Source organism: Periplaneta americana, chromosome 3 (genome assembly GCF_040183065.1).
Source record: "Periplaneta americana isolate PAMFEO1 chromosome 3, P.americana_PAMFEO1_priV1, whole genome shotgun sequence".
NCBI classification, from domain to species: domain Eukaryota; kingdom Metazoa; phylum Arthropoda; class Insecta; order Blattodea; family Blattidae; genus Periplaneta; species Periplaneta americana.
Genome location: NC_091119.1, coordinates 70585836 through 70657924, shown reverse-complemented (window position 1 = coordinate 70657924; position 72089 = coordinate 70585836). Strand labels below are relative to the sequence as shown.

At 34.4% G+C, this 72089-nt stretch overlaps 1 protein-coding gene across 3 annotated transcripts; it reads left to right on the top strand.

Moving 5' to 3' along the window:
- Positions 1 to 19612: 19612 nt before the first annotated feature.
- LOC138696157 (pseudouridine-5'-phosphatase-like) lies at positions 19613 to 70914 on the top strand. 3 transcript variants are annotated; one of them, XM_069820730.1, is made up of 4 exons: positions 19613 to 19899; positions 39849 to 40067; positions 57894 to 58126; positions 68914 to 70914. In XM_069820730.1, the coding sequence occupies exons 1-4, from the start codon at positions 19842 to 19844 to the stop codon at positions 69112 to 69114; spliced, it is 711 nt and encodes a 236-aa protein (XP_069676831.1). In that variant the 5' UTR covers positions 19613 to 19841; the 3' UTR covers positions 69115 to 70914. The 3 variants fall into 3 exon arrangements, with proteins under 3 accessions (XP_069676831.1, XP_069676830.1, XP_069676832.1); XM_069820729.1 differs by lacking the exon at positions 39849 to 40067 and adding an exon at positions 40120 to 40338 and having other exon boundaries at positions 19623 to 19899; XM_069820731.1 differs by lacking the exon at positions 19613 to 19899 and adding an exon at positions 33068 to 33317.
- Positions 70915 to 72089: the final 1175 nt, after the last annotated feature.

Sequence of the window (72089 nt, the reverse complement as noted above, 5' to 3'; positions counted from 1 at the left end):
AGTTTGGAAGTAAATTCCGAAAAGACAAAGTATATGATTATGTCTCGTGACAAGAATCCTGTACCAAATGGAAATATAAAAATTAGAAACTTATCGTTTGAAGAGGTGGAAAAATTCAAATATCTTGGAGCAACAGTAACAAATATAAATGACACGCAGAATAAATGAAGGATTCAGAGTCATAGTGGGCCAAGCGTCATTCATTAAAAACGGAGAAAGCAAGGATTGAAGTTAAGTGAATACCATAGTTTAATGAAGATTGACATATCATTTAGCTTTAATATGCATACTTTATATTACTTGCTTTATGTTTCATTGAATTATGGTAATCACATAATTTTAACTCTTGTTTTTTCCGTTTTTAATATATGGCGCTTGGCCCATTATGGTTCTGAACCCTTCAAATATACGAAATGCGTGTTATTATTAGGTTGAGAAGCTTTCGTCATGCAGTCTGCTCTCAAAAGAACTGTAAGTTAGAATTTATAAAAACAGTTATATTACCGGTTGCTCTGTATGGTTGTGAAACTTGGACTCTCACTTTGAGAGAGGAACAGAGATTGAGGGTGCTTGAGAATAAGGTGCTTAGGGATAAAGTTACAGAAGAATGGATACAGTTACACAACACAGAACTGCACGCACTGTATTCTTCACCTGACATAATTAGGGACATTAAATCCAAACGTTTGAAATGGGCAGGGCAAGTAGCACGTATGGAAAAATCCAGAAATGCATATAGAGTGTTAATGAGGAGGCTGGAGGGAAAAAGACCTTTGGGGAAGCCAGACGTAGATGGGAGGATAATATTAAAATTGATTTGAGGGAGGTGGGATAAGATTGCAGAGTCTGGATTAATCTTGATCAGGATAGGGACCGATGGCGGGCTTATGTGAGGGCGGCAATGAATCTCTGGGTTCCTTAAATGCCATAAGAAAGTAAGTAATAATGCTTTATTTATTCTGGCAGAGTTAAGGCAGTGAGGCCTTCTCTTCCACTCAACCAGAGGATAAAAAGGAAATACATGATGAAATACATTAGAGTAAACAGAAATCTGAAGAAAGATGCAATGAATCAAGAAATAAAACATTGAAATTCAATCGAAGCAAGAACCAAAAGAAAAAGCGCGGATTTTAAATCGCTTATTCAATAGCACTGTACCAACTACATATGATTGTATCTAACCCGATAGAACGCAAAACAGTATTTCGGCTTGATTAATCCCGAGAATTGCTACGAGATTACTTGATATTAGTCTTATAGTTGAGAAAACTTGGGGGAAAAAATTCAAGTAGATTTTCCGTTCATGTTCGAGCGTTGTCTCAGAACACGATTTACACTACCACTAGAGCATGCTAGTGGTTCCAGAAAATCACAAAATTGTTGTAAAGCTTGTAACAGACTGTTATCGCCTAATACATATCAATACGTAGGCCTATATAAAATGATGTGGCTTGTAAAGATCGACCAAAGCGAAGTTTATACTTCAATTTGACTTTTAATGGGCTCCTAGCGCCTGTGAGATTACGGAGTCCTCAACTTCCTATAGATTTACAAAGAATGCGCATATTTAGTGAGTAGAGTCTCAAACTTGGTGGGTAGGCCTATGCTAACACCACGTTCCTCACATTTTCGAGTGGACATACAAACCGCGTTCGTTTTTGTTGGTCGCTTACAAGGTTGGAACGAAGTGCTGTCAAATTCCCGTTTTTTTTTTTGTAGTCGCAACTTTTTTTTTTCTTTTCGTGGACTAACACGTACCAACTCTAAAAATTTGGAGTAAAGGAATTCCCAAACCTCTGAACTGAACGAAACTTTCCGCATTTTCAGTACACGCCACCGCTTTTTATCCTTATGCTTGCTTACAGTTATGCTACACTACCTAAACACTCGTGTATCTGCGCTCATTGCTAAATGATAAGCACATTCATCTTTTGAGCTATGACACACTTCGATAACAAGCCTTTGCCAATATTCTTTCCATTAAGAAATCGCGGTGAACAAATGGGGGGGGGGGAGGACCTAGAATTGTATTTGTTGTTAAATTCGTGTATTTGGAAGTTCTGTGAGTTATATCATTATCTAAATTATAAACAGATAACGGCAGGACAAGATTAGATTCGTTCTTAAGGCGTAGGAGGGAAAACAGTAAGTAGAATCATAAAGATAGTAAGATGCAAAATTTCGGTACAGCCTTGCTGCATGGCCTTATGAAGACATTTCTAAGCCCGCCATTTTTATGTCCGTTAGTGTACAACGAATCTACAAAGCAGCTATGGAGAAATGCATTTCTCCAAGGATGAAAATCGTGTCGTGCTTTGATAGTCACAGCATTCAGTGTGATCAACATTCTGCAACTTATCGTCTTCAAGCTTTGGGAATAAATCATGCTAATTAAAGTGGTTTAGCATTATTACGTACTCACAAATGGCTTTTAGAAAACCCGGAGGTTCATTGCCGCTCTCACATAAGTCCGCCATCGGTCTCTATCCTGAGCAAGATTAATCCATACCCTATCATCATATCCCACCTCTCTCAAATTTATTTAAATACAGTATTATCCTCCCATCTACGTCTCGGTCTCCTCAAAGGTACTTCTCTCTCCGGTCTTCCAACTTCCAATTCTGTATGCATTTCTGGGTTCGCTCATACGTGCTACATGCCCTGCCCATCTTAAACCTGCATGGCTATATTACTTCCGCTCTGTTTTATGTCACTCTTCAGTGGTTTACTCACGAGTAACAAACTGATTTATAGCAAGGGACTGGTAATCGTCTATCATCAAAGCGCTCATCGTTACCTCTTCAGAAATTTAGAAACTCTAACTTCTTTCTTCTTTCTTTTTCAGTGTAGTGTACGCAGTTACAAAAAAAAACAGCAGATCTGATGATCCTTGAAGATGAGCGCTATTGTATAGTTCAGATTTCAATAAAGATATATTAAAATGCTAATATAATCATGGCATTTCATAAGCATAATTCTAGGATAAATTAAATAGTACATGAAGAAAATCCGCTCAATTGAATTTATATAGATTAAAATAACAAATTTGGCTATATATTTATACATTATTTAAACTATACAGTTTCCACCCACAAGAACAAATGCTCGTGCTTTGGACAGTTCCAGGTATATAATATAATACAAGTTAAATGATACAATTAACATTTTAAAAAGAAACTAAAAAAACACTAAATTAGTTAAAGAAGAAAAGAAAAATTTATATATGAAAACAAATTAAATAATGGACAATTTCAATTTAAATAAATATAATACATTATCAGGTCGAAATTTAAAATAGGTTTGCCGTATTAGCAAGTTCCGACGAGGTTGAGGAAGAGTTAGATGTTAATAGCGTGTGGGAAAATATCCAAGATAATATCAAAATTGCAGCTGAACAGAGCACAGGTTATTATGAAACTAAGAAAAAAGAAACCGTGGTTTGATGAAGATTGTTGCATGTTAGTAGAAAGAAGGAAACAGGCAAAATAGGAATTCTTACAGGATCCAGTTGAGGTGAATAGAGATAATTATTTCAATAAAAGACGAGAAGCAAATCGTACGCTTAGGAATAAACGGAGAGATTACTTGAAGGAAAAACTGAATGAGGTAGAAACAAATAGTAAAAATAAAAACATTAGAGATTTATATAAGGGCATAAAGGAATTCAAGAATGGATATCAGGCAAGGGTAAACGTAATCAAGGATGAGAATGGTGACTTACTTGCAGACACTCATTCAATCCTGAACAGATGCAAAAACTATCTTGGGCAACTACTAGGCCTAAATATACATAGGCGAAGTAGAAATGATCCGGACGAAATTCAAATACAAACCGAAATTCAAATACAAACTGTTGAGCCATTTATACCCGAACCCACACTTTGTGAAGTCGAAATTGCGATAGAAAATCTGAAAAAAATTGTAAGTCTCCAGGCATCAAACAAATTCCAGCAGAATTAATACAAGAGGGTGGAAGCGCATTATCTAACGAAATTTATAAGCTTGTACTTGCTATTTGGGAAAAGGAAATTGTACCAGAACAATGAAAGGAGTCCATAATCGTACCTATCTCTAAGAAGGGGGACAAGACTAACTGTAGTAACTTTCGAGTTTTGTTGACGTCGTATAAAATTTTGTCCAATATTCTTTTGAGAAGATTAACTCCATATGTAGATGAAATTATTGGGGATCATCAGTGTGGTTTTAGGCGTAATAGATCAACTATTGATCAGATATTTTGTATTCGACAGATAATGGAGAAAAAATGGGAGTATAAGGGTACAGTGCATCAGTTATTCATAGATTTCAAAAAGGCATATGACTCGGTTAAGACAGAAGTTTTATATGATATTCTTATTGAATTTGGTATTCCCAAGATACTAGGCCTAGTTCGATTAATTAAAATGTGTCTCAGTGAAACGTACAGCAGAGAGCGTATAGGTCAATTTCTGTCAGATGCGTTTCCAATTCACTGTGGGCTAAAGCAAGGAGATGCACTATCACCTTTACTTTTTAACTTTGCTCTAGAGTATGCCATTAGGAAAGTCCAGGATAACAGAGAGGGTTTGGAATTGAACGGGTTACATCAGCTGCTTGTCTATGCGGATGACGTGAATATATTAGGAGAAAATCCACAAACGATTAGGGAAAACACGGGAATTTTACTTGAAGCAAGTGAGGAGATAGGTTTGGAAGTAAATCCCGAAAAGACAAAGTATATGATTATGTCTCGCGATGAGAATATTGTACGAAATGGAAATATAAAAATTGGAAATTTATCTTTTGAAGAGGTGGAAAAATTCAAATACCTGGAAGCAACAGTAACAAATATAAATGATACTCGGGAGGAAATTAAACACAGAGTAAATATGGGAAATGCCTGTTATTATTCGGTTGAGAAGCTTTCATCATCCAGTCTTCTGTCAAAAAATTTGAAAGTTAGAATTTATAAAACAGTTATATTACCGGCTGTTCTTTATGGTTGTGAAACTTGGACTCTCACTTTGAGAGAGGAACACAGGTTAAGTGTGTTTGTGAATAAGGTGCTTAGGAAAATATTTGGGGCTAAGATGGATGAAGTTACAGGAGAATGGAGAAAGTTACATAGCACAGAACTGCATGCATTGTATTCTTCACCTGACATAATTAGGAACATTAAATCCAGACGTTTGAGATGGGCAGGACATGTAGCACGTATGGGCGAATCCAGAAATGCATATAAAGTGTTAGTTGGGAGGCCGGAGGGGAAAAAGACCTTTGGGGAGGCCGAGACGTAGATGGGAAGATAATATTAAAATGGATTTGAGGAAGGTGGGATATGATGATAGAGACTGGATTAATCTTGCTCAGGATAGGGACCAATGGCGGGCTTATGTGAGGGCGGCAATGAACCTCCGGGTTCCTTAAAAGCCAGTAAGTAAGTATAATACAGTTTTTCAAATTATCTTAGTGAAAATATTATTAAGATTACTTAATTCTGGATTGATTTTAATAAACTGATTATACAGAGTGGAAGTGAAATAACCTTGCAGATTCAAAGAGACGATTGGTTACACGTAAATGAATAGAAAATCTATATTACATTTTGTGATTAATTAGAAAATTAAGTTTGAAGTTTCAGCAGTCGGGCACCATAGTCGCTAAAACACACTACTTGTATACAGATGTAAGAGATCAACGAACTCGCCGAGTCTCCGTACGTAAGCTGCCGAGACGTTGCCACGCGTTCGCTTCGGGCAATAGTTTGAATTTAGGGGGTTTTAAAATTATATTTACACGAAAACCGTGCACGTTATTGAAATACACCAGAAGGATTTATTATTCTTTATTAGATTTCCTATTGATATGGACAAAAATCACGATCCTACTCGCAATAGTTACCGAATAAGAGACTGTTAAACATTTGGGGGGGGGGGGGACATTTTTTCTAAAAAAAAAACTAAGCACTTTCTATCAATATGATATTATAGTTTTTGTTACATACAACATGAGCTATTCGCTCTGGAAATCTTCAAGGCTATTTCACTTCCATCTTGTATAATCATTGTTCATAATATGAAGAATGAATTTGCCCCAGATTTTGTATTGTATTTTGGTTCAAGTAAAAAAGTAGCATATTTCGTCTAGTATTATAAAACGTTATAGTCCACACTTGTGGAGTAACGGTTAGCACGTCTAGCCGCGAAACCAGGTGGCCCGGGTTCGATTCCCGGTCGGGCAAGTTATCTGGTTGAGGTTTTTTCCGGGGGTTTTCCCTCAACCCAATATGAGCAAATGCTGGGTAACTTTCGGTGTTGGACTCATTTCACCGGCATTATCACCTTCATCTCATTCAGACGCTAAATAACCTAGATGTTGATAAAGCGTCGTAAAATAACCTACTAAAAAAAACGTTATAAAACACTTTTACCCTTTCCCTGAGGCTACAAATCCAAAGTTCGTCAGCTTGATTCTGGTCATATGAAGATTCGTTTGCCCTCTGTTATCTTAAACGCCACATTGACCACATGGCCAAGGGGTCCCGTTATGTGCGCAGGTCTAAGTAGATCGGAAACCTCTGATAAGACGCGGCAGGACAAGATAGTTATTGAAGGAAGAAACACAAGAGCCATGAAAGTCGAATTGTGTAGTGTTTCATTTAAACCACAGGTAATTTTGAATGTTTCTGTTGTTTTTCCATTTTAGGAAATGTAAAGCGAAAGTATTGTGACATAAAGAAATCTATTTCTAGATTTTCGCATTCTTGATGTCGGAAAACTAGTTTCGAGCATACCGTCCATCTATATAATCTATACAGTATAAAACGATTTCTCCTGAAGTCCTAAACTTTGTTAAATGATAATACAAGATACGTGAAAACATTCCGCGAAAGTTCGGAAAGATAAATCCTTGGATCACAACAGCAGTACTCAAATCTTTAAGGCACAGAAATAATATATGGTAGCCAGAAAGCTTAAACCATTCTCCAGTCTTTCGTATTTTCTGCCTTTCTCTTAGTCTCCGCATATGATCCATATATCCTCTATCATCTGATATCTTTTTCTGCCCCGAACTCTTCTCCCGTTCACCATTCCTTCCAGTGCATCCTTCAGAAAGCAGTTTCTTCTCAACCCAGCCAATTCCTTTTCCTCTTCCTGATTAAGTTTCAAGATCATTCTTTCTTCACCCACTCTTTCCAACACAGCTTCGTTTCTTATTCTGTCTGTCCATTTCACACGCTCAATCCCTCTCCATATCCACATTTCATATGCTTCTAGTCACTTCTTATAATACATAGGACAGTGACATCAAAAAAATTCTTCCTTACATTTTTATTGTAGGCTACCTTGTTTTTTGACTATAGGCCTACCATGCAGGCTTTGTTTGATAAGTTTTAGTTGCCATGGCAATATTTTACACTGCATAGGTACTATCAAGACAGCTAAAATGCAAGGAAAAAGTTTTTGATGTCACTTTATATGTATGTATGTCGTTAAATAACCAACTTAAAAAAATACATACTATACTTAAGGCGGAGGTCGTTACTTTGAACAATTCCTGTAACTTGTTTTCCAACTGACAGTGAGTAGTGAAAGAATAATTTGTTTTCCTTTTACAATGTACGTACGAAAATGAACATCACGGCTCAAGTATGTTTTTACTAGTATAGCTTCAGAATGTCGGGAGTTGACTGTACTCCACGAACACGTAGCGACGACTTTTTTGTTTATATCCTTATCCGTTGCATTACCTGTGTTCGGCGTACTATATACCCAATGTGTCTTTAACTTCAGTCTTTAGGTAGCTGGAATACGGAGCCTATTTATCAGTTAATTTGTACCGTACATAAATTGTGCATGCCAGTATTCTGTTTAATAGAAAATATCTTTCTAAGACGAGGAAGTAAGCAATATTCAGAAATTACTGTATAGAATAATAATACAGTACCGATACTCAACAGATAAAGTACTACTTACGAAGTTTCTTTTTAATTATTCTAGCTTAACCATTATAAATTACATAAAACGAATTTCATACAACTTAAACATTAAAACGGGACAAAATGCAAGAAAATAATAACTAGGGAGCGGAAGTTTAGGGAAATGCCTATTTTGTTTGAATGTACGTATTTTAAGGCTGTTAATTTATGTATACGAATCACGAAAAATCAAATGTTGTAGTGAAGTTTTATATTGCCTATATTTGCCTTTTTACAATTTGTGCCTTTTTTGTTTTTGTTTTCCCCCTTTTCTGTATAGGCATATATAGTTATCAGCACTCATTATTATTTTTTGTTTGAAACTGAAAAAAAAAAATAGTTCTTATAGTATACAAAGATTTCGAACACCCTATTGTGATGGAATTGTTAAGACCCTCTACCTAACTAGTCCCATCGTTCATACCGACCAGTCACCGGCTTGAGTTCAGATAACGGTTTACTTTATTATCTACTCTTCTCCTGCATAACATAGACGACTTATCTGCTTGAAGCACACAGTCTAGGATTATCTTTGTATTTAGAGAGAAGTTACCTGACACTCCCCTACCCCCTGAGCTTATTGTTACGAGGTGGAGGACGTGGTTGCTATGCGAATAACTTTGAACAAATAGCACTATTTGTTAAGGAATTTTCAGAGAATGATTCTCTGCCAATCATTGTGCGTTTCAAGAAAAAGGACTTAATGAAGACTTAGCATATATCGATGAGCATTTCACTTTTGTAGCAGATTGGAATCCAGCAGTCTGTCATTTTGTGAATCCATGTCCCTGTTTTTGAATGCAAAGAACAGATTATGTTTAACTCCTGGCAAGTATGCTGCTCAAATATATGAGAAACTAAAAAGTGTTATTTCAAGAAATCCTGGATATGAAACCATTAATTCTGTGCATAAAGTTGTGGGACCAGTGGTGAGCTTCCTGAGGTGTTTAATGTAGCCAGAATGCTACTGTATAAGCACATTCCAGTCACTTCAGTGCAAGTTGAGAGATCCTTTCCGGCATATAAACCGATTCTGTCCAATAGACGTCACAAGAGCGAGTGTTTTAATCTTGAGAAGTTGCTTGCTGTGTACTGTCATTCAAAGTGCACACTAAAAACATTCTGTAGGACAAATACCATTTATCTGATTTAAGTGGTCATGCAGTGTTATGTTAATTTGCTGTGTATATATAATGAACAAAAACGCGAATATTGGCATTTAATTAAAACATCGTGTAAGGAAATAGCCCAAATTAATTATTGTGTGTGGAATAAATTTTCAGTGGTTAATTTTCTCTAAATTTTTATTTTTAGTGCCTTATAGGTGCCTGGAATACGATATTTAGTGCCTTTTTAGGAGCCTAAAGTACGATTCTTTAGTGCCTTAACTTCCGATCCCTAATAATAATAATACAGAACACAAAAAAGTATGTACTCATCACATTTGCAACCATACGCCAGAGCGCTTCTAACAAAACCTAAATAGCTCTATAGGAGTCGAATACAACTGACTTGATCTCAAGTGAACTGTACAGTATATTCTTGCCGAAGGCATAATAAATAAATACTACAATACGTATTTCGGTGCTTCAGAAAAGAAAGAATTCAGATAACTCATCAATAAAATGAGATATTGAGATTAAGAAAAGAACTGCCACGGTCAGACTCGAACACACTACCTTTTGGTCTCAGGTCTGGCGTGTTATCCGTTACATCAGACAGTCATGTCGATAGTTCCATTCTAAAATAGGTACAATAATGAAAACGAATGAAGGTGAAACAAGTAGTGCAGTGGCGTGCTGTCTCATTATTTGCCGGTAATTTTACAGATTCTGTGAAGGCGCAATTTTGAAGAAGTGGGTTGATTAGTTCTTAACAGCTGTGCTTCATGTAATCCCTAATAAAGTCCGAAACCAACGCATACCATTCTACAACTCTATTTCATTATAATAATGGAATATGATTACCAAATCTAAACAACTTTAACAACTGATAACTCAGATATTTTTCGTCGGAGACCCTAGGTTCCTGATATCAAATTGCTTGTCTACAACCCCTCTATAACGAGATAAATTTCTTCGGTTGAATTCTGAAATACCCTGTATTTCATTTCTGCCGCAGTTAAGCTCTGTGTATCAGCACTACGAACTGTGCAGGCCTCACTGTCATAACATAATATAGGTCTGGCCAGTGTTTTGTGAATTCCAGTAAGCGTATGTTTATGTACCAAGGTTGATTTAAATATCCCATTAATGGTCCCCATTGCTCTGTTAAATTTAGACATTTTTTTTCATTGAGGTCCTTTCCTTCTTCCTGGTATCCAAGATAATTAAATTTTTGTACCTGCTTCAATAATTTATTATTAATGCAAATGTTGTTACGGACTGGTTCTTTTACTAAAAAGCCATTACTTTGGATTTATCAGTTGAAATTCCCAAATTTCCAGTTTGAAGGAAATTATGAACCGAACGTTGCAAATCGTACTCTGAAGTTGCTCTAAGCCAGGGCTGGGCACATACGTGATTCTGAGAAATGAGCGCTGTGTGCTTTAAAGAGCGGATATTGCGAGCGCTCTGACGTATGCATACTATACGTCATTCAGTGTCGGTGCAGTGGTGACTCTGCAGTATGATGGCGAAATTTGAAGACGGAGCTTCCGCTCATACACTAAACCGTCCCGCTATTCTCAATGCTTTTAATGTATCATGGGAGGATGAGTTCTTTTTGGTAGAGAGCAGTGGATTAGCAAAGTGTTTAATTTGTCATAAAACACTCCACTGATTAAGAAGTTCAATATCCAACGACATTATTCTTTACAACATGCTACTGAATATGACAAATATGTTTGTAATGAACGCCATAAATTAATACAACTTAAAGAAAATGTTTCTCAGGTGCATTATATTAGAGTATCTATTTGATATTTACATTGCATTATAGGTTATACATTTAGTAATATATAATTTTAAATTATACAAGTATTATGATATATCATAGTATAGTATATTACAGTTCATGATATCATATTATATATCATGAACTGTAATATACTATACTATGCTATACCATATTTGTATAACTTAAAATTGTATAGTTAAATATACTATAATAACTTATAATGCAATATAAATATCGAATAAATACTCTAATATAATGTACCTGAGAAACATTTGTATTATTTATGTTGTATTAATTTATGGTCGTATCACATCACATCATATCATATAGCATATCATATCATACATCATTTATATTATATTATATTACTTATATATTAACAGAATGACAATAATGCACTTTGTGAATCGGCTATGAGAAATAGCTACAAAATTTGCCAATAAACTGCAAAGGAATTGAAAACATTCAACGAACGTAATTTCATCACGCGATGTTTAATTATATTGGCAGATGAACTCTGTCCACAGCAAGTAGGGGAAGTGGAAGCCATACGCCTTCTCGTAGAACCGTGGTGAGAAGATTGCAGTATGTGCGTATGGGTTATGTAAATAAGCCTAATGATTTGTGTGTGTGCATAGAGCGAAGTTTATTTTATTAAATTAATAAGAGTGTTATAAATTCTGCAATATGTAATATCCTTATAAACTATTACGTACTGACAGACTGACTGACTAGAACAACCGTGCTTCTTGTTATATTAATGCAGGGAAGGTAGCTGTAATGCGAGTCCGCCACTGCGTGAGCGTTCTGCTCTGGCTTGGAATTGAAGTGCCTTGCGGAACGAGAGAAGCTCTGGCCGACTAAATGGAGCCGCTCTCATGCTCTCTAAGCCATAGATGTCCAATTGTAACTCGTACGAGGTAACCCCTGACGTAAGCAACCCGCAGCGCATATTCTTTAAGGTCGTGTTTCCTATTGTATATGGAAAGTTATTGACCTTAGCAGAGCATGCTTGACATGCAATATTTCCTGGTTCTATAGGCGTTTGGACATCCATGCTCTAAGCAAACAGTATGTCATCTACAAATAATGTGTCTATACACTAGGATACAGTCTACTGGATGTATTTATTTCTATGTACAGATACGGAAATAAAATTTGGAGCTTCCTTATTGTAGAAGTTTCTCTTACAACACACTGCACATGTGCAGTAAACAAGAGCTCCTGTATATATGCTACTTGTGGACAATCGTGCGAAATTGTTGCCTACATACAGGTGGACCCCCATCAAGAATCACTCAAAATTTTAATCCCGTATCTGTAGGCCTACACAGTAATAATTTCTAATTTTTTTCTATCTGCGAAAGTCAGCATTTGAAAGTGTTATAGAAGGTAAAATTGATATTAGATATAGGCAACAGTATATTCAGATTTACTTTTAATCCAAAATTTTGGAAACCTTGCCTTAGTGGTTCAATTGGACGGAGTTACGCAATACCAGACCAACCGACAATTTGGAGAAAAAAAAAAGAGAGAGATATTTGCATAAATCTGTTGATGGCAGGGTAATTTAACTCAGAAAACATCAAGAATGCGGTATCTGAATTTTGCTGCTATTTATAAGTAATAATTCATTTATTGCATAAAATTAATTTATTTTGCTTTGAAATGTTAATTCAACTGCCGGTCTCTTATCAAATCGGTTAGCCTTTTTCGGTATTATTTGTGCTATTTTTGTTATGAATGTTCTATTTCTTGCATAAAATGTTTTATAAAAAACAGATTTATTTCAATGTCAATATCTCGAATCAGGTTTTTGGCACTTGGTCTCTTACTGCGTAACTGCGTCCAATCATGCGTAACAAATGTGGTAAATCCTTGGACATCGAACCCTCTCTGCTTTGTTCTCCGCGATAGGCCTACCTGCTCTGCTCGGAACTGAACATAGACTAAACTCGCAATGGAAAGCAAAAAATAATTCCGTGTATCTCTTAGCCAAACGTATTTCTGCCTATATTAAGCAATTCATCTAATGTATCAGTTTATTCTGCGTAATACAAAAATGACGACAGAATAGTATGACCAATCAAGTACGAGTATATCGTCTTTGTGTGGTTTTGATTTCAAATAAAGACCATTAACTTACCTTGTTGAGTTAAAATTATTATAGGCCTACGTACAGTATTTCATGTTACTCATTCGCGAATACAGACTCGCAGATACTGAATATGAATAAAATCCACCCAATAACTAGGAGAAATAGTAGTAACAGACAGCCAGACATGCGGTATGCTCAAAATCAACAACATTGTATCAACTGTATCAACACTTCTAGTGAGAAAGTTATAAAAATATACAATGATTTAGTCGACCTCGATAGTGCAGTTGGTATAGCGCTGGCCTTCTGTGCTCGAGGTTGTGGGTTCGATCCCGGCCCAGGTCGATGGCATTTAAGTATGCTTAAATGCGACAGGCTCACGTCAGTAGATTTACTGGCATGTAAAAGAACTCCTGCGGGACAAAATTCCCGCACACAGGCGACGCTGATATGACCTCGGCAGTTGCGAGGGTCGTTAAATAAACCATAATTTTTTACAATGATTTATCATTCACTCATTCTGAAAGACTAAAATATATGATTTAATATGCTTTGTCATCTAAAATACGTGCCTTATTTTTTTTAACTAGGTACTGGAAAATAAATTTAACAGCATCTGTACATTACATGTAAGGAGAAAGAAAATTTTATGTGTGATTAACACTTCTAAGATATTAAGGACATTTTTAGATTTTTAATTGTTAGTCTACAATATTTCATCCCTAGCATCACAGGGGGAGTGTGTAACGAATGCAATAAGATATTACAAGAAGGCTTCATTAATTGAATGTAACATCAAATTATAATATTAAGGATACCTTCAGTTTTTAATTGCCATTCTACATTGTTTCATGGCTTGCTCACATGGAGGGCGTAACGAATGCAATAAGCTATTGCAAGAAAGCTTCATTAATTGAAGACCTCCCGGAAAAAGGATGTAGACTACCACATAAAAATCTTGAAATATGTGATATAGGTGGAAAAAGTAATTTTAAAGCATTTATAACAAATTATTCCATTCAATAGCCGAAGAAACTTGCATCCTTGTTTAGTCAAATGGTTGTGATACTACGAGTAAATATAGGGTAATGAAATATGCCCCTGAAATTATTTTTCTTACTCCTGAAACATGAATTACAGTTTTGTTGGATACATCCTTATTATGGAATCGTGTAGGACCATTTAAAAAAATTACAAATAATGGCCGTGGCTTATCAGTATATATTTCTATTAATAAACTTCCTCGTACGTAATCGTGAAAACTTTGTAACTAATTCAACAGTTCATAGCATAAATACTCGTCAAAAAATAACTTTCATACTCCATCGGCAAGTCTATCATGATATCAAGAAGGAGTGCGTTATATGGCACTAAAATTTTTTAATAGCCTCCCTATGGATATAAAAAAGTCAAACTCAAAACATAAAATTATTTAGAACCAAATTAAAGACGTACCTAAGTTCTCACGCCTTCTATTCTGTAGGTGAATTTATGATATTCAACAACACTGCACGAATAGTTCTGTCTTATATTAAGTATCGATACTAACTCCTTGTGTTGTACTAGTATATTGTAAAACTCTTCTGTATATATATTTCAACTAGACTGTGGCTATAATAAAATTAAGACTTTGTAGTCCCTACTATTAAGATTTTTTGACACGTTCCATATTCTAGCTATGAAGCATCCACGAATACCATGGAATGTAAATAAATACAATACAATACAATTCTGGGAAGATCTTCAATTGCTGAATATCATGAAAAGTAACAAAAGATTTGAGTAATGGAATTCAGAGTTTTTAGGAATTTCGTTTCTTCACTTACCATATTGTGCAAGAAATAAAATTAATTTATTCCATTACAATAAATGTATTTCAAGGAAATATTCCAAAATTAGTGCAATGGTGAACATCTTGTATTGGTCAACGACTTTTCAACTTGACAATGGAAGGTCACCATGTTAACTAAAGGGACTGAGCAACAGTTCAAGAGATAAGCAACTTACTAATATTGTAAACTATTGATCACAATGCATTATCCATATTCTTTTAAAAAATACAGAGTGTCATTCAAAAAACTCAAGTTGGCTTGGATATGTTAAAAGTGTACAGCCGCACAGAAATATTAAATTTTGTGTTCCTTATTTTACTAAACTCAGGATGTTCATACCGCAAAAACTATCAAAGAATGCATGCAAACATGCTACACAAAAATTCCTGTATTAGCTCACTAACAATTGTAGGGCCTACATTGATTTTAGAAGTGTAGTTAAATTACTATATTATATCCGTTGCAAATTAATCTATCATAGACTTTCATTTCCCATAACTTGCATTACAATAAACAACCAGATTTTTTTTCTAAACTTTTTACAGTCATATGCCTACATTTGTCTGTAAAAATAATTTCGTATGCCGTGTTGGAAAGGATCTTTCAACATAGCAGTATGTGACAGGACAGTATTTACAGTAATTTCCTACACCAGTCCCAAAGCTTCTGTAAGTGGTTGCCCCCTGTTCTAGTCGCTCTACTGCTACAGAGAGCCAAAATTAGTCCTATTTAGGCCAGGCTTTCTCGTAGACCGCCAAGAAACGCGTGTTGCAAAATGGAAAAACCGATGAAGCTGAAAAATATATTATGCTGCTTTCATGTTAAATAAATAGTTAGTTCTGTTCAATTGCTAGTAATAAATTATTCTTTTGAGGGTGTATCAGAATTCAACTTTTCAACAGTTAGGTCTAAATAGGCTATCTAGCATCCCATGCTGTCTGCAGTTTTATAATCTACCGACAGCCAGATAGTATTATATCAATCGCCAGTGTCCGAACGAATCCTGCATAGAGTTCCCTCATACGTACTACGAACATAATTTTTCCTTCTGATGGATTGTGATGGAATAGGCTATTTCTATGGCAATATTTTACAAGAAATCTTCAAAATGATAATTCTAAAATCTAAAGGATGTTGAACGGGATATTTGCTGCGACAATGGCTCGACATAGATTAGCATGAAATTTATTTTTTTGTTTGAACTAGGCCTATTTAATCTCTGATTAGTAGAGACGGTTTCATCTTAAAATACTAAAAAGAGCAGATTTGTCTATGTTCGTCGAAAACGCATCACGCAAAGGCACTTTTCAGTGCCAATAATTTATTTTGTGTGCACAGGCCTAAGGTAGGCATTTACATGATACCTCCATTCTGGTTGGATGATTGTCCACCTCTGCTTCGGCATGTGGACGTGAGGCCAGCATCCGGCTGGTCGGTCTTGGCCCTTCATGGGGTGTAGCACCACAGATTTATTTTACTTTACTAAGATAGACATTTTGAAGGAAGAGGGAAATGAAAGTAACCATGTTCTGAAATTCTGTGGCCGGGAGGAAAAAGGTCTTAAGTCAATTTTTTGTGAAAATGAGATTTTTATATATTCTGAAAGCTCAAACAATTCTCTACAATCTGGCAAAACGGTTGAAGTCAAAAAAGGCTCCTGACTGGATTTATAGAGCGTTACCAAATGTCCTAAGTACTTTTTGAATCGAGCACACACACAGAATAAAGGACTTCAGAATAATTTAATACTTTATTCCTTACAAACATCACATGTTACTTTCCATGTTTCCCTATTAAAAAGGTCTAACTTGTATTTTAGCTATTTTATCACATACTGATGCCCTTTCCTTTTAAAACTTTAAGCGCCAGGTAAACAGTTCTATATTTTTAAGACCTATTTTGCATTTCTAATAATTTACATTTCACATTTATTTTGACATGAAAAAGATCTTATGCTTAAATAGTCCCTTCTTCTCAGTTTGGGTTGTAGTCTTAAAAGGGCTTAAGTGCGGCTATTTTTGGAAATAATCAAGAAAATTGTTAAATGAGCAACATTATCTATTTTAGAAGATATATAAACAAATAATATCTCGGAAAAACCCTCTTAATTAAAAGAACTCTATAATTGTTACCATTTTCAATCAGTCTTTCTACTGCTCTCCTGAAAATATAAAATTTTTATTTAAGACCTTTTTCCTCCCGGCCACAGGATTTATCCCAATATTATTTTTTGTTTGCTCCAGTTTCTCTGGTGTGTAACTCCTTGAACATATTAAGTGGAATTTTTTTAATCATTGTATACCTTCACACAGAAAACGGAATGATAAATAGCTTTAGTGTAAATAATTCCATATTTTAAGCAATCCGATAAAACATTGTTTTTATTAAACACTTCCGATTTCCAAAAAGATTTTAGTAAAGCAAATTTTAAAATAGTTTCAGAAACACTGTCGCTTCATTAGACAGTATCTCTCCTTACGACAAAACTGATTTAAAATTATGCCATTTAACCCAGAAAAGAGCGAAAAAATAAATACACCAACGGGAATTAAACTTTCTTCCAGCCCGTGAACAGTCATTTACTTGTATAAATTGAAACAAAACTAATTTATTTCAGTGCTTACACCTGCTTGCTACATGCTTGGCAGTTTGCCTGTCCATCCGACGTTAAGTCCGATAATTCTTGCAGACATTAATGTATCAGAGAAGCCTTTTAATTCTCAATTATCGGCATTGCACAATTAATCTATTATCATTCATCTATTATTCACACTTCGAAAACTTATGCCAGAAAACATAATATTTTGTTCGCAACAGATGAATAGGTTGGAAGTGTAGTTGAGTGCACTTTCTATTTTTCCAAGAGCCCCTTATTAATTGCACATCGCAGCATCCCGAATGCTATAAAGTAATGAAGCAACTCTTGACCAGACTATCAGATATATAGTACAGCCCTTGTAAAAAAATTAATACAAACTAAAAAATTAATTTTGGAATTTACAATATAAATTTTCGAAAAAAAAGAATAGGTGTTTTGACCTTCAGGGACAAATATGGTAAATAGGACAAATTAAGCCCTGTCGTCAAAATAGGCATTTTTAGGTTCTATATTAGGCATAGTTTTCTATGAAACTTGTAGCTTCCCGGGTACCTACTTAAAAGTTTTTATGCATTTATAATGTAAGGATTAAAATAGGTTTTTACCTAAAGTCCGAAGTCTAGTTACCGTATCAGTAGGCCTAGGTCTAAGTTTAATGTGAATTTTACTCAACAAAGAGTGTAAAATGCCAATTATACCAATAATCTGTTCTAGATACAAAATTAGAAAATAATTTATCCAAATAGATGTGAAATACATAGGTTAGATTAAAAGTAATAATGTTACTGTAGTGACACCAACTGTTGCTACGGCAACACGAGTGGGAAAACAGGCATATTATCATACAACATGTTATTTCCATACATGCATATTCCCCTTTCTCCACGGAGTCCACCTGATCTTTCGAATCAAGTGCAGAGCTACCCTTTTCAATGTATTCTATTTCTTCAGATATAATGATCCTAATATATTGTGAGAGACACGAACAGCACTTCCACAGGTGCGATAAAAACAACCTTCGTTCATCACAAATAATAACTCTGATTCCCCTGGACTTGAATTCGTATATCCAGCGAGTACAGTAGATTTATTAGATTTAGATAATCGGCCAACAGTATTCATTATCACCTGCAACCTAAAATATATATGTTCATTAAACTGATCAGAGATTAGAATAACAAATTTGTAAGCCCTGGAATGAGACGAAAAATCCCCCTGCCGAACCATTTTCGAGTACGTAACCCATCCGTGCCCAAAAATTCGGAGTCTATGACCAAGATACAAAGATAATAGACAATAATTTGTACGGTGTGTATTCTTAAAAAAAAAAAAAAAAAAAAAAAAAAAAAAAAAAAACTGAGAGACACAATACATATAGACTGTATTTTACGATAACACAGAACAATTATTAAACTCTAGAGGCAAATCATTGCCGACTCCGATTGACAGATACTAATGCCAACATAAGAAATAAATTATTCATTTTTATTAAACAGAAAGCCGGGAAATAGATTCTTAAATTACAGTTCATGAATATAAACCTACTCTACATATAATATTTATGATTGTATCATACCTGACAAGGGGTCACTCGGCACATCTCCAACACTGAATCCCTTTTCTTCATAAGAGTAGCGCACCCTAGCACAATTTATGCCAGATGCAGAAACATCTTGAGTCCACAACGTTATTGCTAAAAAAGCTATTGTCCACACTAAAACACACGTATATTCCTTATGGTGTCGCCTTTCAAGCCTCAAAGTCTGGTCCAGCATCTTCCATCTACATCCATTCACAGCCATGCTGCCCGCCAAGGTGTTCGTCACAGCAGCCTTCGTATAAAAAGTATTGACGTTCACGTTTCACTTAAAATTGAAGGTCAGTTTGAATTAAAGTAAATCCAATTTTCTTTCGTGTGCATTTGTACTACATTATCCGGTAATTAAATACCGGCTGAAAGAACTAAAATAAAATACAGACAAAACACATTCACCCAAACACTCAACACTCTGCATCTGTTTGGACGTCTGCTTCACCGCCCGATTCCACTGCGCACGCGCATTCGTATTCGCCGCGCACCTATCATTACGCACCGACGGTCAACAGTTGGAAACCGTGCAATGTGGTGTAAGCAATGAATTGAAAACGTACCTGAAAACAAATGAAGTATTGAACAAGTTGGACAACATGAGAAACAACATTTCCCTACGATAATGTAGTCATCACGAATGGAAAATACAAAGTTCTCGTTTGCATTTTGATTAACAATGTCTCAAAACATCTTACATAAAATGTATATTAAATGTCTATTAGAACAAGCCTCGTCTTATCTCGATTTAGTGCCCATTACGCAATAATAATTATTCTTACATACGTCAGGCGATATCATTGCTTTCTGAAGGTTTTTTGATACGAACACAGCGTATTGTACATTATTTTCGTCTGCTAATAAGGACAATGCCGAACTATAGTAAAGTTGACCATGTAATATTTGATTTGGATGGTCTTTTACTAGGTAAATATAAATTATAATATTGTACGCAAATATATAATTGTAGGGTTCTCTAACACGGGAAACTTTTCATTGCTGCCCCTTCAGATTTTAACAAATGATAGGTTATTTTATTGCTCCGAGAGACCTGAATAAGAATATAAAATGAAAACATGCCGAAGTTGTGATTAAAAGGGCTTAAATAACGTTGCATGTTTTATGTGAACATGTCTGGACATGGAATGGCTTTCGAGAGACATTGACTTGGCTCAACGGATAGCGTGTGTAGTTGTTAAGTAGGGGACCCGCGTTCAAATCGAATATACATTTTGTCAATTTTTTTTTCTTATGTTTTCTTTTCTTGTGTAATCCTTTTTGTTAGTTTTTATTGTTCTCTCATTATCTGGACTCTAATGACAAAAAAATCAGTGTTATTACTCTAAGCCAATAGAATAAAAGTGTTTCTTATTCATTTTCTTGCGAACAAAACAACTTAATTCTGCAATGAATGACAGTAGGTTTCATTACTGAGCAAATGATCAAAACACATATTATCGCATATGCTACAATAGACAAATGCCAGAGTGTCACACTTGAAACATTTGTACTATTAATTATTGAGTGTAATAAGTCCTTATACAAGTACCGGTACTCGGCAATAGTGTTGTCTCTTGGGAACTCGAACACTTCAAAATTTCTGAAATTATCTTGCACTAGTTTGCAAAAGTCACGAGCTGTATTTAACGGATTCATCTAGCCACCAAAATGGTCTCCAATTCAAGATCTAATGCACCGTGCGTAATGAAAGAGCTGAAAAATCAAATAGATGCACAGCAAAGATCTTTCTTGTCCGTTCAGCTAGAACCAGAAGGGATCGGTATTCAGAAGTCCTGCCCTCTACACGTTTTTGTTTTTAAAAGAACAAAAAGTAATAAGTAGCCGGGAACCGAACCCAGAACTTCTACTCGAAAGGCGCGTCCTTAACCGGTTGAGCTACGCAAATGATGGTATAATGATGAAGTACTGCAGTATGTCTATTGGCATGTAGTGACTTTCAACTAGGATTTACGTCCTTTAGAAGTAACTTCGGCATATTCTCAAAGTTGTTTCTTATTCTTGTTTTCATGAGCTTCGAAATGAGCTATATTCCCTTAAAATGGGAAAGGGGTGTGATTAAAAGTTTCCCTTGTAAGATAATAGCATGTAGCCTATGTAACTCATCAAGTCATCAGTCTTGGTTGTATTCAGAGACTACTTGTTCTTGAACGAAGAGGTGTACTTATACAATATTATACTCAGAATTAAACAATAAAGTTATTATTTTGTTTCTTTATGTACCTATAATTTAGTTCTTATGCGCCACATCATAAATTTAGTGTGAATAGTAATGCTGTAAGCCAGTGGCGATTTCTCTTAAGGAGCACAGGAGCAGTGCACCACCTCTTCAAATAACAACATTTTAAAATTTATATCAATGAGCTGCAGTAGACTGTGTGAGCGACGTAATTCTTTATTATAATACTATGTAAAAATAACACTGCATGACTGTGTACTGTTCTTGTTGACGCCTGGGACTTACGTTTCCCGCTCGACACTGGCAGGCTTTGGAGCATGGTAGGGAGGCAATACAATGTGCATAGGAGGGTTTAGGAGCACTTTCAGATGTGTTCTCAAGCTCGTTCCATCATAAATGCTACAATGAATAGTGTGCAATATCTTTTAAATGTGTAATTTTCTATAAGACCTTTACATGAAAAGATCAAAATAAAGAAGATGGGTAGACCTACACATGAATTAAAATTATAAGTGACAAAGAACAGTAATAGAGAAGTGACAAGAAAATTCAACATTCGGACTTAAAAAATGCAATATGCGGCTACAATATAAAAGACGCTGTATTTTGTTTTCCTTGCCTATTGTTCGACGGCAAACATTTATTGACAAAAATAAGTATGTTTTATGAATTTTATTTCTTTTTTTGTTTGAATTTAGGATTGTGTGTAGTAACTATATAATTTTGATTATCATTCTGCAGATAGGATTGATTTGAAGCACATGAATGAAAGAATTAAAAAACACGATTCTTCAGTTGCACACATCAACAATAATGTTAAATTAGCAGTGTTGGGTCAAACAAACATATAGACACAATTGGATTGAATTGGATTGTTGAACTTCACAATGATAACGTTACCAAGAACAGATATGTGCGTGCCGTTTTGTGAAGCTTTTACTTGGCTTTAAGAGGTCACGAAGACGGAAACTCATCTTTAAACGCTAGTATTTTTCTTGGCCTCATCAATTTCAGTTCTGAATTAGACGCACATTTGGAAAGAGGAACAGTGTTTAAGAGCACATCAAACACTATACAGAACGAAGTCCTTCAAGCCATTTTGATGTATGCCATGATGAGATTTCAAAGAAATAAAGAAAGCTGCTGACTTTTTAGCAGTTAAGGCTGATGAGACGACACACGTATCGAATACTTGTGAACGTGTGACACTTTACTTTGCTATTACTGGACCTACATAGGAAACTGCAATTTCTTGACTAACAAAATTATGTAAATCTAGACCTACGTAACATATGTTAATAGTTATGGAGTAGTTAGTATCTATAATAATAACAATAATAATAATAATAATAATAATAATAATAATAGAAATAATAATAATAATAATAATAGAAATAATAATAATAATAATAATATGATAAACATAATCATAATAAATATTTGTGCACCACCAGGATTATTTATCACCACACGCCACTGCTGTAAGCCTATACGTATATACAAGAAATTATTCTAAAAGAAAATTGGTGCTTCTCGATATTTACATTATTTTTTGGTAATTTCATAGAAGAAGTGTACTGGGCACAAAGGCAAACCACGAATAATATCAAGATACTATTTTGATAATATTTAAGGCTGTCATAAATGATGTTAAAATCAAACAAATTTTGAAAATATTCAATTCTGTAAACTTTCTCTTGCACTTTTACATATTTTTCGAAGTTAAACTTCTGCTTAGACCCTGCATAGTACATACTATAATTGATCTTTACTTTAACAAGAACGTACTTCTGTTAAAAACTAATTACAAATTGTAAAATGTAAGATGATATGATATTATAATATATTTCGTCACAGCACTTCTTTACATGTAATGGTGGACCTCACATTTCTCGTATACGGTGCTACCATTAACAGTTATTACAACACTTCTTTGCAGTACGTGCTTTATGTGCTTTCTCACTACCGGTAGGTATCTACCCTCTTATTGCTCAGTCTATTGTACTATTCAATACTTATTCTACATTTCCTTTGCTATTCACTATTTATTCCCTTGTTCTAATATCAGTTCTATTTGAATGCTATCTCTAATACTGTATAGGCCTACCATGGTTCTCAACCTTTCAGAGACTGTGGCCCAATAAATTCTTTTTCTTTAAGACAAGGGCCCAGTCTCAACAACTCGTAAATAAGTTGCCTTTCCAATTTTTTTTAAATTTTATACATTTAACTAACACAAATTTTCATAGTTAAGTATGGCGCATGTAATCTTAAGATATAAGTGGTTGAAACTTGGGGAATATTTATTTTTTTATGTTTTAAGTACCAGTACATCTCTTTTACACCTGAAGAATTTAATGGGTTTGTTGACTAAATCGGAATGTTTTGTGTTGAGATCTCGAAAAAGTTGCGATGGCTTCATAGCTTCATTCCCCAGAAAATTAGCACAAATGACTCATTATCGTAGCAATTGGTCAGTGTCAGGGCATTGTATGAAACCAAATTTTAAGTAATTTTTCACGAGTGAGCATAAACTTTCTTCTGTGTGTTGAGCACAAATGACTCATTATCGTGGCAATTGGTCAGTGTCAGGGCATTGTATGAAACCAAATTTTAAGTAATTGTCCACGAGTGAGCATAAACTTTTTTTCTGTGTGTTGGTTCCCTCCGTTTGCTTATCCTGGAGATCACTCTGTGGACTTGGATGGATGCATCACTAGGTGTTGCGTCACAGACACCAGTAAGAAATTTCTTAACACCAAAATTAAGCAAAGTCCCTTGTCATTTATTCATATTAATATTTAAATATGTATACCTATTATTTTTAAAGAATCACGACACTCGGGTTTTGAAACAAGCACTTATACACTGCAATGTGAACTTGCGAAAAGGCAGTATTCATTATAACTATTCAATATCGAGAGCTGGATACAGACTGCCATAATCTTCAATTTAAGTGAAAAAATGTTGTTTATATTTCCCAGCTAATTGGCCACTGACATCTGCAACACAGTTTTGAGAACAGAGGATTCACCACCCATTGTAATCGGTTTGCAGCAATGTTTTTGACCAGTGATAAAGAGCCGTATTCCCTTTACCAAATATTTCTAAGTCTGAAAAATATCAGATCTTTAAAAAATAAGAGGTTTGGTCATTGACATTTGCTTCAGAGATGTTATTCAGATTTTAGAATTTAGAGTTTAGAGACGATCTGGATCTGCGCCCTTCGACACAGTCATGAAAATTATTCTCCTAAGAATATTCCCACTATAAAATATTTATTCGTGGAAAATGCGTCGAAGAGTAAATTGACAAATTCTAGGAGAGTATATCACAGTCTGATGTAGGCTAATTAATGTCAAAGCCCAGCATTTGAGACACTGCTGTATACCACTTTCTATTCTTCTTTAATTATTAATTCTGTCCTACATTTTCTATCGCTACTGCACTGACTGGCAAAAAAAAAAAAAAAAAGTGGATTACTTTATTTTTTAAAGAACTAGTCACTTTGTCCAAAGGGCCAGGCTTGTTATTCATAATCATAGCATTATTCACATTCACTTTACACAAAGGAACAGGTTTGCTAGTCATAGTGAGTACACAGGCAAAGTCTGCCGAAAATAATCTAGGGGCCTAAATGTGATAAACTACTGCTGGAGCCAGTTTCAAACAAATTCCTATGACAGAAGTCTTCGTCGACAACAATCAACAATTACACAGAATTAGGGTGACCAGATCAAAAAGTTCAAAAGCAGGACATTTGAAAGAAAAAAGCAGGACATTTTGAAAAAACGCCTGACAACATATTAAATTCCTTTTCATTCACTGAGAACAATGAAAACAATAGGCAAACACAGTACCAAAGCTATCCATTGTTATTAATCTTATAATTTCAATTTCATTGTTCGAATAAATTTCAGAACGTGGATACCTTCCTTTCCCTCTTACTCCAAAATTCCAACCTTGTGCACACAAAATAAATTTTTTGGCACTGGAAAGTTCCTTTTCGTAAGCATGATGATGCGCATTTGATAAGCACAGACAAATCTGCTCTTTTAGTATTTTAAGATAATTGTTGTCAATGAGGTATCCGTATACTGAAATTTTCCCCATTATTCATACTTCTGTGAAGAGAAAATGTCCTTTAGTAGCTTTGGGGATTTCAATAAATAGGTATGAAATTCTTTACATGTAAAATGCTTCAAATTAATCTTATATTGTACTGTTACAATACCCTTTACTGCTTCTACTGATAGCTGTTCCTTTCATCTGGCCATTGGGTCTTGATTAGTGAAAATACCCTTTCAACATTGGCATTATGTGCAATTATTGAAAAAAAGAATTAACATATAGGCTATACAGCAAAGTTTGGAAACACTTAACATTCACAACCTGCTCAAAAATGTTGTTGTTGTTTTCTAATGCCAGGCGTTTGACAATAAAGTCATTTGACCTCTTGCACTCCAATATTTTTCAAAGATATTATCATGACCAGCCAATGAAGCACAGATTTTGAGGTGTTCCGAATCCATTTCTTGGTTTGAGTTGCACAATGGGCAGTTAGGGGACTGATATATGCTCAAAAATGTACTCCACTGAAAATCTATTGTTTCCAAGGAAGATGCTTAATCTTGTTTCAAAACAAATTCTTTTAGGGCACAGAATTCATAAAATGCATATTTTTCATATAACGACAGAAACACATACTTTTGACCTCAGATTGTATCTTATATAGGCCTTACTGTATTTCAATATTGGTACATCATGTTGTTGAAAGGTGGAAAGCAGTACATTTTGGCTTTATCGTAAAAAGCCTGCCGGACGCTCATAAAATACCAAAAAACAGGATACATCCATCAAAATCCGGACGTCTGGTCACCCTACACAGAATCACAACTGCACAATTAAATTTGAAATGGAATTACAAACAATGTGATCAACGACAAAGATCTGACAATGAGTAACCATACCTCAGTGGTTGAGGATTTATGTCATAATGCTCAAGATGCTACGGTCTGTGCTGAAGAATACAAAAAAGCCACTTTAAATTATTTTTCAAAAAATTATTAATAATTAAGGCATGAATAGAAATATGTAAAGTACACAAATTTCGGTAATTGGTTACATAATTATGTCGTTTTTCTGCTAACATAACCTCACAGGAAATATTACTTTCTGTCTTTGTGTATTTAGTTGGTTGTAATGCTGTTTTTTTTTTATTTTTGTTAAACATTAGTGGGGGTTTGGGAGTGATAGCGTACAAGTGGGAGATGTGGGGGCGTTAGCCCCCCAAGAAACATAAAATTACATTTTGAATTAAGTTGAGATAAGGCTAATAGTGTCATGCATTACAGGCGCTATGTTTGGTTCAAATTTGTCGAGTATGGTGAAGTTCGATATTTGCTGATGTTCGCTCTGCAGAAGGAGACCTGTCGTGTTTGTTCCATCTTTCTATAAAAATATTCACTGTCCCCCACTCTTACCACTTCATGTTCTATCCCCTTAAATATTTTAGCACAGATCTTGCGATTAGTTTTTCATAAGAAATAAGACAAAGCTTATAATGTCTTGGTTGCCTCTCTCATGTTCGAACATTACAGGACACTAATGGCTATACACTACTTTGTTAGGTAGAACAGAGAACTGAAGTTGAATCGAATCTCGCATAAGTCAAAGATAAATGTATTGGTAATTTGTAAGTACTGGTAATTGAAATAGTCTATATAACAATTGCTTTTAAGAGAAAGTAGCATACAGGAAACATAGGTGATTTTACTTAATTTTTATTGTATTTTTTGGTCCAGAGAAAATTCTCGTCTTTATGAATATTCTACCATGGCTTACTGAGTATAGTACTTTAAATATTAAACTTCATCTCCACAAAAGAAGTCCCTTAGAAATTCGATGATTTCCACTTTAAAATCACTTGAACCACCCGTTTATACACATATCCACAGCAGCTGAAATTTAATACACCTTATTTTTTTTTTTAATATAACGAGATAATAAAGCAGTTTGTTAAATTTTTATTCCTTTGTTGCACACAAACATGCCGTATAATATCAGATCTTAAATAAATACTCTGTATGTAGCCTATGTAATGAAGATAATAATAATAATAATAATAATAATAATAATAATAATAATAATGTTTTATTTTCGCTGGCAGAGTTAAAGCCATAAGGTCTTCTCTTCCACTCAACCAGCCTTAATCAATACAATACATATTTAAATTACAAATATTTACACTACACTTAAAAGGTTCTCCAGCTATATTCTTCAGTTAAGTTTTAGAGTTTTAAAGACTAGTAGACTACATATTTATTTAAATTTAGATAAACCTATAAGGTAAAGTAGTAACTTAATTTATGAGCTAATTTAATTCAATCAATTATTTTTAATTTAAGGTTTGAGTTAGCTAGTAAAATGATGAAAATTAATTTAATATAAGCTTACTAGGACTATGTTACAGGGAGAAAAAAAAACATATATATATATATATATATATATATATATATATATATAAATCTAAAATATATTTCTATAATGAGAAGATAGGGCCATAGAAGAAGCAAATGGAATATAATTTTGGGTGTTTTGTTTATAAGTAGACTTCGACATTACAGGACACACAGGAATACCCAGAAGCCTAGTTATGAACATATTCACCATGACAGCATAATAACTCGTAATGCTGTTGTATTTGTTCATAAGTTTTCTTCCATTAAGTTCTTGTAAAAGAAATTTCAGGTAACCCCAAGACGAATCTTCAGACTCCTCTTGCCAAAATACTACCTCGCTATCACCAGTTTTACTGAAAAGGTCAATGAAATTTGCAGAAGATCCGCAACCATCAGGCAATCACCATAAGTGGGATCAGAATCCATGCCCGAGCACAGCCGTGGCTCAGGAGACTAGCTCCTTACTCCGGAGCTATCCCGTTTTTATTGGCACGGAACCTTGTTAGGGAACAATGTTAGCTATCCAGAGATGTACACAAATCCAACGATGTAATGTACCTCTCCAAATTAAATCTGAATTGCAGACTTATAAAATTGTAAATAGGCATTGTATCGGTACTGTATTATAGTTTCATATGAATAAATAACCATTTTCTTTATCTCTTAATTTAAAGATCTATGAAAAGTGAAAGACCTATGAAACTAATACATTTGAGTATTATTGCAGAATGTAGAAGTTTTGTACAACTTGTTCCAGATTCTGGTTCAGCAGTGACGTAAAATCATTGGCAGCATGACCTCACAGTCGATAGTGCGGATCAATGCCAGCTGAAATTTTTGGATGCAAGAACAGTTTTTTGGGACTGAAAGGACGTTTCATTTTAACGTGATTTTTATTAGGCTATGTGTGTAAACTACTTAATGCTATGACAATCTTTCTATCTTCTCTTTCAGTCTCTAAATGTTCCTAATTATGTTTCTTTTCAAAGGCCTTTCTTTGTCAGCAATACTGAAGATCTGTTTCAGTAACTATCTTTCATCTTCTGTTCTTCCAATAAGTATAAACAAGCCATAGCCTATTCTTTTCTCTGATGCTGTAGTTTATCCGAAACTCTTGAGCTAATATTACGTCAGAGGTTATATTTTACAATTTTTTAGAATTGTAGTTCATATTATATAGAGTGGCGCAAGAAAAACCGGCCCGCTATAAGCAGATACAAACAACAAATGAAAGAAATAAAAAATAAGCTAAGGCAAAGGCCTGTATTTACTGAAACGATCTTGTCTTTTACATTAGGTGCTGAAAATGACCTACTTGAGCTTCAATGCACTTTTGGGCGCGCCCTAACATGTTATCATAGACCCTACACTTTGCACAACTCTGCTGCATCAATTCTCAAAATTTCATTACGAATATTGTCCTTCAAGTCTTCTAATGTCCTTGGATTATTTGCATAGACTTTTCCCTTTAGACTGCCCCACAGATGAAAGTCACAAGTGGTAAGGTCCGGCGATCACAGTGGCCAGTCTTTTGCTGACAGTTCTTTCTTCTGTGAATCTTTCATGAATTCGTAAGATTGACTTGCGTGAAGTGTGACAGGTCGCCCATCCTGTTGAAGCATACAAGCGTTCATGGGGCGTCAACTGTGCGTAGAATTCCTCAAAGATTCGCATATACACATCAGTGTTTACTGTTGTTTAAAAAAATATGGGACCCACAATCCGACTTGCTGACACAGCACACCACATTTTGATTTTTCTATCATGAAGAGATTGCTCATGAATCGTATAGGAATATTTTGTTGACCAGTATCTGTTCTAGGAGTTTACATATACTGTCAGATGGAACCAGTCTTCATCACTCATTAAATACAGCAGCGGATCCAACATTCCTCTCTCAATTGTTTGACATAGCCATGTGCAGTAATTCATACTTTTTGCCTTGTCTTCCTCCTTCAGTTCTTGGACACATGTCATTTTGTAGGGTTTCATCCCTGTATGGTGTAAAACAAGTTGACAAGACCTACGCGAAACATTTACTTGTTGCGACAATTTACGTGTTGACTTCTTAGGACTCTGGATCACTCATGATCGAATATCTGCGATCACAGTAGGTGTACGAATGGACAAGGTTCGATTTTTTTTTGCCTTTGCAACTGACTCTGTAGTACGCCATTTTTTCACCAAATCCTATATGCTACTCTTTGTTGGTATGGAAATGCCAGGAAACTTGTTTGCAAAAATGTCCCGCGTTTCCTTAAATAAATCGGTAGACACATACGCCTCCACTATTTGTGATTCTTTCTTGAAGAGAATATGAGCACATCTCGCTAAGATATTTACTTTACACGTCTGAACCAAGTCTTCATGGATTTCGTACTGACAATACAGTACAAAACATAGTCGCAACAGTTTCGCAACAACAGGTGACAAATTGGTGGGCGACAATGAGCAGTCTGTACTTGGGCTGATTTTTCGTGTGTCTCTCTGTATTTATACATGTTTTTTGGGCTCTTAAATACTGACTATCTTATTGAGAACACTAGAAAGGAATAATTTAATACATTGCTAGCGACTTTCAGTTTAATGCATACGATAAGCTTTTCAACTAAAATACAAAGAAGATCGAATTCTGCAATTGATAAGGAAGGATAGATTAGAGAGTTACTGGACAGTTCCCATTGTAAATGGTCCTCACAATCAGACATGATGTCCAACTAATAAATATACACGATAACTTTGTTGCAACGAAACACCAGTCTAAAGTTTGGTTGAGTCAAGATTTTGAATATTAACTAAAAAAATGAAACCTGGGAATCAGTGTTGGGATTTTTACTTTTTTTTGGCTATTTCATTCCTTCTCATGGCTTCATATAGGCTTATAATTGGTAAACATATTGTATCTTTATAGGACAGTGATAGCTGAATTTTACACTGGCTATATTTGCCTCTTTTAAGGGTTGAGGGTTAGGTTATTGAGTTTGTGATATGACAAGATTTTCAGGAAGAATTTACCTTGGTAATAGGGGAAAAAAAAAGTTAGGATTTTTGCATATGCATTGTTAACATTGTTCACTACAGTAATTAGCTTATGTTTATTCTCTGTATTATCATTAGTCAAAGTAGCCGATGCAATGGTCACATTCAAACAATTGGTCATTATCATCATCATCATCATCATCATCATCATCATCATTATTTCCCATTCAAGGATTGGGCCTTGACCCTTGGGACTGAACTTGATCAGACCATCTTGTTTCAGGATGTCTTCGTCTGAGTCCAAAGCTTGACATAGATATCTGTCCCTAGTCATTCTTAAAATATGATCCTGCCACTTTCTTTGATAGCTTTTAATTTCCAGTGTATCTTCTCCTAATTTAGTTCTAATTTCTTTATTCTGCATTCTGTCCTCTAAAGTAACTCCAAAAACAGATGGAAAAAATCTCATTTTGACTGTTTCGCAATGAAGATCAAGATTTCACTGTCATATTTAAGGGTTGGTCTTTAAATTATTTTGTGTGGCCTAGTTTAAGTTGAATCTCTTGCCTCATGCTTTTACCGAAATGTCTTCTGATGTAGCTATTTACCCTGTTTTGTTTTTGTAAGTTTTCTTCCAAATCTTCATTTATGTCTTGACATGAAATAATACATGTCATATTCGTATAGCATTTAGTTTTGAGGGGTGAACTAAATCAATCTTGCTTACTGTTTCTTCGATTTAACACGCAACTCAGGTTTGAAAATTTTAGTAAACATTACTTCTATGCTGCAGAGACAGTGAAACAGTCTCCGATTTGTAACCAAATGACTGCATCATTCAAATGTGCGTCTATGTGTTCATGTGACATAGATCATTTTCAAGATACAGAAACGTTCTTCATGGCAAAAGCTGTTGCTTAATCCCAGAGAACATAGAAAAAAAGTAATTGTTCACTGATGATAATGATGATGAGTAATCTTAGAATTAATAATTTATGACTATGGGACATTTTGTAGGCTAAATTAAACTGTACCGTACTAAGTAACTTGAACATGTGTTTACTCTTTATATTTTAATGTATATTTCAACTGTTAGAGCTTATTTGAGTGCCAATTTTATGAAGTTTTATTAGCCTACCTTTCAGGTAGCCTATTTTTCAGTTTTTAGTACCTATCGATCATAACACTAATGTTAACGATGGTATGTAGTAAATTCAATGCATTTCTTAGTAGTTGGCTACATTCATAAATATCATATAAAATCTAATGGATTATACAAGGCATAAACAAGTAAAACTAATAGGACTGTGTAATTAATTATATTTAAAGTAGGAATAGTAATTAAAAGCTGATTATAAAAAACTACTCTAAAATATTACACAAAGTAATCTTAAGAGCCAAAGAACTACACTTTAACAAAATAATAAAATTCTAAACTCTGGTAGTAAAATTAAAACAACTTGGAATATACAGAGTCATAGCTGCCACATACATGGCTTATGCATCTTGCGGAAATGACACTGCACTGGCTCATAGTCACCTTATGCATTCTTCCTTACTCTAGCCACTCGAGTTCTTTCTTCATTTCTCTATTTTTCTTTCTTCCCCATTTTTTTCATTTCTCTATTTCTTCTTTTCTCTTTCGTGTTTTCTCGCAATTTCTTCACTTCTGTCTTTCCTTTCTCATGTTTTCTTCCTTTCTCCATTTATTTCTCTATTTCTTCTTTTCTTTCTTCATTTTTCTTTTCTCCATTTCTTTTATTTTTTGGTATTTACTTTCTTACTCCATTTCTTCATTTCTGTTTTGATTTTCCCTTCCTTGATCTATTACTTGATATCTCTTGTTGCTTCTTTTCTGTTTTGATTTTTTCTTCCTTGCTCTAATTGATTTCTCTATTTCTTCTTTTCTTTTTTTTTGGTATTTCCTTTATTTCTAGATTTCTTGACTGCTCTATTTCTTTTCTATTTTCATTTTCCATTATTTCTCTACTCTTTTCTTTTTTGCTGTTTTCTTTTCTTCCCCACTTCTTGATTGCTCTATTTCTTTTTCATTTCATTTTTACCTTTTTCTCCATTTCTTCATTTCTTCTTTTCTTTTTCAATTTCGCCTTTCTTTTTCCATTTTTTAATTGCTCCATTTCTTCTCTTTTTTAATTTCTCCATTTTTTTGCTGCATTTCTTGATTTCTCGATTTCTTTTTTGGCCTTTTCTTTCTTTCTCCATTTCTTGATTGCTGTATTTCTTTTTTCCTTTTTGCTTTCTTTCGACATTTCCTGATTCCTCTATTTATCATTTTCTTATTTGGTGTTCACTTTGTTTCTCCATTTCTTGATTGCTCTATTTCTTCTTTTTCTTTTCATTTTTGTATTCTTTTTGCATTTCCTGGTTTCTTTATTACTTCTTTTATTTATTTTTTTTTTTTTCATTTTTCCTTTCTTGCTTGCTACATTTTTTTTATTTCTTTACTTCCTCTTTTGTTTTTTCGTTTTTCCTTTTCTTCTCTATTTCTTAATTTCCTCATTGATGGAGTACTAGACAAAGTGTTTCACATGAATCCACTCACACTAGAGGAACTCCAGGCTAATACTGAACATGAAATAAGAAGAATTTCAGTTGATGGACTTAGAGGAGTGAGTGACAACATAATATTCTCGCGGTATCAAGCTTGTATACGAGCAGAAGATGACACTTTCAACATCTACTGTGAGGTAGGTTCCATAATCCACTTGTGGTACTGGCTGATGCTCAACCTATTGCCCGGGAGCCAGGTCCTGTGCTACAGCAGCGATATAATATGTTAAGGATCCTGTAATTAAGAAAGTGGAAAGTCTGCAAGTATGGAAGCAAGCTATACTCTTGTAACAAATAATAAGCATACCAGGGCCGTAACCAGCAGACAGCACTAGGGTTGCTCTGATCTTCCTAAGAGTTGCAACTGAAAGGTCTTGAGCTGAATTTTCTTTTTCTTTTTTTTTACTTTGGACAAAATTTATTAAACACCAGGTATAAAATTATTAATTTAATTTTCATCTACTAATCATCATTAGTACAAAACTAATGAAACATGAAACACTAAATATTTTTTCTATGATAGTGCGTAAAGTTGCATTTTACCAACTGTTATCAGTGACTGAAGTGAGTCTTTAAAACACTAGTGCGTAAAAAAAGTAAGTAATTACTTTAGGCACTGCTATTCATTTTACACACTGCCAGAGAAAATGTAATATTCAATGTACAAACTTCATTCAGTAAGAAATTAATGCATTACCTCGATCTTTCATTACTGGTACTTAAATATTACACGTAACACAAATAAATTTAACATTCATATCTACATTTTAGCACCTATTATTCTGAAGTTACATGTTGATTATATGGCCAGTTATGTTCATGAAATCATGAACATGAATAAGACAGGTTGCCACTCTATGAATACTTACTTCTTAATGGTTCTGAGTTTAGATGGCCATGGCGCTGTGATCTTATAACCTCTCCAACTTGAAATATTTATTTAATGTGAATTTCAGCTATCATAGATAAAACATTGTACGACACACATTCGTAAAGTCTTCCTTTTGTCCCTTGTGTGTTTGTGAAACTCAGCTTTGCCTCATTTCACAAACTTTACACTCATTCCAAAAAGAGAACTTGGCTCATAAATAACGGTATTAAACGTCACCTGAAAGGATTGAAGTGAAACTTCATGAACCTAAAATAGCTGTAGTTTTCTTTTCGTCTCACTTACTATTGTCGTATATTCCGTCAATGCTGCTGCAACCTATAGGCAAATTACTTGAAAAAGGCGTCAAATCAGATAATTTCAAAATATCAGGCATACAAGTTACAAAAGGAGGGCACTTTTTGATTTTTTAAAAATCCGCCCAGACCCTGGACAAAAGCCTAAAAAGGAGAACATGTCCGGACAAAAGAGGACATCTGGTCACTCTATTTATAGGTGACTTTTAAACGATGGTTGCAAGTGACTACCACAGATGAAATTATGTTGGACTGGGATCTGTCCCATTGTCTAATTCAATCATCCTAGTAGTTCTTACGATTATCATGTTGGTTTTTGGATCTAGGTTTGCTGAGGGTGATGGATTTTAAAGAGCGATAATATTCTAGGAAGGTGTACAGCACATAAAAGAACCTTGTCCCTTGCAGAGAGTTTCAGGTAAAATTGTTGGCCATTTCTTGTCCATATTGAATTTCGATGCTGAATAACCTCTGCAATTTAAGTCATTATCCGTTACTGCCAGTCCATCATTGAGCGCATTGAGATATCTGATGCAACATAAGAGGCATGGTGGGACTTCATAATGCTTAAATCACATTTGAGTTCTTACGTTCAGTAGTACTGGTACTGTACAAAATGTCGCATTTATCTTGACCACTCAGAATAACTTTGTTGTTAACTAATGCTGAGCTCTTGGCAATAAAGCCATTAACTTTATACATCTTGATTACACAACTTTTAACACTATTTCACTTCGGAATATGTGTTATATATCTTTCGCGTGTTAAGAACTCTGAAGTTCTGAAGATGGCCCATAACAGGCTGAAACTTATTAACCAGGTACTGTAATATTTAACACGTGAAAGATATATAATACATAATCCATTAACTTTCTTGCTGTCTAATGACATTGAATTTAGAGGAAAGGACTGGACATTGCTGAAGATGATTCCGATCCATTTCTTTATGAAGACTGCTTAATGGACAAAGTAGTGAAAAAAATTCCAATTTTGTTCATATGTTTTGACAAACAATGAGTAATTGGAAAGGTGCAACTTCACTTTTCCTTGAATACTCAGGAATTATATTTTGTTGTACATTGAGAAAGCCCCATCTTTTATTATTTATTATTTGAAATTTCGTGGAAATGGTAAGATATTATATCTTGACATTTTGAGTTGATTAATATTTTAACTGTTGAAAATGGTCAATTTGACATGGGGTTACAATGACTTTGTATATATGCACCAAATAACATATTGTTTCAAACAAAAGTTATTGTTACGGTACATGTTCTGAAGATGGCAGTTTTTATCGAAAATGTGTAACACTGTAAATGTTGTAATGTTTTGCTAATTATAGCATTGTGATTTTGATAAGCAGTTTGACGAACATACCTAAAAAAGCTTATCGGACCCACACATCATGTTCATCAAAAGTTATTTAGCAAAAAGGAGATACAATGCTATATGGACGTCTGTCTTGAATTGTTATTCATTAAGAAGATGTAAGTAAATAACATTATTTTCTTAAATAACACTATGTATTTATTATTTTGTGATTCATTTAAACTCTTCAAGACTTTTTTAACAATATATCACAATGTAGGCTACTATTCTAATAGACAAAACATTGAAAAGCGCAACATAAACTAGAATTCGTAGTGTTTGAAGAAGATGCACTATTTGATCTCTTGACACTATGATTATTCTGCGTAGTAGAGGAGGAAAGATAATTTGACTTTAGTTTAAGTAGATCTCTCTCTCTCTCTGTAAACAAATGTAGCAGAGATCATTCATTCAGTTATAAGTGTTTTACAGAAAATATATTATGTTGAAAGTATTCTTGCCTAAAATACAGTATACAAATATTTTAAAATGGTTTGGATTTTATTATCTTCATCATTAGCTTCTTTGGCTGAAATAATTAACCATAACCCTTTCGATTCTGCTAAAGATGGGCGTAATTCTGATTAGGCAGAGCAAGTCTACAGAAGGCGATACCCAACTAGACAGCATCTTCCCAATGAATGTTTTCTCGTCTTGTTTTGGTGCTATACATGAAACGAGAAGTTTTAACCCACAGACATGCAGTCGTCATAGAACACGAACAGATGAAGAGAGTGGTGATATTCAAAAAGTTTAACAACCAGTTCTCTCATGTGTACCTATATTTAACATATATGGTATATGCCCATGGTAATTGCAAATATTACCTAGAAATAGTTTAACAACCAGTTCGTCCGAACCAGTGCAAACCGGTCGAATATCACCTCTGGATGAAGATGCTGAAGTTGCTGTTCTCGCTGCTGTAGCAGTTCATTTACACGTAAGCACAGGATAATTTAAAGGTGAAATTGACATTCTCAAAATTGGTGCACATCGAATTCTTAAACTTCGTGAGTTCCATCCTTGTCATGCAAATTTATGCCAACAATTGCACGGAAGTGATTTCCAGAAAGCTGTGCAGTTTTGTCAATGGGCATTTTTCGCCAATCATAACTTTTTCTCTGATGTTCTTTATGTCGACTTGAAGGTGAAATTGATATTCCTAAAATTAGTGCACATCGGATTCTTAAACCTCATCAGTTCCATCTTATCATGTAAATTTATACCAAGAATTGCACGGAAATTATTTTCAGAGAAGTGTACAGTTCTGTCAATGGGCACTTCCTGCCAATCAGAACTTTTTCTCTGATGTTCTTTTTACCAACGAAGCTTTATTCTCAAACATAGGACACATAAATACTAAGAACATTATTAGTCCATTGGTAAACCACGATGGCTCCAGCAGGCAAAACATAGGCGCCAATGGAGAGTTAACATTTGGTGTGGAATAGTTGCCAATAACATTATTAAGACTTAATTTCTATTGGTAACCTAAATGGCAGGTGGTGTGCCACATCCATAAGAACAGTTCTTCCTGGTCTTTGGGGGCTGTACCTCTGAGGAACAGAATGGTTACGTGGTACCAGCAGATTGAATGACCAACATATAACACCTTGCATGCACATCATGTTCTGAACCGGCAGTATCTTGGCAGTTGGATTGGTCATGTTGGAATAGTGAGTTGACCTGCTCATTCTCCTGACCCTACACCACTAGACTTTTCTTCTTAGAGAGCTCACAAGGTCGCTATCTGTTAACATATATTTCACAACTCCAGAGGTCTTGCAGGAATGTATTATGCACACTTGTATTAAACATTCATCAGGTAACACTGGAAGAATCAAGGTCATTTGGAATTATGTATCATTGCCATGGTCACTTAATGTAAATTTGTTAAAAGGGCAGATGTTATATTTTTTCACAATTAATTTTTTTATTGAAATATGCTATCTTACCATAGACACATCAATTTATGTTAAAAGAAATTTGAAAACCCAGTAAAAATTGTTAAAATGTAACATAACATTTTATAATATATGTTAAAAGGGCGAATGTCCTGGACAGTTTTTTGTCTCTCTGTATTTTTGGAATTCTGTCCTTTTAACAAATAGCGATTCAAATGTTTATTTTTCGTTTGAGTATCAATATGAATAGTAGGCCTACTGCAACGTGCCACAATGAATTCCATTTTCTATTGGCTTTCCAAGTTTTGTTTATTAGAATAGTACATTGTGGTACATTTTTAATAGGTCTTAAAGAACTAGAATGAATGAATAATAAGCATAGTGCTATTTAAGAAAAAGATGTCTTTATGCATATCTAATTAATGAATAATGCTACAGGACAGACACCCCTATAATATTATTTCCTCATTGTAGTTAAACAACTTCTGTTTGAAACAGTTTTTCATTTGGTACCTATATACGAAGGAGGATCGAAAAGTAATGCACAACAATTTTTTGTGGCAACGCATTTAGTAGGTAAGCAAAACGAAATAATGCACAAGAAAGCTACAGGTTTTACCTATTTTTCGACATAGAAACCAAGTCTCTCGACACATTTCTCCCATCGTGATACCAGATTAAGTACACCTCGTTCATAAAACTCTATTTCACTTGGACTTATTCGTTTTGCCCACAAAATACGGACTACACATCACTGTTCTTCACAAGTAGACACATGACATCTTTACTCAATAGTTACTGCTCTTCCACCAGGGTGACATCTGATAGAGCCATTACTGTCTGTAGCGCAAAATTCAAACTAACTATCTGCGAATTTTCAACGTCCTAACCAAAATAGTATTCCATAAAAAATTGTGCATTACTTTCTGTTTCCCTTGTATAAAGCTATTGTGCATGGTCAAGATAAATGGGATTCTCTGTATATCATTAAGAAGATATGGCAAGTGTGCTCCTAAGAAATACAGACGAGATTTTGATAAAGAATCAATTGCAACTCCAATTGTTTATAAGAACATGTAGTCAAGCTCTAGCAGATAACTCGTTCTAACCTTGGATCGGAAGTTTGCTGGTTCAAACAGCTCTGAGGGTGATACATTTTAAAGGGTGATAAAATCCTATGCAAGGAAGTAAAATTCTGAATTCCATATCGTAGATGGAAGAACCCTATCCTGACAGAGAGTTCCAGGTAAAATTTGTCGACTGATTCTCCTCCATCTCGAATTTCAATGTTGAATAACCTCTGTAGTTAAAAGCAGTGTTAAGGGGTTAGGTACAGCTTACAGCAGTAAAGTTTTTGGAAATATTCAACATTTGTTTCCTCCATTACTGTATCTTGTACAATAATGAAAATTGGTATGTGTAAAATATTGTCCTTCTGCTATACGAAAAATATATTTTTACGATATAAAAAAAAATTATTTATATATATTTTTTTCAAAATTTAAAATGTTGGCAGTTCACTGTGCAGTGACGAAGCATTTCCCTCATAACTCATAAACTTGTTAACTTTTTCATGTTATCTCTCTTTTATTTTATTACTGAAACTCATGTTTACAATATCATGCTCTTTCAACTACATTCCTTAATAAACAATATTTTTTTTATTTTGTGTTAGAAGAAAATGCTGATATTTGACCATTTTTTAAAAAGAATTTATTTTTTATCAGGCAATCTATCAAAGGTAGAGAAGTGATCTTGCATCATATTGTAGATATGACATGCATAAGTACACACAACAAATTTCATCGCAGAATGTTGGATAGTTTTTTTAATTATGTGGGAAATGCTTTTTCACTGCACTGTGAATTGAATTTTGAAAAAAAAAAAAAAATGTAAATTTTGTTTAATTGTAAAAATATATTTTTTTTTTTCATATAGCACAAGGACAGTGTTGTACACATACTAATTTTCATTATTGTACAAGATATAGTAATGGAGGAAAAAAAATGTTGAATATTTCCAAAATTTTACTGCTGTAAGCTGTACCTAACTCCTTCAATAAAATACTGCTATATAGGAACTTTTTATTTCTTTAGTTATCCATGAAGACGCAAACGGAATTTTTAAACTCACACTTTAACGACCTTGTGTTGGTCTGTACGTAGAAAGTAGTAATATTATGTATATTTTAAACAATGTGTAACATTTCAGATACTGAAACTTTCTACATGAATACTGCTGTTGAAATATGTCAGAGTTTTGGCAAAACATTTACGTATCAGTTACGAGAAAAAGTAATGGGACTACCAGGGCCAGACAATGCAAGATGTATTGTTGAAATGTTACAATTGCCAGTGTCACCAGAAGAATATTATGCACTTCAAAAGCAAAAGAACAAGAAATTATTTGCAACTGCAAATCTGATGCCAGGTACTGCTGTTAACATTTTGTTGTTCAATTTAAATGTTTTTCTTTGTGACAGGTACTGAAGAAATTTACATACAGATTTTTTCAATAATTTTGGCTAAGTATGATAAAAAGTACACACCTGAATTGAGAGAGAAGGTGCTGGGCACTGTGGAACAAGACACATGTGCCATTTTAGTCAGGGAGCTCAATCTCTCGGTAGATCCTCAACAAATCATGACTCAACAACAACTACTGCAAAAGGAAATGCTTGCTGGGGCCAATTTGATGCCAGGTACAATGATTCTGTCTTATAAGATTTTGTTTTTCATTACGATTTACTAAACATTCACAAAGTACACAATGCAATACAAAATTAGGCTTATGATGGGAGATATGTGTTCTGTATGTTCTAATCTATTAGTTTTATTTGTCTTAGTGAAGAATGTCGCTTTTTGTAGTACTGTTGTTGTTCTCTAATGGCCACAATTTGGGATCATTTAACCCATTTTGCTTCTTGCTTCCCAGTAAAGTTGAGAGAAGTTTTTATTTCGTTGTGCTTCCTTGTTCAGTGCAGTGCATGTAGTACTTATGTTACGCATTTTGATCATCTATATTAGTGAAGTATCGAGGTAGTAATTGGAAGGGGGAGAAGGTCTTGCATTAATAGAAATTTACATCTAAAGTTTTCCCTTGTTCTGCCATGCGATTTCTTTTTCTGTATGTACGTTTTCAAAATATGTACATGTTCGTGTAATGGATATTTAAACATTGCAGAACATAACACAACGTAATAAACTGCATTTATTCTTAACTGAGTCACTGCATGTGTTTATTACCGCTTGTCAAGGGCAGACTACAGATTGACAGCTAATTTCAAGAGATCGGGATTTACTGACCATGCAGGTTTCACGTGGTGATCTCTATCTCTCTTTCTCTCATTCCCTATCTCTTAGCACATACACAAAAAGCTGATACCTGAAGGCTAACATACAGTAAACACCAATCAGGAATGATGAAATAAGCTAAGCATTAGGGGATTCACCAGCCATGCAGGTAAGGGAAGATGATCTCGTAAGAAGAGTCGATTCGGCTCTTTAGTGATTAGTTATAAAACAGGGATGTCCAATTTTGTAAACTTGTTAATTTATTAATATAACATACGAGTAGTACGTAAGTTTTAATCCGGTGAAGCACCATGAATCCATGTATTGTGTGTCCCTATTACCACGGCATGGTGCATCCTCAGGTTGCGGATAGAGGAGACGGCCTCCAGGTATGGAGGGTAGCTGCGAATATATTGAATAAGCAGTCATGGACAGCCGATAAGGGGTGGTCCTCCAGCTTGAGGGTTGGGCAAAGGGCTAACAACCCATCACCATAAAAAACAGCTTGTTACGAATCCATACAATAAACCTTGGAATGGGACTGATTCTCTGGCACGACCACAGCAAAGAGTTATCTAGATATCACATGAAAATTTTATTGGGGGATTTCAATGCTGAAGTAGGGTGGGAAGATATTTTTAAACCAACTATTGGAAAAGAGAACCTACACGTAACTAGTAATGACAATGGAGTTAGGTTAGTCAACTTTGCCACATCAAAAAATTTAATTGTCAAAAGTACAACATTCCTCCATAAGGATATACATAAATATACTTGGACTTCTCCAGATGGATTGACACACGTCTTGATAGATGGGAGGATAATATTAAAATGGATATGAGGGGGGTGGGATATGATGATAGAGACTGGATTAATCTTGCATAGGATAGGAACCAATGGCAGGCTTGTGTGAGGGCGGCAATGAACCTGCAGGTTCCTTAAAAGCCATTTGTAAGTAAGTAAGAAGCACCATGAATTCGCAGATGTAAGCATAATCAGTAGTGGAGGGAACCTGTCACTGGTTGACAGAAACACTGGAAACATTTGCTTGGACTCACTGTATGAATAAAATTGTAAGTGTTGAATTAGCAGTATGACAATTATTTAAATCAGTGGTGAAAGGTTTTCTGGGGAATTAAAAGAAAGAAATTTTTTTTATTTTTAGTTACTAAACTGCTAAGGATCTACAAAGATATGGGTTATCAAATGCCCCATAAAATTCACGTTATGCACTCTCACTTCGATATTTTCCAGAACAACCTTGGAGCTGTAAGTGATGAGTAAGGTGAGCGTTTTTACGAGGATATTTCTGTTATGGAAATACTGTATCAAGTACCTGAGATACATCATGTCCGGAGACTACTGTTGGTTTCTTAATATATAAGAGAAAATTGTCCGTAGTGAAACACTTTAGTTTTCAGTTATCTTAATGTGTGGTTCTCATATTAAACAGTAGGCACAAAGATTGCACAGTTTCTTAATTGATATTTAACAATATTATTCTTTGCCCCACTTATGACGGCACCCTCTGCATAAGCAGAGAAAAGAAAAAGAGATTCCCTAGATTTGTGTCATAAGGGTATAATACTCCTTTAGTGTTGTTGTTTTCTAATGCCAGGCGTTTGACAATAAAGTTATTTGACCTCTTGCACTCCAATATTTTTCAAAGATATTATCATGGTCAGCCACTGAAGCACAGTTTTTGAGCTGTTCCGAATTCATTTCTTGGTTTGAGTTGCACAATGGGCAGTTAGGGGACTGATATATTCCAATTCTATGCAGGTGTTTGGCCAAACAATCATGGCCTGTTGCCAATGTAAATGCAGCTACAGACGATTTTCGTGGTAAATCGGGAATTAACTGTGGATTGTGATGCAGAGAGTTCCATTTTTTCCCTTGAGATTGTATTATCAAATTTTGTTTGTTGAAGCCAAAGTATGTAGATTTAATAAATCTTTTCACAGAGTAATACATAGATTTAGTAACAGGTCTGTAAGTAGCAGTGCTGCCCTTCTTTGCTAAAGCATCCGCATTCTCGTTTCCCAGGATTCCACAATGGGATGGTATCCATTGGAATACAATTCTTTTATTGAGTGATATACTCCTTAAGTACCATGCATTCTACAAGGGTCTTAATACTTGTGACCACGTGGGAGATGAGGCTGTGGAGGAAAACTAGGAGTAAAATACACAGCCAGTTTTATTTAAGTTTTCATTACAGATTTAGAGTGTTAAATTAATTGGAAGTATTATTATTCTGGTATTAATTTATTAGTTTTTCAGTGAAGTGTGTAATGTTCATTTAACTATATTCTGTACTTTAATAATGCTTATTTTTTAAGTTTGAGAGTGGTATCAATGAATGAACGATGAAGTAAATAATATTATTAACAAATAATTTTATACATCTTGACTACATAACTTTTAACACTGTATCACTTCGGAATATGCATAATAAGAACTTTCTGTGTTAAATTTTAACATACCTTGTTAACATGTTTCGACCTATTTTGGGTCATCTTCAGAACTGGTCGTTGTTAGTCTTGGCCCAACAACGACCAGTTCTGAAGATGACCCAAAATAGGTCGAAACATGTTAACACATTCATCATTCAGCAGTTGAAGCGTGTAGTCGTGTCGGAATAACTCCGTAAGGTGCTGACGCGGCAAGGCAAGGTTGTTACCCGTAGCGTGCGGTTTTCTTAAGTGCGATTGTGAGCTATCCTTTGCGAGAAGAATATTAACCGGTGTATTGTAGTTTATAAATAGAGATTGTACAAGGCGTTGATAGTGTGATTATATTCAGTTGTGAAATCTATAGAGCAAGTGTAGCGCATTCTACATGTCAAAATGAGTGTGGACCTGGGAACATATAGAGCAAGAATCGGCAGATTTAATGCGAGAAGATTGAAAACAGGAACAAATCAAGTGGCAACAAGTGATCCTCAGTTGTTATGGACAATAGGAACTGTATTAGCGGTGTTGCTCATAATTGATGGAGTAGAAATGAATCCAGGTTCCAGAACAGGAGAAGAGTCATCAAGTACGATGGCTACAAAGGAAGACATTCAGCTAATAATGAGCAGTTTAAGTGAGCAGTTAAATGAGAAGCTAAATAAGATTCAGCTAACGTTAGAAGGGCACATGGAAAATATAGACAAACTAAATAAAGAAGTAAGTTCTCTGCAAACTAGAGTGAACAACCTCGAATTCTACCATAGAAAAAGGAACCTAGTTTTCTTTGGTGTGAATGAAGTGCATCGAGAAGGGAGACTAGATACGTACAATGTAGTAGCGAACATATGTAGCGAATTCTTCGGACTGAACGTGAATGAAGGTAGGATCGAAGAAGTCTTTAGAGTGGGAAGGGGGGGAAATCGTCCGATCGTAGCCAGGTTTACGAGTTTATACACGAAAGAATTCATTTTAGAAAATAGAAGAAATTTGAACCGGTCACGTATTAGAGTGGAGCATGATTACAGCCCTGAAGTTAGAGAGCAGAGAAGACTACTCGTTCCGTTTCTCAAAGAGGCAAGGGCAAAAGGGCAGTTTGCAGTCCTGGTGAAGGATAAACTGAAGATAAACGGAAACCTAGTAGACCTAGAATACTGCCGGAAAAATAGAAACATCATAGAACCAGGGGCAGCAAGAAGAAACGGGTCAAGATCCTCACCGGAGAAGAATGCAGAAAACAGGATAACAGCTGATTCAGGAGAAGTGACAGGGGAGAAGAGTAACCGGCAGAATTTGCAGAGGCAGCAGAGCAACGTATGGAATAGGAGCACCCATGAGTCAGCGTTAACCGTGACAGCTGACAGCTAGAATTCATGACTCGACGCAGGGAAGAAGAGATGAAGAAGGGCTACGATCTTCGGAGCGCCGTGGAGGAACAGCGAGGAATATGTCAAATGAAGTGACGGTATCCTCACCCAATGGCAGCTTGATGACCTTAACATCAGGAAGGGAAAACAAGAGCTACAATCTCCGCAACTGGTGTATGACTGGAGATGGAAACACAAGCAAAGGTATGAAAAAATAGGTAGATAACCTGGGCAATGAGACAATAAATTGCGGATTTATTAACATTGAAGGGGTCCTGAACAAAATAAAAAATTGAGATCTGATAAGGGTGTTAAGGGATCATGATATACTAGGCTTAGCGGAAACATGGTTAAAGGAAAATGAAAAGTTAGAATTACAAGACTTTATATGTATTAGTAAAACTTTGCAAAAACAGGGAAAGGGGGGAAGAAATCCGGGGGGGAATTGCCGTTATAATTAGAAAGGAACTAGAAAGCAGGATAATCGAAATTAATTCTAAACTAGACGAAATAATATGGATTGGAATATTAGATTTTAAAAGGAAAGTGAAATTCGGAATTCTAAATATGTCAACAAAAGTTTTTGGAATATGCTAAAATTGGACGTGAATAAATTAAGAGAGGACTACGAAGTGGAGGAAATATTATTAATGGGGGATTTCAACGCAAGGACAGCGGAGGAGGATATTGAAAGCATAAGTCTTTGGGATGAGGATAATGAGAAAATTAGGAATAGTAAAGATAAAGTAATTAATGAAGAAGGAAAGAAACTAATAAGATTTTGTGAAGAAGAGAATTTTGACTTGTTAAACGGGAAATATGGGGAGGACTATGAAGGGAATTTCACGTTCGTTTGTTCGAATGGGCAAAGTGTGATTGATTATATGTTAATAGCAGGAGAGCTGAGATATAAGGTAATTAACTTTAAAATCGAAGACCGATTGTTAAGCAATCATATGGCTTTAAGTATCGAACTAAAAGTAGAAGCACCTATTAGAGACTCAAGAGAAGAAGGTAAAGAGATCAAATATGGACGGGGAATGAAAGGGAACAAAAGAATCGTGTGGAGAGAAGAAGAAAAAGTTAACTTTAATAATTTGTTAGAGGACAAAATGAGCGTATTACTACAAATGGGAATACAGGAAGCAATTGATAATAACTTTGATAAAGCAGTCAAACTACTCTACCACAGTATCGAAAGAGCTAGTAGAAGTATGAGGCAAAGCTTAAATGGGCAAAGGAAGATAGAAAATGGGAGTTGGTATGATTTGGAATGTAGAGAAAGCAAAAAAGCGATATAAGAAGGCATACAGGAAGTGGAGAGGGAGTAACAGTAGAGATGATAAAGAAGCTTTTCTAAATCTGAAAAAAGAGTATAAAGACCTACTCTTAGTAAAAAAGAAAACTTTCGCAAAGAATGAGCTTAACAAGCTGAATGTATTAATTAGCAATAATAACATATCAGCAGCATGGAAGGAAATTAAACGGGTGGCGAAGTGGGAGAAAAAGACAAATGAAATTGGGGAAGATGATTGGCTGAGACATTTCAATAAATTAATGAGAAAATGTATGGGTGCTGAGAGTCCATATACCTGTGGTGCGGGCATGATTGTGAGATATAATGAAATACTCGATGAGGATTTTAAATTAGAGAATTTAGAGACTTTATATTTAAATTAAAAAATAAGAAATCTGCGGGAGTAGATGGAATTCCCATTCAGTGCTGGAAAGAAGTTAGTAGGAAGGAGAGTTGGTTAAAAATATTAGTGGAAATGTTTAACGGAATGAGAAAAAGGTTCAGGATCCCGGACTCGTGGGCTTCAGCAATACTTGTGCCAATTTACAAAGGGAAAGGGGACGAGAAAGATACGAATAACTATAGGGGCATATCACTCTTATCGTGCTTAGGGAAAATTTATACAAGTCTGCTAACAAGAAGGTTAAGATCATGGCTGGAGAGGTATGATATCATCTCTGACTTTCAGAGCGGATTCAGGGAAAAGAGAAGAACAAGTGATAACATTTTAATAATTAAAACCATAATTAATAAATATATAAATTCTAAAAGAGGTTGTATGTACTGGTGCTTTATTGATTTAGAAAAGGCTTTTGATTCAATTAACAGAGAGAAATTGTGGTACAAAATGGAAAAAATTGGTATCAGTTCCTTATTTTTAGAAAATATAAAATCAATGTATAGAGATGTGGGTTTTAGGATTAGGCTAGCAGATGGAAATCTCTCCAAATTGATTGAGCAAACGAGAGGAGTGAGACAAGGTTGTAACCTGAGCCCTTATTTATTTAACATATTTATTAATGATATTTTAGATAATGTAGCAAATGTGAATTCTCATTGCCCAGTGTTAGATAACATACCTATTCTGGGACTACTTTTTGCAGATGACTGCGCTATTGAAGCATTTTCGGTCAACGGGCTTCAAAAGGCGATTAACGAAATTAATAGCTTCTGTAAAACTTGGGATCTGATAATAAACGAAAAGGAATCAAAAGTCCTAATCTGCAAAAAGGGCAACGTGCATAGTAAGAAAGAGAAATGGTACGTGAATAAAGTTCCAATTGATTGTGTTTCCAGATTCAAGTACCTAGGAGTGATAATAGACAGTAGGGGAAATTGGAAGTTGCAAAATGAATTGGCATTGAATAAAGGTAAAAATGCACTCCAAGCATTAGATAGATGCCTAAATAAATGGCCGAATATTGGGGTGAAGAATTTTGTCAACATCTATAATGCACTAGTAGAATCAAAGATATTATATAATATTGAGATCGGGGGTAGTAGGTTATCCAGCAGAAACATCGATAAAGTAAGAGCCAAAATGTGTAAAAAATTTCTAGGAATACCGGAGAATGCTTCTAACCTGGCAGCGTTACTAGAGATGGGAATCGATTCGAGTCTGGGAATTATTCTAGAAAGAAAAATCAAATATTTAGGTAATATTCTGTGTAGGAATAATTCGGCAGTTATAAAAACATGTATCTTTTGTATGAAAGCCACTAATTGGAAATCAAATTGGCTGAAGGAGCTGGAACGAGAAATAAGCAGATTAGATCTAAATTGGCTATGGAGAGAACTAGGGTCTATAAACACGAAAACTATTGGAAGAATAGTAAAAGAGAGGGCAAACGAAATTTCGAGACAAGATATTTTTATTAATATTAAGGACCTAGGATCACTACAATACTATAGGGGGTTAAGTAGTTTTGGGAACAGGAAGAATATGTTAGACTAAATTCAAGGGAAGAGAGAACGGGTATGGCATGGTGGAGATTAGGTATCTGGAGACTCAAGAATAAAAGAGGGAACGTAGAGAAGGATAAATGTCCTTTGTGTGGACTAGCTGAAGACGCAATGCATATTGCGCTAAAGTGTCAGGCAACGAATGATTTGAGACACAGTTGGGTAGATAAAAAATTTCTACAAATAAACGCTATAGTAGCTTATAAAAAATGAATGGTCACCTAAACACCAGCAATTTGCATAAATTAGGAAAATTTCTTTTTAGAGTTAAAATTAGATGGGAAGAGAAAGTCAAAGCTCTAACGGAGATGGAATTATAAATGTTGAGTAGTCACACGATAAGAAACTACGAAGAGTAGTCAATGAAGTTAACAGAATAATTCTTAAGAGATTGAGCATAAAATGAAAAAGCTAAGGTAGGAGTTTTAAATACAAGAGCTATACTTAGTATTAGTTGTGTATTATTATTATTATTATTATTATTATTATTATTATTATTATTATTATTATTATTATTATTAGTTTTATTATTGTAAACAGAGGATACTTATAGGTTCATTATGTATTAGTTCTTGTAATGTTTGTATAGAGAGTGATGGCGGATTAAGAACTGGAATACATCTAATCCACCATAACGTGAACAAAGATTGATGAAATAAATAAATAAATAAACATGTTAACAAGGTATGTTAAAGTTCTTATCATACATATTCCGAAATAATTTTGTATAGTTGAACATTCTGTACTATGTTTGCTAGATAAAAAACCTGTAATGCCATTTACCTCATAATTTATTATCTCAAGTCCAAAGTCAGAAGTGGATTATTAACGTTTAGGAAAACAATTCAAGAACTTTCGTTATTGTATTGTACTGTACTGGTCTATCTAAAAACCAATTGTATTTAAGAGGAAAATCTTTATTATTTCAGTCTCTGAATCCTACAGACGCATGTTTATACAATTCATGACCAGCAGCTGCAGTGAAATTAGATCTCTATACTGCATTCCATAATGTCTGACAGAAGACGTAAACATTGTCGGCAGAGGTAGAGAGGCGCATAATTGCTACTCAAGTAATGGCAGAGGTCACACAGTCCAGGCTTATCTTGACATTGGGCGGACGGAAAGCTTCAGACCGCCCAACTTCAAGATAAGCATGGGATGTGATCTCTGCCATTGGTTGTTAAGCAGTTATCTGCCTTCCTACCTGTGCCGACAATGTTTACGTCTCCTGTCAGACATTATAGAACGCAGTATAATGTTACTTAATATTGTAATGTCCTTGTTTGATTGCTGTAAGTTGAACTGCAATTTTGAATTTGTTAAGAATCAGAAAACGTATCTACATACATAAATTAAAATAATAGTTTATTAAAACTTATTAAGTGGCATATGAATAAGACTAGCAAGTCATAACATCATAACATTAAGTGTAATAAAGATTTATAGCAGAATACTCGATGTAAAAATATTACAAAGTGTCCAATTTTTAAGAGCAAACCTTTAAGTCCGTTTATCTAAAAACAATGATTTGATCCTAAATAGCTGATATGTTCTTTGGTCTATTAAAAAAGTTATTTCCATTTGAGGAACTTTGTTGTTTCTGTCACAATGGCACTAAGTAAAATCTGTATCCTTACAAGCCGCAATATCAAACAATTTCCCGTCATTCACTTTAAATTCTAGAATCTTACTTGCCCTTTCAATTCCCCTATTACCACCAAATTTTAAAATATTTCTTACTTTCCTATAGTAACTGCTGATCTTCATATATATTCGGGAAGTGAACTTTTACAAATACAGTATGTTCCTATTTTTTTTTCTACCTTACTGGAAATCATATTCTTGGCTGCTTCTTTGCTTCTGCTCCATTTCAGCTGTTGAGTCCACACCTGTGGAGTAACAGTTAGCGCGTCTGGCCGCGCAACCTGGTGCCGGGTTCGAATCCTGGTCGGAACAAGTTATCTGGTTGAGGTTTTTTCCAGGGTTTTCCCGCAACCCAATTTGAGCAAATGCTGGATAACTTTCGGTGCTGGACCCCGGACTTATTTCACTGGCATTATCACCTTCATCTCATTCAGACACTAAATAACCTAAGATGTTGATACAGCATCGTAAAATAATCTACTAAAAAAAATTCAGCTGTTGAGGTCTACCGGAGTTCCTAAAATTTCCTCTGCAATCGTAACAGATTTCTTCCTAGTCGACCTAGCCATCCTTTCTTCTATTTTATAATGCACAGACACAATGGCAGTAGAGCAAAACAAACTGCTACAGTGCAGGCACTCTCGCACTACTGTTGACCGGGAGAATTTCATCACTGAGTCACCCTCTCAAAACCGCCCCCAATCCCAAATTTCTTACAAATAAAGTAATAATACCATTTCTCAAACTCTGTAAGCTATTAGAAAGTACAGTCAACAATAAATAATAAGTCAAAATTAAGTAGAATAAAACCTAAAATTTTATTGAAATTGTTTTAAGTCAATTGCTCTTGCATGAAAGTTTATTCTACGCGAATAAGTTTTCGTGTGCTTCAATACAATGACCTTGTGTAACTTTTATCCCTATCCAAAATAAATATTCGAAAAAAAAATTCGATCCATCCTACTGTACAGCCTGGCAAGCTATTCAAATATTAGTATCAGCAGTGCTGTCATGGTAATTTTTCTCTTGGCCATACGCCCCACCCCTTGTTTCCTTGCTTGAAATATATTTTACTCTCCTTTCCCTATCTCTCCGACTGTCATTTAATGACTCTTTTAATATTAAAGAAGAAGTAAAGAAATTGTTTTGCTTTACAGTTTAATTGTACAACAAGTTTGACTTAGAGAATACACCATGTAGCCCCACAGTAGATGCACACTTGTCTCGATAAATCTTGGAGTGTGAATTTACAGCACTTCTTGTTTTTCAACCATTATTTTATATAATTCTGGATTCCAGTGCTGTAGAGGTGAACAATTTTTGTTTATGAACGTCAAAATACATTAGGAACAGCAAGAGGTGATCTAAGTTCTGTACAGATATCCACGTACAAAACTTAGGCACCTATATGCCATATGGCTCCATACAGACAAAATTTTCTTTTATCCATACGATTAATTAAAAAAATTGTAGGTTCCCATACGATGTATGGCCACACATGGCCTCCATGACAGGACTGAGTGTCAGTCTTTTTTCTTTCCACGAGTGTATAAGAAGCAAATATATTCATAATGCCTTGATAATCCTCGAATCAAAACATCTTGCAAATTGATTGTGACATAAATGGGTATTCCTATGATGGGTTAATTTATTTCCACGCTTTTGTCTTCAGAAATATTTTCATCATTACCAAGAAATCATTTGCATACCCTGCTGGTAGCAATATGAAATATTGCATGTGTGCCTTACATTTCTTGCATGTTTTTATTAACTTTTAATGATGATGTTGAGATTTTAGAAGTGAATGATGTGCATGAGAAAGATTTAGAAATATGTGTACATGCATTGACATTACATCAAACATCATCTTTCAGGTCAGCTCCGTAAGATAAAGGAAAACATGTATCTCAACAGTACAGAGAAAGACTTATGTCTAAAAATTAGCATCCCAGAGTAGAAAGAAGAGAAGAAGTGTGTAAGTGAGAAGACCAAATTCTGAGTACGCATATTTAGCATGCATTTCTCTTAATTGCATTGCACTTTAATATCGAAACTTTCTGCTATATAATGTGAAATTATGTTAACAGAAATCTATTACTTTATGAGTGTAAGAAATATTTCAGTTTTTGACCACTTTCAAATACTGTATTCATAATTTTATCAAAAAATTCTGTTCAGAAACAGTAGAATGTCTAATGATCAAAGACTATGAACCAGATACCCCTTTTGTGTTTGGTTTAGATTGACTCAGTTTTTTTAATGTTCGCGATCCCTTATTGCTATTTCTTCTGGTACCTAATTATAAAATTTCTGTATAGTTTTGTATAGATAACATTGGATAGAGCTCATTTTGGTTACATATTTATATTGTTCTATTTAATACTTGGGAATAAACATTTTAAAATACTGAAGTTTTCCTTCTGATTACTTTTTGAGATACATTTTTCATCTTGACTTTACTTTTTTAAATGTATTAGCTAAAAATCTGCGGGAAGACAAATCTTTTAATAACGGGTTATTCAGATCTGTAATGAAAGGCAGATATTTGTACATATGGTAGTGGCAGTTTAATGAAAGTGTTTCTGTTTTGTGATATTATTAAGCTGATAATATATTTTCTTTGTTTGATAATAATATTGTGAACAAAGATAGTTTTTTTAAGCTTCAATCTTAAAAATATCTGCATTTCCTAATTATTATTGTTTATTATGCTTTATATACCATCTCTCGAATTACTTCTCTTTCTACATATTTTTTGCAGTGTCAAGGTTTGTAAACTAGTTTGAAAGTCACAACTATTTAACCATGTATAGTGCTCATTTCGTAATGGAATGGTGTGTTTACTTTACTTTAATTTAATGAATGACAGAACTTAAAGTTCATCACTTTTATCATTACATTCATGTCAACACTTTTGTGAGTTCATTGTCATTATTATTATTAGTGTTGTGGAATATGAGTGACTGATTAACAAACTTACAGAATGCCAATACTGCATTCTTTTAAAGACTTCTCTTCAGAACATGGTATCACTAATGGGTTTAAGTTTAAATTTTTAAACTTTGATTGTCAATACGTGTATAATAATATAATAATTTTTATGATTGAAACTGGTTATGTAACATCAAAAGATTCAAATAGTGTGGTCATCTTTTAAATGACTATTAGTTTATAAACTTTACAAATATTTTTATCACATGGTAAAAATGACTTAGAACCACACCTTATATAACTTTATATTGGTTTGTACATGTTTTTAATCTATAGTTCATAATAAACACATATGTTTTTTCTTGTATTTCACCTATGGTCAATTTGTCAATTTATGTCTCTCCACCTGAAGATGATTTAAAAAAAAAATCGAAAATATTAGTGAAAGTATAAGCTTGTAATGTGAAATAACAGAAAATTGTTTCTGCATTAATTGATAAGTTGTAGACTGAAACTATAAAATAATTATTACTATATATCGTCGTTGTTCCTGCAATAACTCCTATGTGCAAAATATAAAATCTTTCAGTAGGAAGAAAAAACACATTTATTCATCCTACGGCAGCCTTACATAGGAGACTGTGAATTCTTACATTTTCGAAACAACATTCCCAGACACATACAAACTTTCTTAGCAAGAGCCAGGACAGACCATATTATCACTCAGAAGTATCTTCACCGCTTTAATCTTGTTGACTCTGGTAGTTGTTGCTGGTGCAACAATAACGAAGATTTGGAACATATCCTCTTAAACTGCCCTGTCACAAACATCCATAGAACTAATCTAAAATCTGCAATCCCTGTAACCTTGGACAATTCTCTCCAATATATATTGAATACACCTCATCTTTGGAATGTGGCTGCTGAAATATACAACAAGCATCGTGCTTTTTACCCATCATTTGTAAGAAGAGGAAATTCATAGTGAAACATAGTGGAACACGTGTTGTCAGTAAATAGCTGGATACACTACGAAGATAGGTAGAAACAAAGAAATATAATTACATATAGGAGATTTTATTATTTGCTGTATCACCATTTAAGTTATTTAATAGAGCAAAAATCTGAAAATCGATAAATATGTCACATAGGAGTTATTGCAGGAATGACGATACACTATATATATGAATGCCATGATACGTGAATTTAGGAAAACAAGACATGGTCACATACCAATAAACTGCAATTTAAATTTGGATGTATTGTTATTTGCAGATGATTTAGCTTTGCTAGCCTGTTTAGAAGACAATTTACAAAGGTCCATATACAATTTGAAACTCATAACAGACAAATACTCTATGGAAATTTCTACCGACAAAACTAAAATTATGACTTTTTGTGGCAAAGAGCCCGTTCCTAGCAAAATTTATATTAATGGAAGTATTTTGGAAAGAGTTAAAGAATTTAAATACCTTGGCTACAAATTATCTTTCTTAGAAGATTTAGACATTTATGACAAAATTTTACAGGATGATAAATCAGTGGGCATCATAAACAGAATCATGAAACTACCGGTATCTCTAGTTCAGCGACATACCCGCACTTGTCTGTATAAAACCTTAGCACAACCAGTCCTGCACTATGGAAGTGAAGCATGGACTCTAAGGAAATGTGACGCAAGTAGAATCACTACTAGTGAAATGAGATTCATGCGCCGAACAGCTGGCTACACGAAGTGGGACCATAAAAGAAATGAAGACATCTTAAAGGAACTTGAAATGAACTCTATACTAGCAGACATATATCACTATCAAGATAACTGGCGTCAGCATGTGAAGCATATTTCTAGTACTAGAATCCCTCGTGCAATCCTGCATTACCAACCTAGAGACAGGAGATCATCAACTGGACGTCCAATGAAGAGATGGGCTGAAAACTTTTGTGGACTGTAACAGTTCTTCTGGGATTTTAACCTGTATGGCTGATGATCATGTGAAGAATCTGCTAGCCCTTATTATCTAGCAGTGATATTGAATACCACGTGTTTTGCAAATGGGTCTTCTTTTTTCTTTTCACAAATGTGCTGTCTCTCTTTTAATTTTTACAAATATGCTTCCCCGGTAAATGAGTGTAGAACTGTTTGCACTTAAATCCATGTTCGTATTTTTATTTGAAATGACTTTATGGTTCTCTTTGCAATTGCTGATAAATACTTATTAAATCATCCTGTATTTCAGGAACTATTGATGTTTTAATTATACATGTTTGAGTACTCTTAAATGAAACTTTGGAAAAGAAACTTCTGAAAAACATAAACTTTTATAAGTTAAAATAACTAAAACATAATTTTAGGATGAAATAAATTATCATAAACTGGAAAGCAGACGTGTGTTGGTAAGCAGGAATATTTTTTGTTACAGTATGTAAGTAATTCGGTAGATATATTTCTCAAACTGGTATGTAGACAGTTGACAACAACTAGAGTACCCATGTTTCAGCTTCTATTGGCATCTAACCACTGAAGAAAAAATGATCAGTGAGTCATGAGAACTCTGAACATTAAACAGTAATTCAGCATTCCCTTATGGACAAAGCACGATATTAAAAAATATTGTACAATGTCGTACATTGTAGTGTCAACAGTTGCACAATGCGGCTGCCATTTCATGTAACTTCCATTCCTGAAAATTGTGCCATTTACCAGATTAGAGAACATTTTCTCAACCACAAATATGTGTGATGTTTTAAATGTCATGGATATGTAAATGTTTGATATGTCTATTCAGGATTACTCCTAAAAATATATGAATACTTCGTAAAAAAAATTTGTTTAATGTTACCAATGATAGAAGATTTCTAAAAATAATTCTTTCATAATACAAATATGAATACAAAAGCTAATGACAGTATCTGTTGTTTTGACAACAAAAACAGAATATCATAAACATAAAACCTTTCATACTTGAAGCTCTATTTCTATACTTATTCAGAGTGCGGCAAACAAAACTTGACCTGTTAATGTGCTTGCTCACCACCAATTCTCTGTTCTCTGGCAGGCAGCATACTGATGCTTTATGCTGATAAAACTTAAGCATTGTGAATCATCGTAAAACATATCATTGCATACTAAGTATCTTGAATATCTGACTTCAGACTTGAATATCGTCAAGATTTTCTGTGAGGATTCTCTTTGCATATCATATTTTTTATTGTTTTAAATGAAGCCCGTTTCACACCACTTCTTAAACAAGTCAAGGCTATATTTGCTTAGATGGTCGGGCAGCTTCCGAAAAATATAGCTGAAATTTGCGCCAACATTTTACATATGACTTTCTTTTTTTTTTTTTTCTAGAGATCTCCACAATGAATATTCGTTGTTCAGTAATGTAGCAAACCATGGCTATTTTATGACTACTGCTCTTGTGAGAACACCAACGAAACTGACAGTCACTGTTCGGTAATCAGAATCCAGTTGTGTCTATTTGCAGACTGGCATTACTATGCCTTCTTTGTTATCAATTCCCAGCAGTGAGTTAACGAGCATGTTATGTTACCAGGATAAAGCTTTGTTTGCCGCACTCGGTACCAACATATGGAGTTAGGAAATCATGTAAAACTTAGAGAAACATTTGGCAGATTGCTGATAATTAGGAAACCGACTTTTAAGTCCAATAAATTGTAGTAACTTTAGTTTTAGGTTTCTAACATAGGCTCTTATATCTTATAATGTTATGGAACAATTTTTATAACAACAATTTAGTTTCAGAAATTTTGATAGATTAACTAGTTATTTATTTTACAGCATTTTTCCTTTTTACTCAACGACTCGTTAAAAAAAGTGAAAAACTAAAACAAGTAATTCCAGTACATTTACAAAACAGGTTGCTTTTGGTATAGCCTATATGGCAAAATATTATTTTTTCGTCTGTAGAGAAGTTTGGATTGGGGCAATCCATTGCCTCAATAAATATAATTTGAGCATTATAATACCCACCATCGATTTATTGATCTCAACAGAACAGTGAAACAGTGTGTAGTAATTCAACAATTTTCAAAATGACGAGGAAATCAAAATGAAAGATGAGACACAAGAATTAATTACACTACATTACATCTATGATTAAATTTTTTGCTGATGGTGCATTACTGTATCAAGAGAGAGAAAGAGGGAGAGAGTGCGTGTGCATATGTGGTGGGTATATTCTTTTAAATTAAGTGCAGTATTGTTCAGTTTCACTGTCACTTTGAGAGAGGAAGAGGTTAAAGGTGTTCGAGAATAAGGTGCTTACAAAAATATTTGGGGCTAAGAGGGATGAAGTTAAAGAGGAATGGAGAAAGTTACACAACGTAGAACTGCACGCATTGTATTCTTCACCTAACATAATTGGGAACATTAAATCCAGACGTTTGAGATGGACAGGACATGTAGCACAAATGGGCGAATCCAGAAATGCACATAGTGTTAGTTGGGAGGTCGGAGGGAAAAAGACTTTTGGGGAGGCCGAGATGTAGCGGGGAGGATAATATAAAAATGGATTTGAAGGAAGTGAGATATGAAGGTAGAGACTGGATTGATCTTGCTGAGGATAGGGACCAATGGCGGGCTTATGTGAGGGCAGTTGTTTTAGTACAGTTTTTATTATTATGAATAGAATATAGCTAGAGACAGTTTAAATTATCCTTGAGCATATCAGTCTCAATGTGCCTATTATGTGCATCTCTTTTACACCAGAATGACAAAGTATAACCACAGTCTAGTATATACAGTCACGAAGCTCAATACGTAGGGAATATGCATCCATAGATAGTTGCTAACCACTAGGATTGCTACTATCGCCTCATTACAGACAATGCGAAATAGTACCGGCACAGTCTATTGTTCCTAGTACTCTCAACAACTCAAGCTTCGTGACTGTATATACCAGACTGTGGTATAACCCTGAAATCTTAATTAGTGGTAGAAACTTATAATTCATTTCCATGATATTCTCTGCTTCGGCTGTATGTATCAACCATTTATCTTCTGAGGCTTTATGAGTTACTTTCATAGATTAGATGGCAAGAAGTTTCTTCATATAGCCACAGAGTTTATACTTGGAATTTCTACCGTGAAGTCTCACTCTGTTGCTTACAGTTCCTAAGGGAACAGTATCCTACCATTATGTCTACTACGGTTCTCTCAAATCGGTCTTTTCAGGGCCAAGACTTCCTTATGAAACTTCATATTTTCATTTGAAACTATATACTTGCTATACTTATGTTTGTTTTTTCATTAATGCGAGTGCTGCATGTTGTATATGTTGCAGGGGCTGAACGCCTGGTGCGTCACTTGCATTCACATGGGATCCCAATTGCCGTGGCCACCAGCAGCTCTGAGGAGAGTGTGAACGTGAAGCTGACAAAGCACAGGGAACTCTTCTCTCTGTTTCATCACATCGTTACAGCAAGCAGTGACCCAGAAGTAAAGAGGGGAAAACCAAATCCTGACATATTTCTTGTATGTGCTTCAAGATTTCCAGATAAGCCTAATCCAGAAAAAGTAAGTGCACGAAAGTAACTGCAGTGTATGATCTCCCCCAATAATTGCAGAAATTTTGATAGAAGTAAGGTTCACTTAATAATAAGAACACCATTTTATTCACACAAGACTAGTTTAAAGTCACAATACTATTTTCAGTCATTTGGTTGCTTCGACAACATTTATTTCGAGTGTAACTTAATGTTGTTTTTATTAATTAATGCTGAGTTCTTGTCGATAAAGCCATTAACTCTCATGTTCTCCATATTTCTCACACACAGTGGGTTTAAAGAAAAGGGCTGGACATAGCTGAAGATGATTGTGATTTCTTCCTGAGGACTGCATAATGGACAAAGTAGTGAAGAAAAAGAATTCCTATTTTCTTCAAATATTTTTACACACAGAAATAGTTTTCCGGTTTTCTTGTTCAGAGAAACCCCTTTCTTGATAAGAACTGAGGCTGTAAGTTCCTGGGGCACGAATTCATTTTTTTTTTTGTTGAATTGCCTAGTTGCAAAAGTGCCAATCTGAAAAGTTCATATATTTTTTTGTAAATCATAAAAAACTGGTAGCATATGAACAGATCATAGTCTTCTGTAGTTTTTTAAGAACAAAAATAATTAATTAACCTTACAAGTTCCATAAAATATCGTACTAATAGTTAGTTTGCAATTTTAATTTGAAAACTGTTTTTAATTCTGTCACATAGGGGCTCTTGTAACTGAACAACTCATAGGCTTTCGTCTTCTAAATTATGGATATCATGTTGTATTTCCTTTTGTTTGAAGAGCAAAGAATACAGAATCTTTCATAACTAAGTCTATCGAAAAATTAATTATTTTGGATAATTTTTTGAAATGATGTTCAGCCTCACGAGAAAGAACCCTTCCTGGTGTCGTACAGTCGATTTGGAAACAAACACCCCCTCCCCTCGCCGGCAGAGTTATTAAACGAAAGAATGGTTAGTGTTTTAAACTTTTATTAAAAAAATATAAATGTAAAAACAGTTTCAATTGTTGACAAATTATGGTGTACAATTTTCAAAATGTCTTCCATTCTGCTGAATACACAAATGAAGGGTACACGGGAAAAACGATCAAGGTCCATCAAAAATCGAAATTGAGTTAATATTGCTATCTTATAGTGGATTCATTCATTCATTCATTCATTTATTTTATTCCATAGATCTTACATGAGCAATGAAGCTTTAAGATGTGGAACATGTCAACATTTTACAATATTACAATTACAATTTTTACAAATTTTTATAGTTTTACAATTTAGTAATTTTCTGCAATTTTTACAATTTTGTACAATTTTTTTACATTTTTTTTTACATTTTGGCGAGATGTAGTGAGATGAGATGAGGTCCGAGGATTCGCCAAAATATTACCCGGCATTTGCCTTTTCGGTGGGGGAAACCTCGGAAAAACCCAACCAGGTAATCAAATCAAAGGGGGTAATCAAATCAAAGGGGTTGATGCCAAGGACTCGCTATAGACCATCCGGCTTCAGTCCCACGGCTGGGGAAAACCTCCGAAGAAACCAAAGTCCAAAGGGGGATCCAACCCAAGCCCGAACGCAGCTCCGGATCAGCAGCCCAGCGAGTCTGTCGACTGAGCAACATCGATGGCTCTACTAAAAGTATACAATACATAGCCAATCAGATTATTAAATTTACAAACGCAAACGATCTTCATAAGTTGAGCTATATTATAATACAAAACAATTTAATTAAATTTAAGGCATAAACAATTCAACCAGTTGTGATATACAGAAATTGATAATACATATCATGCAAACTACTTCAAATTACAAACACAAACAATTTATCAGTAGAGCTATATAGATTACTATTCAATTTAAAGCATATACAATTCATCGGCCAAATCTATACAAATATATACAATACAAAGTAGCATACTTTCATTAAGCTATACAAATTTGTGCAATTAATATCAAATAGATTAATTCAATTTATAATCATAAACAATTCATCAGTTGAGCTATACATATTACCATTCAATTTACAGTAGGTCTATATACAATTCATCAGTAGAGCTACACAGACTAGTAATCATTTTAAGAACATATACAATTCATCAGCCAAACTATACAAACATATACAATCAAATTAGTTCAATTTACAAACTTATTTTCGTTAAGCTATACAATTCATATGAAGTAGATTAATTCAATTTATAAGCTTAAACAATTCATCAGTTGACCTATACAGTATACTATTCAATTTACAGTACATACAATTCATCAGTTATGCTAAACAAAAAATACAATACATAGTAAACAGATTAAGTCAATATAAAAACATATTTTAGTTGAGCTATATAAAATTGTACATGTCATTTAAGTAGAATAATTCAATTCACAAGCATAAACAATTCATCAATTGTGTAGAAGGTATGAGTATGTAGAAATTTGGTTAATTCTTTTCTGAACCTTTTCTCGTTGTTCTTCAAATCTTTAAGATAATTAGGCAGTGCATTGAAGACTGTTATACATGAATAGCGAACTCCTTTTTTAAAACAGCTTAGACTAACAGAGGGTAGATGAAGATCTGATTTATGTCTTGTATTAAAATGATGAATGTCTTGATTAGTACTGAATTTATCTTGGTTCTTAATATACAGCATCATTAGGGAAAGAATGTATTCACAAGGTAAAGTCAAGATTTCTAAGTTTCGGAAAATATTTTTACATGAGGTCCTTTTATGCACACCGGCCATTATTCTTATAGCTTTCTTTTGTAAAACAAAAACGTGTTTAGCTTCAGACGAGTTACCCCAGAATATTAACCCATATTTCATTACAGAGTGAAAATATGCAAAGTATGACATTTTAAGTAAGTTTATATCACCAATAGTAGATAAGGATCTTAATGCATAACAGGCAGAGCTCAATTTACGAGTAATACATTCTATATGCGTTTTCCAGTTCAAGTGATTATCCAATTCTAATCCAAGAAACTTTGTGCTTATAGATTCTTTGAGATGAGTTCCATTTAATCGAATACTGTAGGAAACCTGAGCACTATTGTGTGTACTAAATTTGACTGCACTGGTTTTATCAACATTAAGTGCTAGTTTATTTGCATGGAACCATTCATTCATTAGATTCAGCACTGTATTAGAAGTGTTTATAAAATGATCGTATTGTTTGCTTGAAATAATTACACTTGTATCATCTGCAAATAAAATTACATGGGATGAATTGTTTATGGTCAAGGCTAAATCATTAATATAAGCTAGAAACAACAATGGACCTAAAATTGACCCCTGCGGAACACCATGTTTAATATTTCTAAATTCTGAATAAGTAACTTTATGACTATTTGGTACATTTATTTCTACTTTTTGTTTTCTATTTGATAAGTACGATGTAAACCAACCCAACATCTCATCTTTAATGCCATAAAACTTCAATTTTTTTACTAATATACTATGGTCTACACAATCAAATGCTTTAGCCAAGTCACAAAAAATCCCACCTACATGTAGTTTCGAATTTAATGAATTTAGTATTTCATCCACCAAACTAAAAGCAGCATTCTCTGTCGATTTTTGTTTTCTAAATCCAAACTGTTCTAAAACTAATATATTGTTGGACTCCAGGTAATGATATAATCTATTATACATAACTTTCTCAAACACTTTTGAAAATGTTGTTAATAATGATATGGGTCTGTAATTAGCAATAGTACATTTATCTCCCTTTTTGTATATTGGTTTTACTATTGAATATTTGAGTCTTTCTGGAAAAATACCACATTGCATTGACAAATTGCATAGATAGCTTAACGGAAGGGATAATATTTCAGAACAAGCTTTCAGAACTTTATTTGGAATTTCATCATATCCAGAGGAATATTTTGTTTTTAGTTGTTTTATCACATGCATGATTTCTGCTGCGGTAGTGGGAATAAATTTGAGACCTAAAAACTCAGTGTTAAATGCATCAGTTAGGTAACCAAGTGCAGCATCTTCTGCACAATCTTGAATGTTTAAGTTCTGAATAATATTTATATAGAAGTCGTTAAAATGATTTGCAATTGATTTTGGGTTATCTATTTTACTATCATTGATTTTAATGCCAGTAATATTTTCACTCTTTGAATATCGATTAGTTTCATTTTTAATAATATCCCAAATAGTTTTAATCTTATTATCTGAATTTTGTATTTTTTCATTCAGATACATTTTCTTTGCATCTTTTATAACTTTTGTCAAAGCTTTACAGTAATTCTTGTAGTAATTAAGAACATGAGGATCATCACTATTCCTACTCATTAAATATAGATTCCTTTTCCTAGCACATGATATTTTAATTCCCTGAGTTATCCACGTGTTTTTACTTTTACATTTTTTCACCACCTTGACTGGAAAACATTCATTGAAATAATTCGTAAATGTAGTGAAAAATGCATTAAATTTAGTATTAATATCAATGGTATCGGTACTATATACATTTTCCCAAGAAAGGAAATACTATCATGTGGTCTAGCTAGTAATAAGAAATCATCGTTCTTGACATTCCACTACGTCAATTTCTATTAAATACACACATAACTAAGTGCTTAAACTTTAAAATTGGTTTTTCTCGAAACTTTCTAAAATGGACATTGATCGTTATTCCCGTGTACCCTTCAAATGTAAGCGAGATATCAACTCTTCATGGACTCCGATGAGCATGTCAGGCATAACCATTTGTATTGTGTATTCATTTCTTTTGTACTAATTCAGGAATGGTGCGTGGCTTAGTCGCATAGACCCGATCCTTGATGAATCCCCAGAAAACGAAGTTCAGGGGAGTCAAATCAGGTGATTGCAGAGGCCAACGGATTGGGGCTGTGCAACTGATCCACCTGCCTGGAAACACTTCGTCTACGGAATGAATGCTTAATTTGAACTATACTGTTTTAATATTCAAACCAGGTAGCAATTTTTCTTTTTTGCAATAACATTAAGCGGTTGCGTGGCATTTATCATTCCAGTCTATCACAACAATGTGTATAGGAATGGGCGGGTGCCATTATCTTTGGCTTATAGAAAGCCATGCTCCAGGTCATTTTAAGCCCTTGGCGTATAGAAGGCCATACTTCAGGTCATTTTAAGTTGGCATCAAATGCACATTACACATGGATAAGTAGCTTCCTCTGGCGGCAGGGTGAGGGTGTGTTTGTTTCTAAATCGACTCTACGGCACCGGGAAAGGTTCTTTCTCGTAAGGATGAACATCATTTAAAAAAATTATCCAAAATAGTTGATTTTTTGATAGACTCATTACTCATGAAAGACTCTGTATAATAGATTAACGAAGCTATTAAGTCGCCAACAAAGTAATATTTTAATCATATAATATAAACATAAAGCATAGAACATATATCCACAAGTGATTTGAAAGGTCATTAGGAGATGCCATCTAATGGCAATTTCTTCCTATTCACATTACATGTTTGGCCATTGAATGAGCAGGCAGTATAAGCAGCCATCAGATGCATTCGAGCAAACAGTGGTTTTGACAGACAGTTATGTCCTGTGAGTAATTGAAAGGATAAATCTGCATTTTTTCCTTGGATGCTTAGGAATTATATTTTGTTGCAGATTGAGACACTCCCATTTTTTATTATTTATAAAATGAGAAAAGTGGACATGTAACACCAGCACCTGCTCCATTTTGATTGATATTAGGAATCCATCAGCAAAATATGAAACCACTCTTTGTTAGGAAATCTACTATGAATAGTTTTCAATGCTAGTAATTTTAGGATATCTTTTGCAGGCTTTCCTGAGATTTAAAGTTAATTACGAGGTTTCTTAGCTCCCAATTGCTAAATGGAAGTCTGATCAATTTTTCGTATTGAATAATAACATCCTTTTCTAGTTCATATTCAATAGGAGACTGATGAACTATTAGCTACATTGCAGGTATTGGAGTAGATTTGACAGCTCCTGTAATTGATTGGAGACTTTATCTTTTTACAATTTGCTGTTATTAAAACTTCACCACAATTTTATATAGACATTGTAAGCAGTAGTAAGAGTTTTTCTTGATCATCCTCATCTCATGCCTGAAATTTGTTTTATAAGTGATAAACACCTTTTAGCTTTTCGTGTTACATATTCTGTATGTTTATTCCAAGTAATCTTAGTATCAAGCAGTATTTTACTGAATTCGTAGTTAATAGTAGTCTTCCATCAAGACGTGACTTCATTTGCGATGGCTTTTTTTATTAATGAAAAAATTGGTGGTTAGTACAATTATAAAACTCAGAAAAATGAACAGGATAAAAAATGATTTAATAGGTGAAAATTTACAGGAAAAGTTATAATTATATTAGTACAGTTATATATGGCGTTGTTAGCAGAAGAGATGATACTAAGAGATATGTTACTGGAGCTAAATGACAGCTTTGAGCAGTATGGAATGTAGATAAATGCCAACAAGACGAAGACCAAAGGAAGAAAAGTAAAGAAGGTAAAGTTAAGAATTCCAAATGAAGCAGTAGAGCAAGTGGGCAGCTTCAAATACTTGGGGTGTACTTAAGCAGTAACATGAGCTGCAGCCAGGATAGCAATGGCAAAGAAAGCTTTTAATAGAAAAAGGAGCATCTTCTGCGGACCTCTGGAGAAAGAACTAAGGAAGAGACTAGTGAAGTGCTTTAAGTGGAGTGTAGCATTATATGGGGCAGAAACATGAACATTACGACGAAGTGAATAGAAGCGACTAGAAGCATTTAAAATGTGGATATGGAGAAGGATGGAGACTCTTCTTCCAGCTCGTATTCAATCAACACATACACACACACACACACCAACTGACCAGCTACAACACTGAATTCCATCTCAGACATTCAAGATATATCAGCACTCAAAATCATCTGTACAGTAATACAATAGTGAATTCCATCTCAGACACTCAAGATATAGCACTCAAAATCGTCGTACATCAATCATCAAAGGTGACGAAGCAAAAACCACACAACACTACTCCTCAATGGAAGAGAATTCTTAAAGTACAAATGAACTACATACGTCCATTTACATACTACTTCACAAAATTATATGTTTAATTTAATATATCTTAACTACAAAATACCTCGACCTCCACCTATAATGCTAATATCATAAACTATATTTTAATATATTTTTCCTTCTAGATACCACTGATTTGCACTCTACAATACCCAGACATCATAGCATTTTATATTTCTCTACATAACAACGTAAGCCTGATTACATGCATTTATATTATTATAACACACGAACACTCACGAAATTTTCACCTCACAATATCAAGGTTTTACGAAGCATTAATCATGTAACAATGCTACCTAATAGTAGATGAATTTTAAATTATAAATGAATTATATACGTCTATCCACATAGTACTTCACAAACCATATGTTGCAGTTTAATATATTTCAACCATAAAATATCTCGATATCCCCTATAATACCAACACCAGAACACATACAGCATATTATAAATTTACCAATTTACCACTTAATTTGAAAACTACAAAATCATTGTAATAACCCTAATTGAACATAAATTGTAAACTGAAGTTGTATATCCAATCCAGTGTATTTTTTTAAATAGGTTATTTTACGACGTTTTATCAACATCTTCGGTTATTTAGCGTCTGAATGAGATGAAGGTGATAATGCCGGTGAAATGGGTCACATTGTAAACGAGCTTTCACTTACATTAATCAATTATATACATATATTTTTTTTTAGTAAGTTATTTTACGACGCGTTATCAACATCTTAGGTTATCAAGCATCTGAATGAGATGAAGGTGATAATGTCGGTGAAATGAGACCAGGGTCCAGCACTGAAAGTTACCTAGCATTTGCTCATATTGAGTTGAGGAAAAACCCCGGAAAAAACCTCAACCAGGTAACTTGCCCCGACCGGGAATCGGGCCACCTGGTTTCGTGGCCAGGTGCGCTAGCTATTACTCCACAGGTGTGGACAACCAATTATATGCACACTCTTAAAATGTAAGTGAAAACCCGTAATATATTTTGTAAATATTTGTATTCTCACACATTTTATCTAGATTTTAATTCATCTCATTATTCTTACTTTATTGTTTTATCTGTTTTATTTAGTGATAATTGATGCTTGATGTACATGTATTGATAAATTTGAGGTTAAAATATTGCCTATTCATAAAGTTTTATCTGATGATGTCGCTGGGTGACGAAAACGTTCATAAAACATTAAATAAATCCTTAAATATTATGAGATAGGTCATTGACTGAAAAATAAACATATACAGTATATTTATTCAACTAAAGATCTTCTGATTTGAAGTTAAAATATCGTGTTCCCTAAAGCATCCCTGTTTCAGTCTTGGTTGCATGCACCACCCTTATGTCCAGATATTTTCCAAATTGCATTTAATGTCATTTGCTTCAGTATACTTGCATGAGTGAATATTTTCTGCTCCGGTCTTATGATAAATCCAAAGAACTGGTTTCATTTTTCACAGCAAAGACTGATAAAACATAAAACAACTTCACTGATTAACTTTGTAGGCCTATTTATGTATTTTCAGATTAAACTGAAAAACCAAAACTGAAATTTAATATCACTGTCTATTCATTGAGGATATTTAATTCGCTATTTAATGAGTGGAACAAGAATACAACCTAAATTTTACAAAACATTTTGGTGGTTCGCAAACATGAAAAATGAGCTTCAAAGCTTCTGTGACACTCGAAAGGTTGGGAGCCACTGCCTTAGACCATGATCCTACAGCATAGGGCTCTTTGTGGATTAGAATACATAAATTGAGCCATTTCACGTCTTAACCACACAAAAGTGCGCACTTGACTCAATAGCCATTGGCTTCTCATGTACAGGCAACACCAGTGCTGTGTGGCAGTCAGTTGTGAATTGCATAATACTGTATATGAATGGCTGGACGGATGGAAGACAAGACACACTCTCACGCATTGGAGTCACACACTTTGCTACTTCCAGAGCTGAATTTTGAGGTGGGCAATGAATGTCTAGTAAATTTTGCCCTGGAACCCTCTCATTGGAGGAAACTGTGCTTAAAATTTTTAAGTTAATTGGTGTAAGGTGGGTTTGAATCTGAGATCCACTGGCATATATTGGTATCAGAGGCGGCTCTACAATAAGAACTGCAGAGCTGCAGAACCGCCATTTAAATGGACCTGTAAAATTAAAAATGCAAAACGTGCTTTTATGTAATTTAGTGCATTGTTTCATTTATTTTTCCAATTCATTCTCCTTCGATTCGAGATTTTACTGTCTGTAGGAGCCTTGAGCTGCTCGAGAATTTTAGCTGTAGTGTACTTTTCGGATCTGTGATCAGCAATTCCTGGAGCTCAACGTAGGGTAGTCGGCAGCAGAAAACTGGTTTTCTTCACCGTCCCATAAGACTGCATTAGAGCTGCAACCGAAGCAGCTCTCTCCGAATACACAAAAGAACCGTCAACACCCTCATCTCTGCGTTAGAACACATAGGCTTCTGGACTACTGCATATCATTACAGTTCCAGTGTGCTATAGTACTGTGGGTGGTGTGATGTAATTAGTCAGTGTGTCTAAGGAAATATTTTATATTAAAAATGAATGAAATGAAAACCTAATTGACCAACCCTTTTCGAAATTAAAAGAGAAATTGCACGTTAACTTAAGAAATTAGGACGTCCTACACCAAATTTAAATATTAAAATTTCTGGAAAAAGTCGAGGAAATCATGTAGCCTACTAGTCATTTTAATGCCGAAATGTGTAATGGAAACTATTGGTTTTTTGCTGCGCTCATGAAAACGCTTTCTCCCCCACCCGTGTATTCTGTTTAGAGGAGAAAATACATGGACAAAGACCGGAGTGAAGGATTTAGTTAATTTGGCTTATAAAACTAGAAAAGCATGAAAATTTGAAAACTCATTTCAAGTCAAACAGATCTGTCACTGCTAGAGATATTAAAATATTCTAACAGCTTGATTCTGCGTATTGGATTAACATTCAGAAACAAGATGAATATGTTTCTAAAAATAGATATGGTCTATCTAAAATAATTAACTGTGTGAAATTTTGTGCCGCATTTGAATTAGCGATGCGAGGACTTGCCGAATAAGAAGATTTCGAAATTTGACTGATTTTACTCCACGTTTAGATTAAACTTTCAAAGATCATTTATAGGGCTCGTCACAATTCAAAGGAACTACGAAAACAATTCAAAATTAATTGCTGGATAGCAATAAAATTATTGGACATTTCTCTTCACTGCCACCAAAACATGACGCTGAAAGTTTGGTGCAAACAATCTTAATGGAATATAGGCTTAACGGAAATTCAGTCATAATTGAACCACATAATTTAATTGTTCTGGTTAATGGCAGGGCTAACGTAATGAGTGTGAAACATGGAGAATTTGTATTGTGTCCCACAGCTCATTTCTTGCGCTGTTATGCCAAAGAATTAAATTTAATAATGCAACAAACATGTTCACAAACTGGTCAAGTTACGATACTTTATTGCAAATCTGTGGCATATCTCCACTACGTGACTAGTTGTACCAGGTGGAAGAGGTGTAGCGCACGGAGTGGGTAGGGCACGCATATGGTTGGAGTACAATTTCGGGTGCATAGTTAACTTCGAGAAGGGGCTGTAATTACACACGTTATCCGATTTAGATGCAATAAACAGCATGCGTTTGCTAAATACACTATTTTTCATGCAGAACTGCCAACCTTTGTAACCGTGGGCTGCTACTGATTGGTATATAATGAATTGTGTTGTATTTCAGTGCCTGGTATTTGAGGATGCGCCAAATGGCGTCAAAGCTGCAAGAGCAGCTGGAATGCAAGTTGTCATGGTGCCAGATGAAAGCATTTCAGAAGAAAGCAAACGTCCAGCAACATTAGTCCTCCGTACCCTGGAGGATTTCAAACCTGAACTATTTGGACTGCCAGCATACACACCTACCTGTGTACGTAGGTGTGAATGAGTACGATAAATATAGTAATTTCGTAGATAAAAAGCAAATTGTTAAATATATGATTCAATATATTTTTATTAGCAGAATCAAGAATATGCAGAATCTTCGTCATTTATGACTTGTTACAGAAAATAATTACATAATATATTTATCTACAAGTAAGGTACAATAAACATTAATCCATCCTAAAAAGAAGAACTATTTCTGATTAACAAGATTGTGACATTTTTTCGATTTGCTTCAGAACGTCTTCAGCCTTTAAATTTGCCAGAGAAACACTGCTCTCTCTCCCAAATTCTGAAATAAAATAAAAGAAACAGGTACTTAGTTAAATTCACATACTTAATAATGAGGTATAAATGGATATAATGGAATAATAGTTGTATGTTTCTATGGTTGTGGTCAGTGTATATAGTATAATATTTTCTTCAACACTATCCATTATTTAGAATTCTTTGAAAATGAAATGTTAATTTATTTCATTGTTATTATATCACATAAAATATATTTATTTGAAAAGGTTATAGAAGTACAATCGTGTTCGGTGTATAATATCTGTGATGTTCAGGTAAAGGGGATTAAGTCATTTTTTTGTGCAGATAGAATTTTGTTCCCCAGATGAGCACACAAGTAAATTATACAAGTGGGTGTGCAAAAATCAAAAGAATACTAGCATTTGATGTGTTTTGTGTAGAAAATTATTTTCAATAAGGGTCCGAAGTTTAATTTTCATTTATCTCAAAACTCATTTTTATGACATCTCCCTTTACCCAAACACAGAATTATTATAGACTGATATGCTGAACAGTGACATCAATTACTAAGATAATTTTAATTGTAGATCACTTCCTTTTTTTTAAGTGATACAAACTAAAGTACAGATATTATTTGATTTGTATTCATTCATAGGCACTTAAATTAATTTGTTGCCAAAAATATATAAATATGTATGATTGGTATCTGCAATTTTCACTGTTATTAATTAGTAGCTGTCTGTAACTCCTGTGTTCTGTTTCACAAAGCCAGTACTTTATTACTTATAATTTCAACAACATTAATGTTAATAGTTTTTTCATTATTGTCTTGAGTCAGATGGTCGTATTAGTAGTTAATACTGTTTAATCTTACGTGTATATAAATGGCATAATAATGTAATAAGCTAGCAGAAAACCTGTTATGGTTTCGAAAAGAGTTCCTAATAGAGACTTAAATTATTATATAGTAGTCATCTGTAATTAAAATTGCGATCAAGGGATAAAATTACTATGTCAACTGCGAAATATTTTCTTTTTACAATTTCAAACTATGTCTACATACCTAATAGTTAATCTTTATTATAAGTGTCAAAATTAATCCAATTTCACCATCATTGTTCAGTAAATATTGGCTACCAAGATGAGACTATTAAACAACATTAACATGGGTTTTCTAAGAATACAGTCTGGCTTTGTGAAATGTCCCTAGTTATCATTAGCAGAACATTGTCTTGTTAGAATAAAATATTTTAAAGTCACCAGTATGCTGCTGTTGTAAAGTGATGTTACATTATAAACTAAATGACGTCCATTATATATCAAGGTTATGACCAACTCTTGTGTACTACTTGATGTATTATATGTCCATCCATGTAGCCTGAATTTTATTTCAGAATGTTTGTAGGTCTAAGCTGTATGTCGATTCACAAGACATGTTACTGGAATCATGCATTCTGTTTACAGAACCTTAGGTATAGACTGTTAAAAGTTATATATTAATAAACAAGCAATGCAACTTTCATTATGAGAAATAAAATGCATCTTAATCTCAGAATTTATTACTGCACTGATATACCAAGGTTAACACATCATTCTATCCTATACTCGAGACATATTTTCATTCCCAGTATTGCAAAACGAGACTTGATTCACGTTTACAAAACCCTGTTGCTTGAAAATTTAATCATCAAATCTCGCATGGTAGATATAGGATGTATTAGGAGAACCAACTTGTGAAAAACAAATGGAATTTGGATAGTCTGTCCAAGAAGTGGAATCCAGAGCAAAGTGTAACTTACTGCTTTCAGTGTGCTCTGACATAGGTGCTGGAGTTGAAGTGTCCGTCTAGTTAACTAACTATGCATGCTTAAATGTCTAACATCACTTTAAACTCGTCAGTTTTTAGCATACAAACAGTAGATATACACAAAATGTCAGAAACAGCATTTTCTTTAAAACGAAGATTATCGTTGCCTATAAGGAATGCAAGTTAAGAAAAAAGCATTGAGCATATGGGGCTATTCCATCAATTGACCAATTGCCATAGAAACGCCTTTCTACCACATAACTTCTACAATGTAACGTGAAATGCTCTTATACAGTGCATTTAATGTTCAGTGGGAACAAATGTATCTTTTTTTTTTTTTTTGTCAAATGTAATGTTGGGGCCAAGTGTTTAGTTTGTGCAAAAACAATGCACAAACTGACCTGATTTAATTTGCAAAAAATATTACCCTTCATACTGTACCATAGAGCAGAATATGATAAATACGAAAATCGGGAACATGAGGCTGTTATTGACATGCCCAAAAAGAAGTCGGAAGTAATAACTGCATTTATTATTATTATTATTATTATTATTATTATTATTATTATTATTGATTTCATGTTTCATTAGGCATCGTGTTTTAATGAGTTGATTTCTGCAGTACTGAAGCTTGAATAATGCTCGTAAGTATGTATGTATCCAATGCCTACCACTTCACTTTATGTGATTCGGGTTCCCCATATTGCGGATAGATGGCAAGACTGTGACCCATTTTCTAGTTGTACACCACTTCGGCGGGTCATACTGTACATGATGTGTATCTGTGGAGAGTTATGTCGTGTATTAGGGTGTGTGTATGTGTAAGTGTTCATCTAAGCATAAGCGGAGTTCTGGGGGGCACTGTCCTCCCAAACTTATCTGAACTCCTTTTTTTTTTCTATTAACGATAGAAAATATTGAAT

What these genes read in the sequence shown, in the direction of transcription:
- LOC138696157 (XM_069820730.1), top strand. Translation starts at nt 19,842, where the DNA reads ATGCCGAACTATAGTAAAGTTGACCATGTAATATTTGATTTGGATGGT. An exon ending in TTTGGATGGTCTTTTACTAG is followed by an intron (nt 19,900 to 39,848) that starts GTAAATATAAAT and finishes GTAACATTTCAG; the next exon opens with ATACTGAAACTTTCTACATG. An exon ending in ATAAGCCTAATCCAGAAAAA is followed by an intron (nt 58,127 to 68,913) that starts GTAAGTGCACGA and finishes GTTGTATTTCAG; the next exon opens with TGCCTGGTATTTGAGGATGC.